This window comes from Mesocricetus auratus, unplaced genomic scaffold, assembly GCF_017639785.1.
Source record: "Mesocricetus auratus isolate SY011 unplaced genomic scaffold, BCM_Maur_2.0 Super-Scaffold_100003, whole genome shotgun sequence".
Lineage (NCBI taxonomy): Eukaryota > Metazoa > Chordata > Mammalia > Rodentia > Cricetidae > Mesocricetus > Mesocricetus auratus.
In genome coordinates, this window is record NW_024429188.1 from 97,904,760 (window position 1) to 97,976,848 (window position 72,089).

Here is a 72,089-nt window from a genome sequence, read left to right on the forward strand (position 1 = left end):
AAGAAGGTCTCCCAGCTTTTGACTATGTAACATGTTTAGGTAGCAGTAACCCACCCTCAGATGACTGTTCTTTTGTAGTGTAGAACCAAAAGTGGAAAAGCTGATGTAGTTTTCATCCTGGCTTCCTTTAGTTTACTTTTCCGGTATAAGGATATTTCTATATAGATACCCTGCAGTTTAATGCATCCAGGTCTCCTCCTCCTCCTCCTCCTCCTCTTCCACTCCCCCCCCCCCGTCTCACCCATGCCTCATATTACTGGCAGCATATGACATCCAGTGATTCCTCTATCTGTTGCTAAGTGACCCAACAGGATCTTTGCCCCAAATGCATGCATTTAAATAGAGGGAAAGGAAAACAGAAATAACATTTTAAAAGGTTCATAAAAATCCATAGAAACTACTTGTAATACCAGATACAATCAAGAAGTTTTATTGAATCATTTTGTTGGAGTCAAGTGACCAGGAAATACAAATATATGGCCTGTTGTACAGGATAGTGCTCTCATGAGTGATAGGATAATCTATTTGCCACTTAAGGTGGTTCTTTTTAAAATGTAATTCTTTGGCAATTTTATGCTTGTATATATTGTATTTTTGTCATTCACACTCCCATTACTTTCTCTCTCTCTGTCTGTCTCTCTCTCTCTCTCTGTCTCTTTTTCTCCCTAAGGTGGCCAATATGGCTGCAATATGTGAAGAATGCTAATTAGACCCCAGCTTCAGGTGAGCTTGGGTCTCCGTGGGGCCACTCTCCATCTCCCGCCCAACACCCATCCCTTTAATCTTCTGGGGGCCCACGCGTGGCATCCAGAAGACCTGCCCAAACAGGAAAGGCATGAGCCCTTCCAGGCCCCAACCACCAGCAACCCCAGCTTCAGGTGATCTTGGGTCTCTATGGGGCCACTCCCCATCCCCCGCCCAACACCCATCCCCTCAATCTTCCTGGGGCCCACTCCTGGTATCCAGAAGACATGCCCACACAGGAAAGGCATCAGCCCTTCCAGGCCCCAACCTCTGGCGACTCCAGGTTCAGCTTCAGTGTCAGCGTCCCCAGGTTCAGCTTCAGTGTCAGCGTCCCCAGGTTCAGCTTCAGGAAAGAAGGAGACTAGTAGAGATTGAAAGACCCCACCTGCACCCACTGGAAGAAGAGATGGGAAGAAGACAGAATAAGAGCTCACTCAGCAATAGAAAGACCAACATGACTCCACCAGAATCTAGAGAACCAGCATCAGCAAGACCTGAAAAGCCCTACATAGACAAAGCAGAGGAGACAGACCTTAAAAATTATTTTATGAAGATGATAGAGACCCTCAAAGAGGAAATGAGGAAATCCCTTAAAGAAATAGAAGAAAAAACAAACAAAAAATCCATGAAATGGGGGGAAAATTTCAAGAAACAAACAAATATCTCAAAGAATCTAGAGTACCAAGAAAAAAACAACCAAACAAATGAAGGAGACAACTCAAACAGTTGAAGGATTGAAAGCTAAAATAGAAACAATAAAGAAAACACAGAACGAGGGGATGCTGGAAATAGAAAAGCTGGGTAAACAATCAGGAACTACAGATTCAAGTATCACCAATAGAATACAAGAGATAGAAGAGAGAATCTCAGGTGTTGAAGACTCATTAGAGGATATACAGTCGTCAACCAAAGAAAATCTCAAAACCAATAAATCCTTAACACAAAATATCCAGGAAATATGGGACACCGTGAAGAAGCTAAACTTGAGAACAATAGGTATAGAAGAAGGCGAAGAAATATAGCTCAAAGTTACAGAAAACATATTCAACAAGATCATAGAAGAAAACTTCCCTAAGCTAAAGAAGGATATGCCTATGAAAATACAAGAATCTTTCATAACACCAAATAGGCTGGACCAGAAAAAGAAGTCACCTCGCCATATAATAATCAAAGCATCAAACCTAGAGAATAAAGAGAAAATATTAAGAGCAGCTAAAGAAAAAGGCCAAGTAACATATAAAGGCAGACCTATCCGAATTACACCTGACTTCTCAATGGAAACTATGAAAGGCAGAAGATCCTGGAAAGATGTCCTACAAACACTAAGGGAACACGGATGCCAGCCCAGACTACTATATTCAGCAAAGCTTTCAATTACCATAGATGGAGAAAACAAAATATTTCATGACAAAGCCAGATTTAAACAATACGTATCCTTGAATCCAGCTCCACAGAAAGTGCTGGAAGGAAAACCTAGACGCAACGAAGATAACTACACTCACTAAGACACAGGCAATATATAATCCCATTTTACCAAACACCAAAAGAAAAAGGGAGGAGAACCTACACACAATAACTCCATTACCGATAAATCAAGCACAAACAAGGATCATCAATCAATGGTCATTAATATCCCTCAATGTCAACGATCTCAACTTGCCTATAAAAGACACAGACTAGCAGAATGGATACAAAGACAGAACCCATCCTTCTGCTGCATACAAGAAACACACCTCAACATCAAAGACAGACCTTACCTCAGAATAAAGGGTTGGGAAAAGATTTTCCAATCAAACGGCCCCAAGAAACAAGCGGGTGTAGCAATCCTAATATCTAACCAACTAGACTTCAAATTAAAATCAATCAAAAGAGATGAAGAAAGACATTTCATATTCATCAAAGGAAAAGTCTACCAAGATGAAGTCTCAATTTTAAACATTTATGCCCCAAATACAAAGGCACCCACATTTGAGAAAGAAACATTACTAAAGCTCAAATTACACATAAAATCTCACACACTAATAGTAGGAGACTTCAACACTCTGCTCTCACCGCCAGATAGGACCTCCAGGCAGAAACTTAATAAAGAAACAAAAGAACTAATATAAGTTATGACCCAAATGGGTTTAACAGACATCTATAGAACATTCCACCCAAACACAAAGGGATATACCTTCTTCTCGGCGCCACATGGAACCTTCTCTAAAATTGATACATAGCAAATCTCCACAGATACAAAAAAATTAGAATAACCCCCTGTATCTTATCAGATCACCATGCATTAAAATTAGAATTCAGCAATAACACAAATCACAGAAACCCTACAAACTCATGGAAATTGAACAATGCACAATTGCACCATCTCTGGGTAAAGGAAGAAATTAAAAAAGAAATTAAAGACTTCCTGGAATTCAATGAGAATGAAGACACAACATACCCAAACTTATGGGAAACTCTGAAAGCAGTGCTGAGAGGAAAGTTCATAGCACTAAGTGCCCACATGAAGAAACTGGAGAACAGTCACACTAGAGAATTAATAGCACAGCTGAATGTTCTAGAACAAAAAGAAGCAAACTCACACAGGAGGAGCAGACGCCAAGAAATAATCAAACTGAGGGCTGAAATCAATCAAGTAGAAACCAGGAAAACATTGAGAAGAATCAATGAAACAAAGAGTTGGATTTTGAGAAAATCAATAAAATAGACAAACCTCTGTCCAAACTAACCAAAAGACAGAGAGAGAGAGCATGATAATTAACAAAATCAGAAATGAAAAGGGGGACATAACAACGGACCCTGAGGAAATCCAGAGAATCATCAGGGCATATTTTGAAAATCTGTACTCCACAAAATTTGAAAATTTAAAGGAAATGGACAATTTCCTGGATAGATATCACTTGCCAAAACTAAATCAAGAGCAGATAAACAATCTAAACAAACCTATAACCCTTAATGAAATAGAAGCAGTCATCAAAAGTCTCCCAACAAAAAAAAAAAACCGCCCAGGCTCAGATGGCTTCAGTGCAGAATTCAACGAGAAATTCAAATAACAGGTTATACCAATTATCCTCAAAGTATTCCATGCAATAGAAGCAGAAGGGTCTTTGCCAAACTCTTTTTACGAGGCTTCAATAACATTGATACCCAAGCCACACAAAGACACAACTAGGAAAGAGAACTTCAGACCAATATCCCTCAATAGAGGAGGCTAAAATGGCCAAGAGACACCTAAGAAATTGCTCAACATCCTTAGCCATCAGGGAAATGCAAATCAAAACATTTGGAGAGGATGTGGAGAGAGGGCAACACTCCTCCACTGCTGGTGGGAGTGCCAACTCATACAGCCACTTTGGAAATCAGTATGGAGATTCCTCAGGAAAATGGGAATCAATCTACTACAAGACCCAGCAATTCCACTCTTAGGCATATATCCAAAAGATGCCCATTCATACAACACCATGATCAAGTAGGCTTCATCCCAGGAATGCAGGGATGGTTCGATATTAGAAGATCTACCAATGTAATCCACCATATAAACAAACTGCAAAAGAAAAACCACATGATCATCTCACTAGATGCTGAAAAAGCCTTTGACAAAATCCAGCACCCCTTCATGATAAAGGTCCTAGAGAGATCAGGGATAACAGGAACATAACTGAACATAATAAAAGCAATATACAGTAAACCAACAGCTAACATCAAACTAAATGGAGAGAAACTCAAGGCAATTCCTCTAAAATCAGGAACAAGACAAGGCTGTCCACTCTCTCCATATCTCTTCAATATTGTACTTGAAGTTCTAGCCAGAGCAATAAGACAACAAAAGGAGATCAAGGGGATACAAATAGAAAAATAAGAAGTCAAGCTTTCACTATTTGCAGATGATATGATAGTTTACATAAGTGACCCAAAAAACTCCACAAGGTACTCCTAGAGCTGGTAAACACCTTCAGCAAGTGGCAGGATACAAGGTTAACTCAAAAAAATCAGTGGCCCTATTATATACAGATGATGAAGTAGCTGAGAAAGAAATCAGAGAAACATCACCCTTTACATTAGCCATAAACAGCATCAAATATCTGGGGATAACGTTAACCAAAGAAGTGAAAGATCTGTATATCAAGAACTTTGAGTCTCTAAAAAAAGAAATCAAACAGGATACCAGAAAATGCATCCAGGCATGCAGAAGACTACAGATAGATTCATGTCTATTGCCACGCACAAAACTTAAGTCCAAATGGATCAAAGGCCTCAACATAAATCCAACCACACTGCAACTCTTAGAAGAGAAAGTGGGAGATACTCTTCAATGAGTTGGTACATAAGGCCACTTCCTGAACATAACACCAGTGGTACAGACACTGAGATCGACAATTAACCACTGTGACCTCCTGAAACTAAGAAGCTTCTGTAAGGCAAAGGACACAGTCAACAAGACAAAAAGGCAGCCCACAGAATGGGAAAAGATATTCACTAACCCCATATCTGACAGAGGGCTGATCTCCAAAATTTACAAAGAACTCAAGAAGCAAGTCTCCAAAACACCAAAGGATCCAGTTAAAAGGTGGGTTACAGAACTAAATAGAGAATTCGCAATAGAGAATACAACAAGGACATCTGCTCCACTATATTCATAGCAGCATTATTTGTAGTAGCCAGAACCTGGAAGCAACCTAGATGCCCTTCAACTGAATAGTGGATAGAGAAAATGTGGTACATTTACTCAATGGAGTATTACTCAGCAGAAAAAAAACAACAGAATCTTGAAATTCGCAGGTAAATGGATGGCACTGGAAGAAACCATCCTGAGTGAGGTAATCCAGTTACAAAAAGACAAAAATGGTGTGTACTCACTCATATATGGATTTTAGACATGGATCAGGATGGTGCTAGTCTGCACTTCCACTGACAGAGAGTCTGGGGAACAGGAAATATCCTAAGAGAGATATGCATGGTACCCAAGGGAAGAGGAACGAGGCAAGATCCTTTGAACAGATTGGGAACTCGGAGAGGGGTGGGGGGAGTGGGAGCTGGGAAGAAAAGAGGGGGAGAAGAGGAAGAGAGAGTAGGTCATGGGGGAACAGGAAGGTTGAGTGGGGGGGGGTAGAATAGGGGGAAGAGGTAATCATAGGTTAGAAGACAGATCAGGCAGCATTGTGACCTCTAGTGATTTAGAGAGACGACACCAACTGGCAAGCTAAGCAATAGTGGAGAGACCACCTCGAATGCCCATTCCTGATAATGAGCTTGATGTCTATAACCATCCGGGAGCCTTCATCCAGTGACTGATGGACGCAGAGCCAAACACCCACAGTTAAACACTGAACTGAACCCAAGGAACCCAGTGACAGAGAGGAGTGATGAGCAAATTGGCAAAGAATGGGCTGGCAAAACCAGCAGAGACAGCTGATCTGAACAGGGGAGAGCTCTTGGACCCCAGACCAACAGCTGGAAGGCCAGCATAGGACTGATCCAGACCCCCTGAATGTGAGTGTCAGTGAGGAGGCCTGGGCAACCTATGGGGCCCTGGGAAGTGGATCATTGTTTATCCCTGGCATACAAACAGTCATCGTGTGTCCATAACATAAACAGGGATGCTCTCTCAGCCTGGACTCTTAGGGGAGTGCCTGGACCCTACCCTGAATGAATTGACAGACTCTAGATATCCCCTCTGTGGAAGGAATTGGAAATAGGGTAGGAGGATGGGGGGGATGGGGGGTGTGGGAGGAGGGGAGAGAGAGGGAACTGGGATTGACATGTAAAACAAGCTATTTAAAATTAAAATAATAAAATAAAAAAATAAAAATGCTAATTAACATGTCAACAATTTAGATAATTTATAATGCCTGTTCTACTTCTTGAAGAAAGCAGTATGTTTTAAAAATGATTTCTTTTAGTATATTTTTCTGGGGCTGGAGAGATGGCTCAGAGTTTACGAGCACTGGTTTTTCTTCCAGATGTCCCAATTTCAATTTCCAGTACCACAGGTAGCATACAGCCATCTGTAATGCATTCTGGTGCCCTCTTCTGGTGTATACATACTAAATAAATGTTTAAAAAAGTAAAATACTTTTCTGTGTATGATGTGTGTTTATGTTTGGGTGTGTGTTTGTGTGAATGTAGACATTTGCATACTACAGTACTTTCGTGGAGGTCAGAGGATAACCTTGGTTTTTAGCCCTCACCTTCCACCTTGTTTGAGGCAGGGCCCTGTGGTGATAGCTTGTTTGTACAAATAAAGCTTGCCTGAAGATTAGAGGGTGGAACTAGCTACTAGTTAACCATAGAGGTCTGGAGGTCTGTAGAGACAACCAGGAAGTGATATGGCTGGGTGGAGAGAGGAAGAGATAAGGTGGGAGGAGACAGGAGCTCAGTCTCTTTTCAGCTGGGCAGTGGATTAAGGAGGTGGCTGTGGTTTTGCTCCTTCATATCTGTAGTCTCTCAGAATTTTTCTCCATATCTGACTCTGGGCTTTTATTATTAAGACCTATTAGACCTTCTGTTACAGGTCCCTTTGTTCTTTGCTGCTGTGTAACTCTGACTACCTGGTCAGTGAGCTTGTGGGATACTCCTGTTCCCATCTCCTTTTTAGAACACTGGAATTGTAAGTATGTGCTACTGCTCTCAGCTTCATGTGGGTTCTAGGAACTTCAGCTCAGGTCCTTATACTTGCCTGGCAAGTGCTTACTCCATTGACCCATCTACCTTGCTCAGAAAGAATGATATTAATGACAACCACTTCAGAAACCCTCAAGAGAAGGCACATTTTTTCACAATTTAGTTTGCCATGTTGTGAAACTAAATAGAATTTACTCTTGAGCCTCATATAACCTCACTTTAGTTCAAAAATCACCCAAATAGTGTCTTCACTTGGTTGGTTACCCACACCCCATTGAAGATTAATGTGGCAAGACTAAAATTTAGTCAGTTTGACTAATCCCTCTTAACATCTTATCTTTAATTCTAATTGGTGGCCTTGTCTGTGTTTCTCAAACCCATATCTTTGAGGTATCACACCTCCTAATTTTCTTCATAATCCAGCCTACTGGTGAATATACTTATTATAGCAGCTGGATGGGATTTGAACACAGCACCCCTGGATCCCTGCATCTTTGCTCTAACCTGAGAGTCAATGATTACAAAGTTATATCTATGGCTGATTTATTTGTTTTTCTTTTTTTCCTAAACACCTTCCTAACTTTCCCTCTGTAGACTGACACAATGTTTGGCCTAGCCATTTTCTCCCTATGACATCGCTAAATGCTATTAACACTCACACAATTATTGAAAACTGATTTTCATGAGTCCTCAGCTCCAACTCATCAAGGAATCTTGGTCTAATTCACTTTTCCCACACATCTGTATCATAGTTTGGGACTTACAAAGCTTATCCCGTACCTTATTTGGTTTGTTGAGTATTTAAAACATGATGGTGCTGTGTATGTTGCATTGGGAGTTATTTTACAGATGGTTGAAGAGAACAGAACACTGCCAAAATAGATGGCTACTAGTGTTTGAGGGAAGAGAGGCCCATAGACTAAAAATAAAATTCCTCTCTACAGTTTTTAGTTTCCATCACTAGAAAAAAATATCTGTAAGGTGGAGTAGCTGTGGTTAATAGTATAGAATAGAATGATTTATTCTCATTAGGAAACTAATAACCCCACATGATGTAAGCAGAGGTGCACCTTTGACTAGTTAGGTGGAGGAGCAGTTAGTTGGTCCAGATTCACAAAAGCTACACAGAGAGAATAGGTGGTGGTGGTCAGAGTTCTACCTGACAGGGGAGAGAAAGCTCTGGGTATAAAGGGAACACAGAAATAGATGGAAGAATTGGAATGACTAACTTTGCCTACTTTATTTACTCTTTTAGCTTAGATCTGAGAGATTACAAGAGATGACACTGTCACTACATGGAAGTAAACTCTATGAGTGAAGAATGAGTAAAATCTTCTCTTGATCGCATTCCTATGTAATTAACAAATAACCTACTATGTTGTTCATAGATACTTCCTTAATGTCATTGTTCCATTTTTGTCCTCCATAGACTCCCAGGAAGCTTTTTCTTTCTTACCTCAGGGTTTGTCTCCTAACATTTTTCTTATGTGGAACTCTAGTGTCCGTTTTGAACTTTTTACGCTTTCAGGATTTGTTCAGCTCATACCATTTTCTCCAAAGAGTTTACCTTGAAATATACCAAGCCGTTTTCTGTCAGTGCTTCTAAAGAGCCCTACATATCTCCCTGGTGTAGAACTTACTGTTGTATTAATAGTAACTGTAGTTACTACTTTACAGTGTCTGATAAATAGAGAAGATGTAATAACATAATACTTGCCAAGTGAACGCTTTATGTGTTTGTTCATCTGTTTGCATACCATTAATTCCTTTCCATTCAAGCACAATTTAATATGTTTTTTAATCATCTAGTTCCACAAGTAAATTTTATGAAATATTTTGGGTATTGATATTAAAATGAGTACTCATTGAGATAATGTTCATAGGAATCCTGGGATGACGTTTGTCAATTATACACAGACCTCAGTAAATTCAAGCCTTAAACAGGATTCTCTAAATGACAAAAAGTAATACTTGTGCTCAAGGTATTTTGACATTTTTCTCCCAATAAGTGCAAAGTATATGGTGGAGAAGCAGTAAATTGTGATCAGGGCTGGAAGTGTAGCTTAGTGGAAGAGCATTCATCTAGACTGTGCTCAAAAACCCCAGCATCACAAAACAATTTCAATGATCTATGTTGAATGTCTTATTTAAATTACATGTACTCTGTGTTTCTCTGTCAGTAGTGTGTGTGTGTGTGTGTGTGTGTGTGTGTGTGTGTTATTCATGCACATTCATACAGGCTTAACTGCATCTTCCTTGTTCATGATACATTTCTCACATTGGGTATTATATAACCTCTTTTCAATGAGAAGTAGATAATTTACCATAGCGAGACTTACTTTATATGAAGACTAGTGGATGAAAATACTAACAACTTCATTAAGTTATTGGGAGGGTTAAATAAGAATGTCTGGGGATTAGCACAGTACCTGGTATAGAGTACACGTTTTATAAATGCTGTTTTAATTTTTATTGCTTATTTGACCCCAGTCTTTTTCTTCTAATTCCATTCCTCTGTTTCACAAAGGCAAGTCGTGACCAAATTGTACTTTTGCTGAAAATCAACAGCTTCTCTTAGATAACAGGGTGATGTGTATGTAGGTGCTTGGCATGTCTTACCAAAATCTTAGTAATTTGGTCCTTACCTGCCAATCAAGCTTCATCTTTTGTGATTTCCATGAGCTTTTAGCTAGGGCAATACTGAAATACTTTGTTTATACAACATACCCTGTACTCTAATGTCCCTGGGCAAACATATTCCTATTTGCTAGAAGGCTGTCTCCCATCATTTCTTTTTCTCTTGGAAAAGCAAACTCTTTGTGTCTTTGTGTGTCAGCTCAACTGTGGCTTGTAGAAAAGCTTCTGTATCTTCCCTGTATTTCCATTGTATTTTATGTATATCTACTTCTGTTATGCACTGATCATATGGGGGTGTGATTACTAATATGACTCCTCTACTACTCTAAAATATAATGGTTTTGCTTCTTTGAATGTTCATTAACTAGCCTGGTGGGTGGCAGAAGCCCAATAAATATTAATGTGAGTGAATGAGTTCAAGGGTTTGCTTAATAAGTATTGCTAATGTTTACTTTACTCGTGTTTAGTGCTTGGTTTCTTGGTCCTTCTTATCAGTCAAACAACTGTTTTTCAGATATATATGACAGAAGAAAAATGTAAACAATGAAACAAAATTCCCTCAAAGTATCTTTCAAAGGACTTGAACACTGCCTATTGTTCATATTAAAACCCCAGAAATTTAAGAACTAATTTGAAATGTTGCATATGCAAATGTGTGTATAAAACCATTTTTATTTGATTTATGCTATAATGTTTTATTATTTGGAGAATTAAAAGGTAAACAAACTTCACTTGTGTTCTAGAGTGAACTAATTGAGACTGGGGATGCTGGTACCCTGCCTGTCTAGCATGCTCAAGGCTACTTCTACCCCAGTTATGCAGAATTCATTTGGGAAGACATCAGAAAGTTTCCTTCTTTACAATATTGCTCCCAAACCTTGCTGGCATTTTAGGGCAGAAGAAGTAGTTAATAAGGGCTGAATGAGCTTAGATCTGATGTAGATTTGACTACCATCAGGACAAGCCGGCATCAGTGGTTTTCAACCTTGGTTCACTATTCCTATGGGGGTTGCATATCAGATATTATCATTATAATCCCTAACAGTAGCAAAATGACAGTTACAATGTAGCAATGAAATAATTTTATAGTTGAGGGTCACCACAACATGAGGAACGGTGCTAAAGGGTCACAATATTAGGAAGGTTGAGAACCACTGCACTAGAGGCAATCTATGTTGACCCCAGAGATTTCACTGTGAATATCTGCTACTAACTTCCCAAGATGGCTGAATACCAGTGCTGAAGGGGAGAGATGAGACAATATGGCTGTCCTTCAACTCTGCCGCAGTAGAAGAGAAGCGATTCATAGTTAATTGGATGTTTCCTCTGCAGAGCACAGAATGTTCCTTAAAATTTTTTTTTGTAGTACACCAGTGAGGAGCCCTACAACCTGACAGCTATTACAACCAAACACTCAAGTTTCCTCTGGTGACCACTATTAAGAATCCTGGCAAGTTGAGTCTAGGGAGTCCAGGCCTGTAATTCCAGCTATATGAGCCATATACTGACATTTGAAGCCAGCCTGAATAACATAGTAAGACCATAACTCAAAATAAATAAGTAAAATCAGGGTGTGTAGACCAATAGTTTCCTAGTGTAGACAAGACCCCGGGTCTGTGGATGATGTTATAATCCTGGCAGTGGGGAGGCTAAGACAGGAAGGTCTTAAGTCTAAGGTCACCATGGGGAGCATAGGAAGACCCTGTCTCAAAAAATGTAACAAAATAAAGTAACATAACCATGATGAAAAATGAAAAACAATCCATTAAAATAAACAAAAAGTTAACAAGGTATGCTTATTATAGACCTATCTTGATACATCATTAAGGGTTGAGTTTATTAAATTATATGTTATTGACTTTGAACTCCTTGTTAGCTACCATCTTGGAATTTTAACTGTTAACCATTATTCACTTTGGTATTCCATGTCTTAATGTGGTGGCCAAAGAACTTCAGCAATCTGAAATTTACGCACAGATGAAGGTATAAAACTACCTTATATTGCCGAAATGAAACAACAACAACAAAACATGGCAAACTCTTACATTTGTGTAATTGTTTGGCTTTATTTTTTATTCAAATTTAAACTTAAATTAGAAACAAGGTTGCTTCACAAGTCAGTTCCAGGTCCCTCTCCCTTTCCCTCCCCTCCTCCCGTGCCCTCCCCCCAATCCCCCCAATATCCCCTCATTTCCCCAGGGAGGGTGAGGCCCTCTATGGGGTTGTCCATAGTCTGTCATTTCATCCAGGGCAGGGCCTAGACCCTCCCCCAAGAGTTCAGGGTGAGAGTGTATTTCATATTGTTTGATGGGAGTCCAAAGTCCATTTGTATACCTGGGATAAATACTGATCTACTGCCCAATTTGTGTAAATTGTTTGGCTTTAAATGGTGTCTAGTGCTGTATTTACCCAAAGCACCAACCATCATTCCTCACAGGAAATGGTAAAATTTTTCCCTCAATATATGTTTTTATTTAAATTAGAAACATGGAGCCGGGCAGTGGTGGCGCATGCCTTTAATCCCAGCACTCGGGAAGCAGAGGCAGGCGGATCTCTGTGAGTTCGAGGCTAGGCTGGACCGACAGCCTCCAAAATAATACAGAGAAACCCTGTCTCATAAAAAACAAACACAAAACAATATAAATTAGAAACATGGATGCTTCACATGTCAATCCCAGCTCCCTCTCCCACTCCTCCTCCCTTGCCCCTCCACCAGCCCCCCTCCAGGCCCTACCCAATCCCCATATCATTCCCCAGGGAGGGTGAGGCCCTCCTTGGGGGGATCTCCAGAGTCTGTCATTTCATCCAGGGCAGGACTTAGGCCCTTCCCCGTGTGTCCAGGCTGAGAGAGCATCCCTCCATGTGGAATGGGTTCCCAAAGATCATTCATACACCATGGTAAACACAGATCTACTACCCAAGGTCCCAGAGATTTCTGAGGCCTCCTCACTGACATTACATTCATGGAGCCTGGATCAGTCCTCTGCCAGTCTGGGGTTCAAGAGCTCCCACTTGTCCAGTCAGCTGTCTTTGTGGGTTTCACCAGCATGGTCTTGACCCTTTGCTCATCACTCCTCCGTCTCTGTCACTGGGTTTCAGGAGTTCAGTTCAGTATTTAGCTGTGGGTATCTGTCTCTGCTTCCATCAGCCACTGTATGAAGGTTCTAGGATGGCATGTAAGGTAGTCATCAACCTTATTATCAGGGAGTGGCTGTTAATGTAGTCTCTCCCCTATTGCTTAGTTTACCAGTTGGTGTTATCCTTGTAGATCTCTGGAAATCTCACTAGTGTCAGCTGTCTCCTCAAACTTATAATGACTCCATCTATTATGGTATCTCTCATCTTCTTCTCCTCTATTCTTACCTTGACTCAACCTTCCTGCTCCCTCATGCCTTCATCTCCCCTCCTCTTATCCCCCTCTCTTTTTCCTGATTCCATCTCCCCTCCCCCGATGTTCCAAATCTGCTCAGGAGATCTTGCCTCATTCCACTTCTCTAGGGTATCATGAATATCTCTTGGGAACTTTCCTGTTTCCCAGACTTACTGACACTGGGATTGTAGGCTGACACTCCCCTGATCCATGTCTTAAATCCATATATCAGTGAGTACATACATTGTTTGTCTTTTTGTGACTGGATTACCTCACTCAGGATGGTTTTTTTTCTAGTGCCATCCATGTGCCTGCAAATTTCAGGATTCCATTGTTATTATCTGCTGAATAGTACTCCATTGTGTAAATGTACCACATTTTCTCTATCTACTCTTTAATTGAGGGGCATCTAGGTAGCTTCCAAGTTCTGGCTATTACAAATAATGCTGCTATGGACATAGTGGAACAGACAACCTTGTTGCATGAATGGGCATCTTTTGGATATATGCCTAAGAGTGGAGTTGCTGGGTCTTGTAGTAGGTTTATTCCCATTTTTCTGAGGAATCTCCATACTGATTTCCAAAGTTGCTGTACTAGTTGGCACTCCCACCAGCAGTGGAGGAGTGTTCCCCTTTCACCACAACCTCTCCAGCATAAATTGTCATTGATGTTTTTGATTTTAGCCATTCTGACAGGAGTAAGATGGTATCTCAAAGTTGTTTTGGTATGCATTTTCCGGATGGCTAAGGATGTTGAGTACTTTCTCAAGTGCCTCTCAGCCATTTTAGACTCCTCTATTGTGAATTCTCTATTTAGTTCTGTAGCCCACTTTTTAATTGGATCATTTCGTGTTTTGGAGACTTGCTTCTTGAGTTCTTTGTAAATTTTGGAGATCAGCCCTCTGTCAGATGTGGGGTTAGTGAATATTTTTCCCATTCTGTGGGCTGCCTTTTTGTCTTGCTGACTGTGTCCTTTGTCTTACAGAAGCTTCTCAGTTTCAGGAGGTCCCATTTATTAATTGTTGATCTCACTGTCTGTGCTACTGATGTTATGTTCAGGAAGCTGTCTCCTGTACCAATTCATTCAAGGGTACCACCTACTTTCTCTTCTAAGAGGTTCAGTGTGACTGGATTTATGTTGAGGTCTTTGATCCATTTGGACTTAAGTTTTGTGCATGGCAATAGACATGGATCGATCCGCATTCTTCGACAAGCCAGCATCCATTTGTTAAAGATGCTTTTTTCCATTGTATATTTTTAGCTTCTTTGTCAAAGATCAGATGTTCATACATGTATGGGTTAATATCAGGGTGTTCAATTCAATTCCAGTTGTCTACCTGTCTATTTTTGTGCCAATACCAAGCTGTTTTCAGGACTACAGCTCAATAATAGAGCTTGAGGTCAGGGATGGTGATGCCTCCAGATGTTGCATTGTTGAATACAGTTGTTTTGCCTATCCTGGGTCTTTTGTTTTTCCATACAAAATTGATTATTGTTCTTTCAAGGTCTGTGAAGAATTGTGCTGGGATTATGACGGGGATTGCAATGAATCTGTAGATTGCTTTTGGCAGGATTGCCATTTTTACTGCATTGATCCTACCTATCCAAGAGTATGGAAGATCTTTCCATTTCTTGGTGTCTTCTTTAATTTCTTTCTTTAATGCCTCAAAGTTCTTGTGATACAGGTCTTTCACTTGTTTAGTTAGCATTACCCCCAGGTATTTTATGGTCTTTGTGGCAATTGTAAAGGGTGATGTTTCTCTGATTTCATTCTCAGCCCTTTTATCATCTGTATATAGTAGGGCTATTGATTTTCTTGAGTTGATTTTGTATCTTGCCATATTGCTGAAGGTGTTAATCAGCTGTAAGTGGTCCCCGGTAGAGTTCTTTGGGTCATTTATGTAAACTATCATATCATCTGCAAATAGTGAAAGTTTTACGTCTTCCTTTCCAATTTGTACCCCCTTGATGTCCTTTTGTTGTCATATTGCTCTAGCTAGAACTTCAAGTACAATATTGAAGAAATATGGAGAGAGTGGACAGCCTTGTCTTGTTCCTGATTTTAGAGGAATTGCGTTGAGTTTCTCTCCATTTAGTTTGAGGTTAGCTGTTGGTTTACTATATATTGCTTTTATTATATTCAGGTATGTTCCTGTTATCCCTGATCCCTCTAGGACCTTTATCATGAAGGGGTGCTGGATTTTGTCAAAGGCTTTTTCAGCATCTAGTGAGATGATCATGTGGTTTTTCTTTCACAGTTTGTTTATATGGTAGACACATTGATATATTTTCTAATGTTGAACCATCCCTGCATTCCTGGGATGAAGCCTACTTGATCATGGTGGATGATTTTTCTGATATGTTCTTGAATCCGGTTTGCTAGTATTTTATTATTTTTGCATCAATGTTCATGAGGGATATTGGTCTGAAGTTCACTTTCTTAGTTGTGTCTTTGTGTGGCTTGGATATCAAGGTAATTGTAGCCTCGTAGAAAGATTTTGGCAGTGAGCCTCCTGCTTCTATTTTGTGGAATACTTTGAGGAGTATTGGAATTACCTCTTCTTGAATTTCTGGTAGAATTCTGCACTGAAACCATCTGGGCCTGGGCTTTTTTTGTTTGGGAGACTTTTGATGACTGCTTCTATTTCATTAATGGTTATAGGTCTGTTTAGATTGTTTATCTGTTCTTGATTTAGTTTTGGCAAGTGACATCTATCCAGGAAATTGTCCATTTCCTTTAAATTTTCAAATTTTGTGGAGTACAGATTTTCAAAGTATGCCCAGTTGATTCTCTGGATTTCCTCAGAGTCCATTGTTATGTCCCCTTCTTCATTTCTGATTTTGTTAATTAGTATGTGCTCTCTCTGTCTTTTGGTTAGTTTGGACATAGGTTTGTCTATTTTGTTGATTTTCTCAAAGAACCAACTCTTTGTTTCATTGATTCTTCTCAATGTTTTATTGGTTTCTACTTGATTGATTTCAGCCCTCAATTTGATTATTTCCTGGCATCTGCTCCTCCTGGGTGAGTTTGCTTCTTTTTGTTCTAGAACATTCAGCTGTGCTATTAATTCTCTAGTGTGACTGTTCTCCAGTTTCTTCATGTGGGCACATAGTGCTATGAACTTTCTTCTCAGCACTGCTTTCAAAGTGTCCCATAGGTTTGCATATGTTGTGTCTTCATTCTCATTGGATTCCAGGAAGTCTTTAATTTCTTTTTTATTTCTTCCTTTCCCCAGGGATGGTGCAATTGTGCATTGTTCAATTTCCATGAGTTTGTAGGGTTTCTGCGACTTGTGTTATTGCTGAATTCTAATTTTAATGCATGGTGATCTGATAAGATGCAGGGGGTATTCCATTTTTTTTTGTATCTGTGGAGATTTGCTATGTTTCCTATTATGTGGTCAATTTAAGAGAAGGTTCCATGTGGCGCCGAGAAGAAGGTATATCCCTTTGTGTTTGGGTGGAATGTTCTATAGATGTCTGCTAAACCCAGTTGGGTCATAACTTCTATTAGTTCTTTTGTTTCTTTGTTAAGTTTCTGTCTGGAGGTCCTATCTAGCAGTGAGAGCGGAGTGTTGAAGTCTCCTACTATTAGTGTGTGAGATTTTATGTGCAATTTGAGCTTTAGTAGTGTTTCTTTCACAAATGTATGTGCCTTTGTATTTGGGGCATAGATGTTTAAAATTGAGACTTCATCTTGGTGGACTTTTTCTTTGATGAATATGAAATGTCTTTCTTCATCTCTTTTGATTGATTTTAATTTGAATTCTAGTTTGTTAGATACTAGGATTGCTACACCCGCTTGTTTCTTGGGGCCGTTTGATTGGAAAATCTTTCCCCAACCCTTTACTCTGACATACCATCTGTCTTTAATATTGAGATGTGTTTCTTGTATGCAGCAGAAGGATGGGTTCTGTCTTTGTATCCATTCTGCTAGTCTGTGTCTTTTTATAGGCAAGTTGAGGCTATTGACATTGAGGGATATTAATGACCATTGATTGATGATTCTTGTTTGTGCTTGATTTATTGGTAGTGAAGTTATTTTGTGTAATTTCTCCTCCCTTTTTCTTTTGGTGTTTTGTAAAGTGGGATTATATATTGCCTGTGTCTTTGTGAGTGTAGTTATCTTCCTTGGATCTAGGTTTTCCTTCTAGCACTTTCTGTAGAACTGGATTCATGGACACGTATTGTTTAAATCTTGCTTTGTCATGGAATATTTTGTTTTCTCCATCTATGGTAATTGAAAGTTTTGCTGGATATAGTAGTCTGGGCTGGCATTTTGTTCCCTTAGCGTTTGTAGGACATCTGTTCAGGATCTTCTGGCTTTCATCGTTTTCCATTGAGAAGTCAGGTGTATTTCAGATAGCTCTGCCTTTATATGTTACTTGGCCTTTTTCTTTAGCTGCTCTTAATATTTTCTCTTTATTCTGTAGGTTTGATGTTTTGATTATTATATGGCGAGGTGACTTCTTTTTCTGGTCCAGCCTATTTGGTGTTATGTAAAATTCTTGTATTTTCATAGGCATATCCTTCTTTAGGTTAGGGAAGTTTTCTTCTATGATTTTGTTGAATATGTTTTCTGTACCTTTGAGCTGTATTTCTTCACCTTCTTCTATATCTATCGTTCTCAGGTTTGGCTTCTTCATGGTGTCCCATATTCCCTGGATATTTTGTGTTAGGGATTTATTGGTTTTGAGATTTTCTTTGGTTGACGACTGTATATCCTCTAATGAGTCTTCCACACCTGAGATTCCTTTTCTATCTCTTGTATTCTATTGGAGATACTTGCATCTGTAGTTCCTGATCGTTTACCCCGCTTTTCCATTTCCAGCTTCCCCTTGTTCTGTGTTTTCTTTATTGTTTCTATTTCAGCTTTCAATCCTTCAACTGTTTGAGTTGTTTCCTTCATTTGTTTGGTTGTTTTTTCTTGGTACTCTTTAGATTCTTTGAGAGATTTGTTTATTTCTTGAATTTTTCCCCCATTTCATGGATTTTTTTGTTTGTTTTTTCCTCTATTTCTTTAAGTGATTTCCTTGTTTCTTCTTTGAGGTTCTGTATCATCTTCATAAAATGATTTTTAAAGTCTGTGTCCTCTGCTTCATCTGTGTGGTGCTTTTCAGGTCTTGCTGGCATTGGTTCATTAGATTCTGTTGGTCTTTTGATTGCTGAATGAGCCGTTATTCAGTCTTCTTCCCATCTCTTCTTCCAGTGGGTGCTGGTGGGGTCTTTCTGTCTCCACCCGTCTCCTTCCTTCCTGAAGCTGAAGCTGGCATCGCTGGAGTTTGGGGCCTGGAAGGGCTGATGTCTTTCTTGTGTGGGTGCGTCTTCTGGCTGGGGTCCCAGGAGTTTGGGGCCTGACTGGGGTCGCTGGAGTTTGGGGCCTGGAAGTGCTGATGTCTTTCCTGTATGGGCAGGTCTTCTGACTGGGATTGCAGGAGTTTGGGGCCTGGAAAGGCTGTTGTCTTTCCTGTGTGGGTGGGTCTTCTGGATGCCAGGAGTGGGGCCAGAAGATGCAGGGGATGGGTGTCAGGCGGAGGATGGGGAGTGTCCTCCTGGAGACCCAAGCTCACCTAGCTGGGATCACTGGAGTTTGGGGCCTGGAAGGGCTGATGTCTTTTCTGTGTGGGTGGGTCTTCTGGATGCCAGGAAAATTCTAATTGTTTTTAATAATAAAAACCCAGAGTCAGATATAGGGTTTAATCCTTTCCCTACGAATCCTCAGACCGAATGTGTGATCCTGTCTCTAGGCATCCGCAGACTGAATGGTGTCTCTGTGAAAGCTCAGACTGAATGCATGAGCTCTTGTCTCCTCCTACCTTATGTTCCCCTCTCTCTGCCCAGTCATATCCGTTGCTGTCTACACCTCTCTGGTGTTGGGATTAAGGGTGTGTAGTTCCCAAGTACTAGGACTAAAAGTGTGAACCACTACCACTTGGCTCTATTTCTCTTTTAGCCTGGATCAATTTGTGTAGCCCAGAATGGCCTTGAACTAATAGAGATGTGTCTTCTTCCATCTCCTGAGTATTTAGTGTGGCTAGCTTCATACTCTGATCCTCAGGTAAGTTTTATTTGTTAAAGTACAAACAAAATATCACCACATAGAGCTTTTTAAAAGAATACCATTTAATGAATGAAATTTTACATTAGTCTTGATCACAATGTTATAAATCACTTGCTCTGTTTATGCGCGTTTTGAAAAGGAGTATTTGCCTCTTGTTTGTGAACATTGTGAAGAGATTGTCTGGAAGCATTTGTTGCTTGTATAGAGTGAGATGGAACAGGAATTGAGACTCTTTTGACTCCTGGGGTGAAGAAAAGGTATTATTGAATACGAAAATAGCCAACAGTCCTCCTTGCTGGGATTATGCATTATTTAGTAGACTAGACTACTAATGATACACCACCATATACAAGAAGGTATTATTTATACAAGGTAAGGCAGAACCTTCAAAGATAGAATGACTCCATGGCTTTTTAAATCCCTCTTCCTATTAAATTCCACTGACCCACCATTGCTCGAAGACTCCCAAATCTTCAGGGGCTAGTTATTCAAAGAGTGAAGAGCAGAGTGACACAAACAGGAAGCAAATGGGGTTGTGAGAGTTTAAGGAGATCAGAATATAGACAATTTAGGATGTGAAATATAAGCAATAAAGTAAAAAAATTAGGTTTAGCATGGCCAAGAATAGAAGGAGTAGAGAAACAGGACTTTGATTCATTTGGTTTTGTGCACAGTAGATTTTTGGGACTTGATAACCACCCAGGTTGTGAAATCCTAGTATTCTTGGTGTGTGTGTGTGTGTGTGTGTGTGTGTGTGTGTGTGTGTGTGTGTGTGTGTGTAATATGCTTGGGAATCTTTTGTAAGAACTTGCAGAGGCTTATCTAACCTGTAGTCCAGCCCTTGGGAGATAGAAGACAGGCTGCATTTATGTTGTTTCTGAAGTAAATAGAGCAGTAGAGGTCAGGTACTTTCTTGGGAGAATTTTTCTCATCAAAGCTCCTAAACCACAGGGTAATATGTGAGGAATATGTACAGACAGGTAGAGGAAAGACCCTAACTTCATTATGCTTTACAAATCCCCATAGGGCCTGTTCACCTAGCCACTGTTCAGTCAGTCAGAAATGCAAGACTGACATTAATTCCACTGCGTTTTTAGTTTCTTGTAGCAAAAAAGCACAAACTTTATAGTCATGAAAAACTACAAAACTAGTTATTTAATTGAAAACACACGAATATTGTTCATTCTCTTACCTAGCTATGATGTCTTTGGTGTTTCTTTATCATACTGTATGGTGAAACATTAAAAGGGAAAACACATTATTGATTAAGCTTCTAAAAGGACTTGTTAACCTACTTTACAGTAATCTAACACAGTGCTATCCCCTTAATCTCCACCTCTTTCCTTAGCACTGTTCTCAATTCTAATACGTAATACTAGAGTTCTGGTGTCTCACAGAGGTACCTACACCTAACTAGTTCAAAACAAAGCCTTATGTATATAAGTACCGCATCTTTCCAAAGTTGCTTCTCTTGTATATTTTATATTTTGGCTAAACACACAGCCAGTACTCAGTGCCAAAAACTCAAGAGCTGTTTACTTTGTTTCAGAGGACGCTAATCCAATGCAATCTAGTGTTTATTGTTCACATGTCTTGAAACTAAAATTGGCAATTTCTGAACTTCAAGAAATACAGCTACTAGAATAGACAAATACAACCCAATACCATGAGTTCTGATAAGGAGGTAAGCTCAAGAATTATGAGAGGGAGCAGTTATGAAAACCTACACATAAACTGTTACCATCATCACCTTCTCCATCTAGCTCAGGAATCACTCATTTATTCAGTGGTTAACTTCTGAAATTAACTCTGAGATCCCTTGAATCTGTGACCTCTAGTTCAACCTCATTACCACTGTCTTAGTTTGGGCCCTTGCACTGTTTTCATTTTTCAGTCTTAGTGGCTGAACACAGGTCCTTTTACATATTAAGCAAACACTCTGCTACTGAACTATATTGCCAGTACCTGTATTCTACCTTTTTATCTCCACTGTCCCAGAAAACTTGGAACTAACTTTCCATTAATCTCTTTTCTCTATCATCCTTTCCACAAACTGCAGCTAGATTATCATTTTAGAATCAAAATAATTCTTTTTTTCCTTCCACATTCCAACTAAAAAGTTTCAATGTCTCAGTTACTGAGAGGATAAATTTTTACTTCAGCAAGGCTCTGGCTTCAATCTACTTCCAGGCTTATCTCCATCACCTTGGCTCATGCTCCCATATGTTCACCCAGTCTGCAATATTGTCTCAGTGTATCATTACATCTATCAACATGGAAAATCCCTACTTATATTTCAAGGTTTAAATCAACTAAACCTTCCTTTGGTAAAGTCCTTTTAGACCTCTCAAGGCAAGACCTAGTCTCTATATCTTCTGTAATCCCATTGACTTTGGTACAAATAAAATCTTTTGCTATATTGTAAGTTTTTTGTTTATGCATGCTTTACACCTAGGTGATAACTATGTTTCATCTTGCCATCCTAACATAACCTTTCCTTCCTTCTTGTTTAGCCCAGGACAGGGCACACAGTAGACTCTCAGTAAATGTTAGCTATTGTCTTTGTCATTATCATCATGGTCATGATCATCACCATCATCCAATATTTAAGTTCATTTCTGCTCAAGTACATGGTCCACTAAGCATGAAGCTGACTTAGCATATAGAGGGTAAGAACTGCCTAGGACTCCATATTCTCTGAGTAGACAGTATCAAGTTAAGGAATGGGACTATCATATACAAACAAAAAACTAAATACATTAGCCATCAATGCAAAACACATGTGACACAACTTTCTACCTTTTGCTCTCTTGTATTTTGTAAGTCCCTCTGTTGAAGTGAAGTTGTTGATGTCTTAATAAAAACCTTGATATTACTTTGAGAATATTGGCTTGATCCTAAAGCAGATCAAAAGAAAATTATATACCTTTGAATGTTCATTGAATTATAATTGAAGAAGAATAAACTGCATATAATTAATATGTGCAATTTCTTCAGTTTTGATATATTAAACTTATGAAACAATCATCAAAACTAACCAGTGTTTCCATTACAACAAAAAGTTTTCTTATGCTGCTGTAATTCATATCTCTCTCTACCCATGTCCTCGGGCAACCTGATCCTACCCTCATTATAAGTTATTTTCCATATCTGAAGTTTATATAAGAGAATGAGAGAATATGCTTGCTAGTTTAATTTAGCACTATCATTTGAAATTCATCGAGATTTATTCCTGTGTTGATAGTTTATTCCGTTTTATTACTGAATAGTAGACTATTTTATATATGTCCCCAAATTTATCTACCTACTTGTTACAGGGCATTTTGATTGTTTCCAGTTAAGGACTATTATAAATAATGCTGTTATGAACACTGGCATATAAGTCTTCATATTAATAGACAGTTTGATTCTTTGGAAGTATATACTTAGAGTGGGATGGCTGGATCATGTGATAGATGTACATTAATTTAACTCGCCAAACTGTTTTCCATGTTAGCTGTGCCATTTTATATTTTCACTAGCAGTGTAAGGGAACTTGAGTTGTTCCAGTAATTGTTTCAACTCATTTAATGGTATTATATATATGATATTTCTATGTGTTCATGTGCTGTGGAACATGTACAGGAGTCAGAGGACAGATTTATGTATCTCTTCTTCTCTTTCCACCTTAATGTGGGTTCTTGGGCTAGAACTTGGGTCATCAAGCTTTCACATTGAGGTGGCAAGGACTTTTACTCACTGAGCCATCTTGCCAATCCCATCTTATGCTATTCAAATGCTACCATTTTACTGAGAATGTAATGATTTCATGTAATTTTAATTTCTTAAATGACCAAATATGTGAAACAACAATAATGTGCTTATTTGCCATCTGTATGTTTTCTTCATGAAATTTGTTTATGCCCTTTGACATTTTATTGGGTTATTGAATGATTTTCTGTATATTTTCTATATACTATATCTTCTTATAGCGAATATGCTTTCCATATGGAGTTTTGGCTTTTCAAGTTTTCCTGTGTTTGCTTTTGATGATTGACTGACATGAAGTAGCCATTGTACAACAGAACTGTTTCAAAATATTGTTTTCTCATTTTTGATGCTGTAAGGACCCTTTACTAGTCACACACACAAACTCTCTCTCTCTCTCTCTCTCTCTCTGTTTGGAGGTAGAGTATGGGATAGTAAGATTAGAGTTTGTGACACGAGAAATGTCATTTTAAATACCAAGGTAACATCCAGCACCTGTCATCCCAAAATAAGAAGACAGTAGTAATGCCTTGCAAGTTATGCAAGTGTCTTTAGAATTAGCCTAAATATTCTTTTCCTTATATAACAATAAAAACTAGTTGGCTCAGAAAATTCTCATATAGTACTATTGTTTTGATGATTTAAAAATATTTTATTTATGCATCTGAGAGTTTTTGCTTGCATGCATGTAAGTGCACCACATTCAGTGCCTGAAAAGGTCATAGAGGATGTTGGGGTCTCCAGATCTAGAGTTAGTTGGGATTGTCCATGTAGATGCTGGGAAATCACACAGGTCCCAGGAAAGAACAGTGAATATTTTTAATGGCCAACTTATCCTTCCAGTCTGGTTGCTCGGATCTTAAATTGACCTCAAAACTCATGCGCATAAGACTTGGTCCTTAGTTGATGGTACTTATAGGAGGTGGGAATGAGCTGGAGGAAATTAGGTCATGGGAAGCATGTCCTTGAAGGGTTTATTGAGATGCTAGCCCTCATTCCCTATCTTTGCTTCCTGTCTGATATGAGGTAAGCAGGTTCCCCCTCCCTATCCATCATGTATACTACTTTGCCATAAGAAACAGGTCCAAATGTTCACGGATGGCATCTTCTAAAGCTATGAACAAGATTAAATATTTCATTTTACAACTGATTTTCTCATAAAATAATTCTGTTCCCTTTTTAAGTGACTTATCTTGGGTATTTTGTCACACAGTCATAAAGCTGACTAACATGCAGTGTACTGGAGATATGTTTGCTTGCCATTAAGAGTTATCTTGGACAGAAAAGAAGGGAGATATAACTTAGAGAAGTTACTAGAGACATGTCACTCCATTAACAGCACAGAAATGGCAGGAAGATGGAAGGGTAGCGAGAAAGGGGAGAGTAAAGATATCAGTTTGGCTTTCCACATGGCTTATTCTGAACCTTGGTTAATATGAAGAGCAGGCAAGAGGGACTACTGCTCCACTATCTGTTTAAGACTCTGAAATGAGATCTCTTAGGTCATTCCTACTTTGACCCCTTGTTACCAAGGAATGGCCCAACAACCTGGCTGTACAGTGAGACTAAGCACAAGGCAATCTTTCTAGAGTTTTACTTCCTATACCATTCTTGGTTCCCCTGTGGTAAAGACATGTCTAGAAAGATCTAAGACTTTAACTAGGGAGCTTCCTATGACTCACTATGGAGGTGGTCTACCTCAAGCATCTAACCAGAATTGTCAGGATGTAGATAAGCAACTATTATAAGGCTCCACTCAAACATTGGAGACAAGAATTTAAATCATGTGCTAGAAGAAGCATTTGGCTATCAATTACAATAGGCCAAAGACATTCAGAGCGGCAATACGGACATCCTCTGGGCACCAGCAAAAGCAGAGGATGTTTCATACAAATGCCCTATTGTGCTTTCACGGGAACATGGAATCCAGTATTGCCTAAATTTTACTGTGCATGTGAAGCATGTGTGAATACTGTTGAAATTCATTAGGGTGTGAAGGGGGCTGGGAATCTGTGGTTTCTGTTACTTCCTCTGTCAGTGCAGCTGATACATAGATTATTAAGAACAAAAGCCATGTATCTTATATCCAGATAACAACTTTGGGGAAGGAGCAGGACAACAAGGAGACTCCCTGAGTGTCTGGGACATTTAGGGAGGCTCCACGATGATAGAATCTAGTGGAGTATTGCTAGGAAACTTGGTGACTAATGCAGCAACAAAAAGAAAACACTACATATAATACATAGTACTAGTCCTGTATGGGCTCCACAGTCAACATAAGACATAGGCAGAAATGTTAAAATGACAACACCACCCTGTGTAATACACAGAGGACATCACTAATTTCAAACCATAAAATTTTCAATTACGTTTGGATTCCAGAGATTCTTGAGATGATTTCTGGTCAGTGAAACTTGTTTTCCTTATGTATTGTGGAGGTGCTTAAAAAAGAAAGGGAGATTTATTTTTAACAATGGCCATAGAAAATATAACATAACAAATATTAAAAATTGCAACTGATTGCTACTCAGGCTTTTAGAATAAAACCAGGGAATAGTTCACAGCTTCATAAATATATACATATTAAGTATTTTTGCTGCCAGTGATGTGACTTGGTATTTTATGTCTCAAAACTCAAAGCCAAAGGAAGTACAAGATCCAGAAAACATATTGGCAGGGCTCTTGGTCCTTCTTAGGTTCACAGGGCCAGAGGCTTCAAAGACCTCAGCATATCCTTCATTTTGTTCTAAGGAAGGATAGTTATGCAAGTGGAACAAAGGACGTGGAAGCTGTAGACATAATGATGGAGCAACTTGGTGGGTGGCAGCATCATAGATGGCAGCCCCAGAGGGGTAGACTGAAGAGCTGCCTCTAGATCTTATTAGGAATAGGAAGGTACAGAGATATGTTAAGATATAGGGGCTTGGGAAAGCCACCATTCTGAATTAGACTTGTAGAGTTGTGAGCTGCAAAAAGCAGACTAGTCCACTGGCACAGTGTGGAGAGAGCAGCACCATCTGAGGATTAGGTGTCTAATCTAGGGGGCAATAAGGACAGTGATGCTGTTCATATTACACAAATTAAATCATGCAACTGAATTAGAGAGAGGGTTTTTTGTTTTATAAGCAGAAGAGATTTTTACCAAATCTAGTATTCCCACACATTGTTAATTTATAATAATAAAAATTTAATTACTTATCGCTTCCATAAGTTGTTGGAATGATTTATCACCAGCAAAGCTTGCTTTCTTTACATTTGGTAGAGCTGATTAAACAAAATAAAAAGACATTTAATTTTTACAGTTTAAATGACAAAATGATAAAATAACAAACATTAAAAGACTACTACTGTTGGACTTTTCCAACAGAGGAGTGCTGTTGAAATATACATGGCTCATAAAATGTTTTTATTTTCAGTGACACAGCTTTGTCACTCAAGGTCTCAAAAGCACAATTGTAGCTGGGTTCATATTGCCACAGCTTCAGAAGCATCTGTCAACAACATGTAATGAGAGTTTTCCAGGTGGATCAACAAGAGATTGGGGTAAAACCTCCCTGGGAAACAGAGTGGAAAGGCAAGGGGTGGCAGCAGCAGAAACCCACGCTTTCAGGCAACTCCCTATTCTGAATTGGGCTTGGAGAATTGTCTGCTAGGAAAAGTGGCGTAGCCTGCTTAGGAGAATATGGGAAGAAGAGCACCAACCAAGTAATCAAGGGATGACAGAGAGGGTGCAATCATTGGTAAGCATTGCCCCAAATACATCATTTGATGAAGGAAGTTAGAGGCCTTTTTTTTGCATTATTAAAAGAGCTCATTACCAAAATCCAGTATTCCACTAATGACTACGTTATAATAATAAAGTTTCAATTACATTTTAATTTAAGATGTTCATAAAACAATTTCTGGTCTGAAACACTTGTTTTCTTTGTGTGTGATGGAGTCACTAAAAGAAAAGACAGTTGGGTTAACAAAGGAATTGCCAATATGAGAAAATAGATATTTAATGGATCACTAACTGCCACTGAGCTGGGATTTTCTAAAATGGTGATGGAACAAGACCTAGGAACACTCTATTGTTTGCAAGCCAGAAGAGGACACCAGATCTCATTACAGATGGCTGTGAGCCACCATGTGGTTGCTGGGAATTGAACTCAGGACCTCTGGAAGAGCATCCAGTGCTCTCAACCTCTGAGCCATCTCTCCAGCCCAAGAACTCTATTGTTGAAGAAGTATATGTGGTAAATAAAACACTTCTGTTACTAGAGATACAAATGTCACGGAAGCTAAAGTAGGGGCAGGGCTAAGAAGGCACATTGGCAGGTGCCTTGACCCTTCTTGACTTAAAAGGCCCAGGCTTCAAAGACGTAAATAGAACCTCTGTTCAGTAATATGCTAGTATAGGTTTCCAGATGGATCAAAGATTCAAGGTAACCCCTCCCTGAAAGGTCCAGGTGTTAAGAAAGCAGTGTCAGCAGCAGAGGCAGATATCGAATATCTGACCCAAGATCTTGTAGGAGACAGAAAAGAACAGAGACAGGTCTACAGTCATGGGAGCTATGCTTTGAACTGGGCTTGGAGAGTTGTCACCTGCAACAAAAGGAGCTACTGTCTCAAGTAGTGTGGAAAGAGTAGCACTGATCGACTGACTGGGGAAGCTAGTTTGAAGGACTACAAAAGTGGTGACATTTTTCATAAGCACTATGTGGGAAATGTCATCTCATAGATGAGACTAGAGGATATTTAAGCAGAAGAGACTATTACCAATCATGAATTAATTTACAATATTTCAATTACATTGTGGTTCTAGATTGTCTTCTGTCAGCCTCCGGTCCATGAAACTTGTTCTCGTAATATTTGGATAAAGATCTTAAAGGGAAAAAAAAACATCAGTTTCAAAAATAGCAATGACAAAACAACCATTATTAAAATGACAACTGGCTAATCTCCATTGGGTTTTGCCCAAAGTACTATGGGAACATGAATGGGCAAAAGCATGGGACAAAGTATTTCTACTGTGAGAGATGTTGTGACATGTTAATGTAGGTCTCAAAAGCACAAAACTAAAGGAAGGGCAGAACTGAGAAAGGACACTTGTTGGGGGGTCTAAGGCCATATTAGGATTCTGGAGCCCTGGGCTTCAAAAGAGTTATTAGACCTTCTGGCAGCAACATAGCAGCCAAGTTCACCAGGTAGAAAAAATAAGTTAGAGGTAAATTCTTCCTGCCAGGCAGAACTTCTGAACATGGGGTAACAGCAGCAGAAGCTTAACAACTGCCTCAGTTCTCTTTGTGAGTGAAAATGTAGAGAGACCATATTCAATAGCAGGGACCATGGGGAAGGTGGGAGATGGTTGTTCTGAACTGAGTTGGAGAGTTGTGTTCAGGAAATACAGCTTACCCCACTCTGAGAAGGTGGAAAGAGCAACACCAATTGAGTAATTAGGGAGTGTAACCCAGAGGCAACAGAGAGGATAGCAAAGTTAGTAAACATTTTTCCAGTACACCATTTGATATATGATAGAGGATTATTGCATTGTATACAGTAGAGGTCAATACCAGATCCAGTACTCCCATAAATTACTTATTTCTAAGCAGAAAAATTACAATTACATTTTGCTTCTTGAAGGTCGTCAAGGAATTTCTGGTTGATAAAACTTGCTCTCTTTGTAGTTACTGGGGCATCTTAAAAAAAAGACATCTATCTTTAACAGTGGCATTGACAAATCCATACAATGACATTATATTAACATGGCAATTGACTACTTGTCACCTGGGGTTTTCCAAAAAGACTAGGAGAACAGGAGTGGAGGAACACGTTTCTGATACAGATAATATATGTAGTTAATAACATTTCTGTAGCCTTGGGAATGACTGACAGTAAATCTCAAACCCTTGGGCAGACAGAATTAAGTAAGCACATTAGCACCTAAGGCCACAGGTTTCAGAAACATCAGTAGATCCTCCATTCAACAAGAGCCTCAATTCAACAATCTAGAAGGGGAGTTCTCTAGATACAATTAAGCATTTTGAGGCAAAAACTGCACAGGATGCAGGGGTGGTGGTCAAGGAATGACAGCAGAGGAGATGGAATGAAGGTATATCTTGGGAATCTCATTGGTGATAGAAAAGTACTGAGATGGGTTAAGGAGCAGGGAATTTGGGAAAGCTAGGGTTTTGAAATGGACTTAGAACTACAAAGAGAGGGCTTCCCTACTTTGGGAGCATGGAAAAGAATAACACTGATTGAGGAATTAGGGAATCTAATCCAGAAGGCAGTGGAGATGGTAACATTGTTCATAATCACTACTAAAACTAAGTCATCTGACAGAGGAAGGTAGAGGATATTTTTCATCTTCATTTAACAGAACCTGTGAGTCCCAAACTCACATGTTCCCACCAATTACTAACTTTCAATCATAACATTTCAATTACATTTTTTTTCAGTAGGTCTGTGAAATAATGTCTGCTCAGCAAAACTTGATTTCCTCGCACTGGAATGATGATAATCTTTAAAAGAAAGAACAGGCATTTTTTTTAACAGTGAAGGTGGTAAAATAAAATGACCAATATTATTAAAACCATAGCTAAACTAATCAGGATTTTCTGAGAGGGGAAGAAGGACTGGGGGACACCCTACTTTTGCACAAACACATGTTGCAATTATACCGTTTCTGTTGCATGTGATGTCACAAGACAAGTTGGTAAGGCTGCAAGTTTCACAAGTATCAGAAGAATATCTATTTAGTAATATGAAAGGATAGCTTTCTGGGCCGGTGTGCCCATGATATCATGTGACACTGCTTGTGATCTGCAGTATTAGTACTTGAGAAATGTAGAGTTGCAAAAAGAATCTTTTAGTGCCTTAAGTAAGTTTCTAATTTTGTACTGGGCATCACTCATAGCTGCCCCTGGCCACAGATATGATACACCTGAGTAGAAGAACGGATTTTTGAGGTAAAATCTTCTTGGAGGTGCTTAGCAAGGTGTAGCTGCAGCAGAGGCACAGGCTGAAGAGTTGCCTCATAATCACATTGGTAAGAGAAGTACAGAGACAGTTCATCAGCAAGGACCATTGTGAATGTCAGAGTTATTAAATGGGGATTGGAGAGTTGTCACCCACAAGATGAGACCTATTTTACTCTGGAGCATGTTGGGAATCAGTACCAAGTGCACAATTAGGGAGTCTAAAAAGTATTCCATCTTGCATGGGGATAGAGGATTTTTCTACATTGTAGTCAGAAGAGATCTTTACATTACCAAATCCAGAATTCCCATGAATGACTAACTTCTAATTATAAAATTTTAATTACCTTTAGGTTCCAAAAATTCATGAAATGTCTGCTCCTCAAGCAAACTTGATCTCTCTGTCTCTGTAGGAGAAACTTAAAAGGGGAGGCTTTTATTATTAACGGTGGAAAAGAATAAATGATAGCGTGGCAAATGTTAAAATTACTGTAACCACTAAATTGAGTCTTCTTAAATGAACCAGGGGGAACATTCTATGCTGCAGGAATATAAATGACAAATTAAATATTTCTGCTGCCAATGGCACATATTCCTGTGTGTCTTAAAGACAAGGAAAGATAATGACTGAGAAAGCACATTTTCAGTGTTCTTGGTCACAGGGACACAGTTCACAGGGATACAGGCTTCAGATGTATGAGGAGAGCCTCTATTGAGTGATCTGGAAGGATAGTTCTCCAGGTGAAACAAAGGGATGCCATCAACAGAGACTGGAGAGCAACTTTAGGTTCTCATTGGTAACAGAACAGTACAGAGGCAATCTCAGTAGTGGGAGTCACGAGAAAGTCATGGTTCTGATTGGGGTCTGGAGACTTCTCACTTGTCCAAAGCAGTGTAACCTGCTCTGGGGGTGTGGAGAGAGCAACACTAACTAGCAATTAAGATATTTATTCAGGGGCAGTGGAGAAGGTGACACAGTTCATAAGTATTACCCCCAAGGCACCGTTTGATGGAAAGGGATGGAGGATTTCTGCATTGTGTGGTATTACCACAAATTATTAATTTCTACTAGTAAAATTTTAATTACATTTTGTTTCCAGAAGTTCGTAAAATGAAGATCTCTCTTCGTCAAAACTGGCTTTTGTAATTTGTGAAGTAGCTTTAAAAAAAGATAGTTGTTTTTAGCAATGGAGATGACAAAATTAGAAAAATCACAAATATTAAAAGGATCACTGACTATTATTCAGTTATGTTTTTCCAAAAGGACCAGGGTAACAAGAGTGGGCATCATACTATTCATGCAGAAATGCATGTAGTGAATAAAGTATCTCTACTTCAAGTGACAAGATATGTTACTAGAGGTCTCAACAGCCCAAAGCCGAATAGAGGAAGGGATTGAAAAAACACATTGGCAGGCCTCTTGGTGTTTGCTAGTCTCACGAGGTCACAGACTTTAGTTATATTGAGTTAAGTAGGAGAAGAGTCTCCATTCTACAATCTGCATTGTCACTAGTTGAGACACAGCAATAGACTTAGAGGTTAAAACCTCCTTGGGAGGCAGAGCGGCTAGAGGAGCAAGGGGTGGCAGCAACAGAGGCATGACTGAAAATTTGCCTCAGGGTCTTCTTAATAAGGAAAACTACAGAAGCAAATCCAGTAACCGGGTCTGTGAGGGTTCTGAACTGACTTGAAGAGTTGTCAGCTGTACAGGATGAGTCTCCCTGCTCATGGGAATGAGGGGAAAGTCACAGCAATTGAGCTCTTCCAGAGTCTAATCTAGATGGCAACATAGATGGTAGCGCCACTGGCAAACACTATCACCAGTCATCATTTGTAGATGGGGACAGTGGGGTTGTCTACATGCTAAGCAGGGGGTGATCACTGCCAGGTGTCATAAATTATTAAATTCCAATCACAACACAATAGTTACATTTTGACTCACTTGATTCTTCCAAAAGTCTTTGGTCAGAGATACCTGTCCTTAAACTTGATGTAGATGCTATAAGGAAAGACCACTTATTTTTAACATTGGTGAAGACAAAATGATAAACTAAAAAATGTTAAAATAACTACTATTCAATTGTGCCTTCCCAAAAGAAGCAGGGGTGTGAATTAAATATTTCTGCTGCCAATGGCACATATTCCTGTGTGTCTTAAAGACAAGGAAAGATAATGACTGAGAAAGCACATTTTCAGTGTTCTTGGTCACAGGGACACAGTTCACAGGGATACAGGCTTCAGATGTATGAGGAGAGCCTCTATTGAGTGATCTGGAAGGATAGTTCTCCAGGTGAAACAAAGAGATGCTATCAACAGAGACTGGAGAGCGACTTTAGGTTCTCGTTGGTAACAGAACAGTACAGAGGCAATCTCAGTAGTGGGAGTCACGAGAAAGTCATGGTTCTGATTGGGGTCTGGAGATTTCCCACTTGTCCAAAGCAGTGTAACCTGCTCTGGGGGTGTGGAGAGAGCATAACTGAGTAATTAGGGAGTTTGGTCTAGAGAAGCAAAGATGGTGACAGTTGTTCATGAGTGTTACCCACAAGACACCATTTGATGGAAAAGGATAGAGGATTTTTCTGCATTATAATTAGAAGGCTCATTACCAAATCCAGTATTCCCACTAATTACTAATTTCCAACCATAATATTTCATTTACGTTTTTGTTCCAGATATTCTTGAGACGTTTTCTGCTCAGTGAGACTTGATTTTTTGGGAGGTGTTGAAAATGCTTTAAAAAAAAAGACATTTATTTTTAACAGTGGAGATGACAAAATGATAAAATTCCAAATATTAAAATGACAACTACTACTCAATGGTGCTTTTCCAAAAGGCCCAATATAACAATGTAGAAAACTCTGGTGCTGTTGAATTTTATGTGGCTAATAAAATAGATCTGTTCCCAGTGGCATGATATAGTACTATAGGTCAAAAAGGCCCAAGACCAAAGGGAGGGGGAGATTAGGAAAGCACACTGGCATTGCTCCTCAGTAGGTTCATAGGACCACAGGTTTCAGAGCAATCCATGGACCATCTGGTCAGCAACCTGCATGGGGAATTCACTACGCAGAAAAAGGAGGAGGCAGAGATGCTGAGCAAGGGCTAGTAGGAGCATAGGAATAATCTAAGGTCTTCTCAGGAACTCACTGGTAAGGCAAAGTATAGGGATGAGTTCACTAGCAGAGCCTGCGGGGAAGTCACTGTGTGAACCACACTGGAGAGTTGTCAGCTACACCCGAATCAATTGAGTCCCCACCCCTTCCTTTTCTCCCTATCTCAAACCAGTATTTTCTTTTACTGGTTTTCACTCTTAAGTTTTAGCAACTGTATTTCTACCAAAGCAATTACTCACCTTCAGAACTGTCAAACATCTTTCTTTATGGTGTTTTGTAGGCTTTTAATAATGAGCTTCTTTAAAAACTCTTTTACCCTGATCTTCCTAAGTTCCTCCCTTTCTCTCTCTTTTATGTCTCCTTAACTCTCATCTCCTTTTAGTTTTTGCTTGCTTTCAGGCTGCCTTTTTCTTCCTCCTTCCCTGACTTTCATGATTTGCATAACCCTTCCTCTCGCCTTTCTGTTCCCATCTCCCATTTTCTTTTCCTATTTTTTTCTGACTTGGCCTGTATTCCTTTTTTTATTATTTATTTTTAAGTTTAAATTTAGATTAGAGACAAGGTTACTTCACAAGTCAGTTCCAGGTCCCTCTCCGTTTCCCTCCCCTCCTCCTGTGCCCTCCTCCCAACCCCCCCATTATCCCCTCATTCCCCCAGGGAGGGTGAGGCCCTCCATGGGGGTGTCCATAGTCTGTCCCCAAGAGTTCAGGGTGAGAGTGCACCTCACATTGTTGGATGGGAGTCCAAAGTCCGTGTGTATTCTCGGAATGGGTACTGATCTGCTGCCCAAGGCTCAATAGATTCCCTAGGCCTCCTCACTGACCCTCACATTCAGGGGGTCTTAATCAGTCCCATGCTGGATACCCAGGCTGATGCCTGGGATTCAAGAGTTAACCCTTGTCAGGTCAGGTGTTTCTGGGGGTTAAACCAGCCCAGTCTTAATCCCTTTGGTCATCAGTCCTCCCTCTCTGTTACTGGCTTTCTTGAGTTCAGCTCAGTGCTTAGCCATGGGAGTCTGCCTCTTCTTCCATCAGCCACTGACTCTCTAGCCATGGGATTGTAGGCTGCTACTCCCCAGATCTATGTCTAAAATCAATATATGAGAGAGTACATGCCATGTTTCTCTTTTTGTGACTGCGTTACCTCACTCAGGATGGTTTCTTCAAGTGCCATTCATTTGCTTCCATTTTTTCTGCTGAATAGTACTCCATTGTGTAAATGTAACACATTTTCTCTATCCACTCTTCGGTTGATGGGCATCTAGGTTGCTTCCAAGTTCTGGCTAATACAAATAATGCTGCTATAAGCATAGTGGAACAGACATCCTTGTTGTATGAATGGACATCTTTTGGATATATGCCTAAGAGTGGAGTTGCTGGGTCTTGTGGTAGGTTTATTCCCATTTTTCTGAGGAATCTCCATAATGATTTCCAAAGTGGCTGAACAAGTTGGCACTCCCACCAGCAATGGAGGAGTGTTCCCCTTTCACCACATCCTCTCCAGCATAAATTGTCATTGGTGTTTTTGATTTTAGCCATTCTGACAGGAGTGAGATGGTATCTCAGAGTTGTTTTGATTTGCATTTCCCGGATGGCTAAGGATGTTGAGCACTTTCTCAAGTGCCTCTCAGCCATTTTAGACTCCTCTATTGAAAATTCTCTATTTAGTTCTGCAGCCCACTTTTTAATTGGATCCTTTGGTGTTTTGGAGACTTGCTTCTTGAGTTCTTTGTAAATTTTGGAGATCAACCCTCTGTCAGATATGGGGTTAGTGCATATTTTTCCCATTCTGTGGGCTGCCTTTTTGTCTTGCTGACTGTGTCCTTTGCCTTACAGAAGCTTCTCAGTTTCAGGAGGTCCCATTTATTAATTGTTGACCTCACTGTCTGTGCTACTGGTGTTAAGTTCAGGAAGCTGTCTACTGTACCAGTTCGTTCAAGGGTACCACCCAATTTCTCTTCTAAGAGGTTCAGTGTTGCTGGATTTATGTTGAGGTCTTTGATTCATTTGGATTTAAGCTTTGTGCATGGCGATAAACATGGATCGATCTGCATTCTTCTACATACCAGCCTCCAGTTATGCCAGCACCATTTGTTGAAGATGCTTTCTTTATTCCATTGTATATTTTTAGCTTCTTTGTCAAAGATCAGATGTTCATACGTGTGTGGGTTAATATCAGGGTTTTCAACTCGGTTCCATTGGTCTACCTGCCTATTTTTGTGCCAATACCAAGCTGTTTTCAGGACTATAGCTCTATAATAGAGCTTGAAGGCATGGATGGTGATGCCTCAGGACGTTGCCTTGTTGACTAGGGTTGTTTTGGCTATCCTGGGTCTTTTGTTTTTCCATACGAAATTGAGTATTGTTCTTCCAAGTTCTGTGAAGAATTGTGCTGGTATTTAATGGGGATTGCATTGAATCTGTAGATTGCTTTTGGCAGGATTGCCATTTTTACTACATTGATCCTACCTATCCAAGAGCATGGGAGATCTTTCCATTTTCTGAGAGCTTCTATAATTTCTTTCTTTAAAGATTCAAAGTTCTTCATTCTCATTGAATTCTAGGAAGTCTTTAATTTCTTTTTTTATTTCTTCTTTGACCCAGGAATGGTGCAGTTGTGCATTATTCAATTTCCATGAGTTTGTAGGTTTTCTGCATTTTGTGTTGTTGTTGAATTCTAATTTTAAAGCATGGTGGTCTGATAAGATGTATGGAGTTATTCCAATTTTTTGAAGCTGTTGAGGTTTGATGTTTCCAAGTATGTGGTCGATTTTTGAGAAGGTTCCATGTAGTGGTGAGAAGAAGGTATATTCTTTTTTGTGTGGATGAAATGTTCTATAGATGTCTGCTAATCCCAGTTGTGTCCTTACTTCTATTAGACCCTTTGCTTCTTTGTTGAGTTTCTATCTGGTATTCCTTTCTAGTGGTGAGAGTGGTGTGTTGAAATCTCCCACTATAAGTGTGTGGGGCTTTACATGAGATTTAAGTTTTAGTAATTTTTCTTTTACGCATGTGGATGCCTTTGTATTTGGGGCATAGATGTTCAGGATAGACACTTCATCTTGGTGGATTTCGCCTGTGATGAGTATGTAATGACCTCCTTCACCTCTTTTGATTGATTTTATTTTAAAGTCTAATTTGTTAGATATTAGTATTGCTACCCCTGCTTGTTTCTTGGGTCCATTTGTTTGGAAAATCTTTTCCCAACCTTTAACTCTCAGGTAATATCTGTCTTTGAGGGTGAGGTGTGTTTCTTGTATGCAGCAGAACGCTGTGTTCTGTCTTCGAATCCATTCTGCTAGCCTGTGTCTTTTTATGGGTGAGTTAAGGCCATTAATGGTGAGCAATATTAATGACCATTGATTGCTCATCCTTCTTCAATTTGGAATGGTTGTTGTTGGTGGAATTATGTGTGGAATTTTATCCCTTTGTTCTTTTGGCTGTTGGTAGAGAGGGATTCTCTAATGCCTATGTTTTTCTGGTTGTAGTTAACTTCCTTGGTTTGGAGTTTTCCTTCCAAAACTTCCTGTAGGGCTGGGTTAGTGGATATGTATTGCTTGAATCTAGTTTTGTTACGGAATATCTTGTTTTCTCTGTCTATAGTGATTGAGAGCTTTGCAGGGTATAGTAGTCTGGGCTGGCATCTATGGTCTCTTAGTGTTGGTAGAATATCTATCCAGGACCTTCTGGCTTTCAGAGTTTCCATGGAGAAGTCAGGTGTAATTCTTATGGGTTTGCCTTTATATGTTACTTGGCCTTTTTCCTTAGCTGCTCTTAATATTCTTTCTTTATTCTGTATATTTGGGGCCTTGATTATTATGTGGCGAAGGGACTTTTTGTGATCCACTCATTTTGGTGTTCTGTAAGCTTCTTGTACCTTCATTGGCATGTCTTTCTTAATTAAGGTTGGGAACGTTTTGTTGTATGATTTTGTTGTATATGTTTTCTGCCCCTTTGAGTTGGTTTTCTTCTCCTTCTTCTATACCTATTATTCTTAGGTTTGGTCTTTTCATGGTGTCCCATATTTCCTGGATGTTTTATGTTAAGGATTTGTTGGACTTAAGATTTTCTTTGGTTGATGAATCCATTTCTCCTAGTGTATCTTCAACACCTGAGATTCTCTCTTCCATCTCTTGTATTCTGTTGGTAATGCTTGTATCGGTAGTACCTGACAGTTTGCCCAGCTTTTCTATTTCCAGCCTTTCTTCAGATTGTGGTTTTTTTATTGTCTCTATTTCAGTTTTCAACCCTTGCACTGTTTGCATTGTTTCTTGCAATTTTAGGTTTATCTTTTTGTCCATTTGTTGCCTCTTATGAATTTTTTGGTTTGTTTTTTTGTCCATTTCCTGCCTTTTTTTGGTTTGTTTCTTCTTCCAGTTCTTGCATTTTTGGTTTGTTTTTTCTTTCATTTCTTGCATTTTTTGCTGTGTTTCTTCTTCCATTTCTTTGAGGGATTTTCCTATATCCTCTTTTAGGGCCTCCTATCATTTTCATGAAAGTGGTTTTAAGGTCATTCTCTTGTTTCATTTGCATTGGAATGTTGGAGTCTTGCTGGTGTGGAGTCTCTAGATGTCCTATTTGTTTTTCTGTTGCTGAGTGTGTTTTTGTATTGTCTCTTTCCCATCTCTTCTTCTAGTGGGTGCAGAAAGATCCCCTTACTGGTCTGGTGGTTAGGAGACCAGAGTTCCCTTTTGGTGGGTGCTAGCAAGTCCAATACTCTGGTAGTTCTTCTATTCCTCGTCCTCCTTCTTGTCCCGTGGGTGGAGAAGAAGACCAGGAATCTAGGGTGCTTAGCCTCCCACCTGGTCCCCTGGTCCCTTTGCTAGATCCGCTGGTTTCCTGGTCTCATTGGTGGGAGAGAAGACCTGGAGTCTGGGGTGCTTGGCTCCTGCTGGGATTGGAAATTCTGTGCAGTTCCCAGGCGATCCCCAAGCACTGGAACACAGGCCCAGATGCAGGGCCTATTTTACCTGGTCCAGCCGGAACAGGTGGTCCCCTGGTCTCCCTGGATCCACTGATCTGGCCTGTATTCCTTTATTTTTGTACATCATTACAATCCCTTCTCTCCCTTTTATAGTTTATATCCTTGAGCCCTGAATTTCCCCTTTAAAGTCTGTCATTGAATCTACATCTCCCCCCTCCCCAGATGTTGCAACCACTGTCTATTTTACCTTGTTCTACTGATGTTTCTGTTTTCCTCACTTCTCTTCCTGCTGGCCAAGATTCTTGCAGACTAAATGTGAGTCAGGCTCACATCTCTTCTGCTAGGCCCATCAGTGCTCTTTCATAGAAAACCCAGCTTGAACAAAACCCTTGCTGCATGAGTTCAGGCACCACTTTCCCAGCCCCCATCCTGGTGCCTTGTTCTACCATTCCTCAGTGGATAGTCTATCACTCCAGTCTGTCTTCAGCCAAAGTCATTATGTCCCTTTAACCAGATCCTCCTTACCATTTGCCCCTCTCCTCTGAAATTCCTCCTAAATTTTCCAGTAGTCTGTGGTCTGTTGGGAGACTGACTCTTTTATTAAAGTTGCCCTGAGAACACCGTTTTTACTGCTGACTGGCTCTTTTTTTGTGAAATCCCATTTCCTTCTTTACTATCTTTCACGGCTTCTGTTTTTCTTTTCTTTTACTCCTTCTGTGCAAAGTCCCCTTTAAATATATGAGCTTTTTCTTTAACAGCCTCACCTATTTGAACCAATCATTTATTGTCCTATATTTTACTGTCTACCCATTTTTTATTTCAAGTTTGCTTCACATGTCAATCCCAGCTCCCTCTCCCTTCCCTCCATCCCCATGTCTCAGTCTTTTTACTGGCTCTACACACTAAATTCTTCTTCCCATCTTGTTCTTTTAACTACTTTTGTAAGTACTGATTTATAAACATTTTATTATTTTTTATGTGTACTAGTGTTTTGCCAAGCACATGTGCTTGGTGCCTCAAGACCAGAAAAAGGCTTCCTATCTCCTGGCTCTGGAATTACAGTGGTGAGCTATCTTGTGAATGCTGAGAATTAAAACTGGGTCCTCCACAAGAGCTGTCAGTTCTCTTAACTGCTGAGCTATCTCCCCATTCCCTGGCTTCATCATTTTAAGGCATTTCCTGTTATCTTTTATTGCATTTATACTTTGATTGAATTTTAAACTTCTTTTAGTGTTACAAATCTATTTCACTTGCTTGCCCTTTTTCACTTGTCTTTCATGATCAGATTCCAAATTTTTAAAAACTATACATTTTCTTACTCATTTTTATACTTTCTCTCCCAGCCTTGCCTTTTCTTTTCTTGTCTTCTCTACTGCCTCTCTCATGCTCATTAGTCTCCTTTTTTCTCCCTTCTTCCTATGCTTTCTTTTCCTGTCACTCCTCTTCCATTTCTCCCCCTTGGCTTCCTCCATTTACAAGCTCCTGTTATTCAGAGAGAGAGAGAGAGAGAGAGAGAGAGAGAGAGAGAGAGAGAGAGAGAGTGCACCTCACGTATCCAGATGCCTGCACAGACCAGAAGAGGGTGCCAGATCCCTGGATCTGAAGTTACAGGTGTCTGTGAGCCACCTGATGTGGCTGTTGGCACCAAGCTTTGTCTTCTGAAAGAACTGCAAATGTTCTTAATCATGGAGCCATCTCTCTGGCTCCACAGGCTGCTGTTAAGCCTTTGCTTTCCCTCCTCCATTGTCTTAATTTACTAGCTTCTTTTTAGAATCCAGTCTATGCTGATTTGTTTTTTCTGTCAAGTCACCTGTGTATTTTTATCCATTTACATTTTGAATCCCCTTGTCTTATTGTGCTTACATTTTCTTGTACTCTTGAGGGTTTTCTTTCCATACCTACCCCTTCTTCATGTCTACCTATCTACCTATCATAATTTCTATTTCTTTCCAACTCTTTAGTGGCTTTTCAAAATGTCTCCTACCTACATTGTACTTTATATCACCAGTCCTACACCTCTCTTCTTCACTTTGTCTCCATTAGTTTATCTTTTATCCCCTACTGCTCCATTCCCTTTAAGTTTTGTTTTGGTTTGTTTCTCTATTTTTACTTTTTGTTGTTTTGTTCATGTTTGTTTCTTTTGCTCTTCTTTCTTCTTCTCCTCTCTAGCCTATTCTTCATCTTCTCTATTCTCCCTTTCTCCTTCCATCTTTTTTATGAGCTCACATTTTATTGGCTCCTCCTCTTAAATTTTTTCTTTTCTTGCCTTGTTTCTGATTCTTTTCCTGCTGTGTTGTTTTATGTTTTGTTTCTGGTTTTTCTAGAATTCAGACCTATTAATCTGTCTACATATCATGTTTTAAAAAACTGGTACCCTTCCCCCACAAGGCCTGAGCTACTCATTGGCTCCTTTTCAAGCATCTCTCCCACAATTCCCTCTTCTTTCTTGTTCCCACTGACTTTGTTTTTTTTAAATTTATCTCCTTCTTTCTTCCCATTGCTATTGGTTCTTTTCTTTGAGTTTTACTTCATTTCTTTCGATTTTCTGTGCTTTCTTTCCACCCCTCTCCCTCCTCTGTCTCTCTTATTCTTGCTGGCTTCCCTTGCTTCTGCACGTTCTTCCTCCTTTCCTTCCTTTTTCAATTTCCCCTTCCTTCCTTTTCTTTTCACTCCTCCTTCCTCCTCTCACCTCTCATCCCACCCCTTCCTTCCCTCCTCTCACATGTTCCCCTCCCTTTTCCAACCTCTTTTCCTCCCTCCTCCCATCTTTACCTTCCCCCACCTCTCCCACTTATTCCTCTTACCATCTTTACCATTTTACGTCTCATTTTCCCCTCCCTCTTCCCACCTTTACCTGCCCTCCTCCTGTGTTTATCCCTCCTTCCTTTCTCTTTCTTCTCTTGCTCTTGTTCTCATCTTTCCCATCTCCACTCTGTCCTTTCATTCTCCCTCCTTTTCTTTCTTCCTCTCTCCTTCCCTCTTTCTTCCCAATCTTCTCCCTGTCATCTACCCTCTTTTTCTCCTACTTTACTTGTTCCATCTTCTTTCCTTCTTTTCCTTCCCCTCCTTCTCTTTTCCTCCCTCCCTTTCCCTTCTTTCCTTCTGGTTTTACCTTCCCTCCACCCTCCTCCCATCTTTCTTCTTCTTCCTTCCTTTCTTCATTTTCTCTTTCTTCTTCTTTAAGACATCATCTTCATAATTTATTCAAGCCCCTCCACAGGTAGGATAAAAGCATGCTGTCTTCTCTTCTTATTCCCTTTTAAAGATCCCTGTTTGCCTTCCTCCCTTCCTCTATCCCCCTTTGTAACTTACAGTCCCTTTTTCTGTCCTTACCTTTTTTTACTTACTTAAAAAAGTGCTCCACTTCCTTAGCTTTGACGGGTTGAAGTCTCTTGGGTAAACCCTGCAAACCTTTGCAAATGTACTGGAATTCCTTCCTTCCTAACCCTTTTCAAACCCATTTCTTGCCATTACAATGTTCCTTTTTACTCCTTTCCTAATACCTCTTCCTTCCTTGTCTACGTTTTCTCCTTCTCTATCCCCCCTATCTCTCATCTGTTTTGTGTTCATCTCCACCTACTCCCACAAATTGATGCTGGAGTCTGTTGGTTTCTCTTGTTCAATTTTCTTTCTTCTTTCTCTCCTTGTCATTAGTTCTTTGTATAACACCTTTGCTTACTAAGTGCTTTCTCTTTTTCAAGATTTTTTTGTTCTTTTTTTCTTATTACTTTATTTGTACATTTTAATATTCTCTTGATTTTTTGTTTGCTTTTACTGGCTTGTTAAAGTTTTCTTCACTTTTTAATGTTTTCTTACTGCCTGCCTCAACTTACTTCCCTCATTTACTTTCTGCATTTCTTACCCAAGTGTACGTGCTACTCCCTCTTCCTGGTTGTTTGTTAAACTGTGTATAACAGCTTGGCAACAGTGGCATGCACCTTAATCCCAGCACCCAGGAGGCAGAGTAAAGCAGATCTCTGTGAGTTTGAGACCAGCCTGGTCTACAAGAGCTAGTTCCAGGACAGGTTCCTCCAAAGCTACACAGAGAAACCGTGTCTGGGAAAAAACTATGTATTTACTTGTCAGCTCTGTGTATTGTGCATATATTTTTGTTAAGTGGATCTATAACTGGAAAGTGCATCACATAGTGCCTGACATAGGTATTGAGGGCTCCTAGTACTTACTTTTGCAGGGGCCTTTTTAAAAAGTCATGTCACTATAAGGGGGTTTTATATAGACACTAATATTTAATATATTGGTGTTCAGCTTCCACTTATCTACTACGTCTTTTATTTTCTCTCTCCTATATCTCTTACCTGTTTCAGGTGGATTTTTACTTTCAGAGATACTTGCTTCCTGCTTTTCTTCGTTACGATCTTTCTGTTGCAATTTTTGTAAATGATAGGCAATTCTTTTCTGAAGCATTGCTTTTTTCTATAAAATATTAAAAATATGTTAGGTATGTTTCAAATTCAAATAGAAACCTGTCAGTATAAATGCAACAGATTATTTCAAATGAGATGCTGTAACTGAAGTAGACCTTTGTCCCTGTCTGGAGATGTATACATTTACAATGAGTATGAAGAAAGGTATTCTGAGGTAAATTTCCTTTTATGACTTAGCATGAAATTGTGTGTACGTGTGTGCATATGTGCATGTGTTCATGCTCTTCTGTCATCTCTAAATTCCAGCTGGGGTCTTGAACACGCTAGGCAATCTCTTTACCATGGAGGAAAAGCATATTTTAGTAACAACTCAATCTAACTTTCTGGGGACTCTTTCTTGAATTACAGACTGGGGCTAGAATGAGTCTCTCCATCGATAACTACCTTCTGAAAATTCACACTTTAAAATACAGAATCATGACAAAAGCCTTCCTTGAACAGCCCAGGTCCAGCAAAGCTGGCTACCTTTCGGTTAATTTCATCTCTGATTTTCCAGTGATGCTCTTCAACTTTGGCCTCCCTCCTAACTTCCTCTCCAATCTTCGTTAGAAGTGTCATCTCCTTGGTTTGCCATTCCTAAGGGACAAACCATTACAGTTGTCACCACATGTCTATTTAATTTTCAAAGTGTTTCATTGTTCTACAACCAATATATAAATTAGATAAAATCAATGGCCTAACACATTTTGGAATAATAATAAAGCAAATCTTGCATTGGATTTTGAATGTGCTTATCTGTCTGCTATTCCTTGGGACTGTCCTGTTGGATATAAAGGAATGAAAAAGGAAAGCAATTATTTTGTTATTACAAGCATGATTCCAGCACAAACATATCTCTAAAGATGAATATCAAAAGGCATTGGCAAAAGGATGTTGATTTCTAACTCAGGGAGGATGTCACATGTAATCTGCTGCTCTTAAAGATATTCTGACAGAGAAACTAAACAAACAGTCACGTCAGAACTCATGTGGAGGTCAAAGGACAACTCTATAGAGTGAGCTCTCTACTTCCAACTTCACATATATGTTGGGACTTGGATTTAGGTCACCAGACTTGTGCAGGAAGTGCCTTTTTTATTTGCAAGTGCCTTTCTCAATGAATCTTTCTGGCTGGCCTGGCTTTCTTTTCTAAACTGAAATAACTTCAAATCATAGGGTGAACCTGTTAAAATTGTTTACAAATAAAACAACCATAGAAGCTTTCCATTCAAAATTTGATCCTCACCTCTTCAATTTGTTTTCGTAGACTCAGTTTCCTTCTAACATTATCCCAATGTTGTCTGTCTTCTTCCTTCAACTGAAGTGTATTTCGTCTTCCTGTGGTGTTTTCAATTTTGTCTAGTTCTTTGTTAATCATATGCAAATGTCTAAGTAAAAGTGAAACAAAGGAATGTAAACTGGATATTTCCTTCAGGATACCTGTCACTCTGGTATATCAGCATGCATTCTGGTATAGTCTGAGGTGAATGTATGGATTATAGGGGCCAGATAATGAATAACTGGCTTTCAATTAAGATTTAAAAGAACCCTACAATTCCTCCCTTTACCTTCTAAAGCTGCAGCTTGTTCTCTAAATGGTAATGTGTGATAGTAGCTGAAGGAAAATTCCCAATTGGTAGAGTAATGGCGTGTTTACATTAACATCAGATATAGTTGTAGCAATTTGATCACTGTGGCTTTAAAATAATTTATTTAAATTTGCTTTTGATATGTATTAAAGATACTCTCTCTCCCTCTGGTACCACAGACCTGGATTTCACAGGATCAGTGACTTATATTTTGGATTTCTTCAATAACAGTTCGACTTCCCTCTTGGGCTCCTGGCGGCTCCAGTTTCTCAATTGGAAACTTATGTTCCATCCTCAGTACCACGGTTCCCAATCCCTGTACCTCTTGGTGTAATTTTTATAATTAAACAATTTTTAAAAAATGTGTCTTGGCGTTTTGTCTGCAAGTCTGTGTACCAAATGCATACAGTGTCCTTGGAGGGCATCAGATCCCTTAGAACTGGAGTTACAGATGCTATGTGGGATCTGGGAATCAGACCCTAGTGCACTTAGCTTCTGAGCTGTCTCTAAAGCCCTCCTTAAAGGACCTTTTCTGTTTTCCATGTTGAAAATGCTGAGGGGCTAAAATGTATCTAATACCTTTATGATTCTAATCCTTCCTAGTGTTTTTGCAGTTTTGAGTGTCTAAATGTGCCCATGAAATATACACAAACTATGACTCTACCTTCGCTTAATTAATCGTTCTTCATTAGGGCGAGGTTTTTTCCCTTCTTGTAACAACCACCGCTGAAACTCAGCAGCAGCAGCGGCGTTGTCACAGGCCCGTCTTTCTTCCTTCAGTTTGTTCACTTGATTTTCTATAATTTTCTGCAAGGAAATAATTATTGGATGTTACATAATTGATAGAAATAAACTTATCCCTTGATCTTTTTCTAAATTTAATTTTAATAATGTTCTGAATTTTACAACTTGTTAATTCTTCTAACCTGTTTTTAGGCTTTGCATGACCACATCCCACAAATAAACTTTTTATATGTAAAAATCAAATGGGCTTTCTATCTTTTATAGATTCTTCATACAGAATGTATTCCCAGACTATTTTATGGAAATATGTGCTGAGGGCCTAACTTTTCACAAATTTTTATAGATCCCAAATAAAACAAACTCAAATGTTTAACTTACTTGTTCTCTTTCATAATTTCGTTCAAAATCGATTTTTAAAGTGGTAAGATATTGTCTGTATTTGTTCAGCTCTTTTAAGGAACATACGACCTACAAGTCCAAAAATGAAAACATTATTATAAAAATTTTAAAACTATAACAAGTTTATAGAAGAGAATAAAAATATTCATTTTAGTAACAATTTGAGGATCAGATGTAATAATGTATTTTTGTAACATTTTTGTAGTTAGTATCTCTAGACAGTTAATGACCCACCAGAAAATTTCTTAATATTTCACTAACATAGTTTCAACTCAAAATTACTTCTAGAGACATGAAAGTAAATGTCAGTGTGTTTATATATCAAAAATTGTTTGATAATTATATTTTCCTATCATTGAAAAATTGTCAACTATAAACTAGTTTTTACAGCCAGGCGTTGGTGGCTCACGCCTTTAATCCCAGCACTTGGGAGGCAGAGACAGGCGGATCTCTGTGAGTTCGAGACCAGCCTGGTCTACAGAGTGAGTTCTAGGACAGGTTCCAAAATAATACAGAGAAACCCTGTCTCGAAAAACCAAAACCAAACAAACAAACAAAAGTAGTTTTTACAAGAAACAAACGGCCACTAAGCATTTTATTGACTTTGTTCAGTGATATCTGCTAGTGGTCAACTAGACGCTGACCCAGGTACTGAAGCACCTAGAAAGTGCTTAGATTTTTGTTGGTCAGAAGCAGGTCTCAACGCACTTTGTTATTGCTGGTGATGTATCCTCCCTGTTTTAGCTTCTTGAGAATGTCTTTTCGTTTGAAGTATGCTTTTAAGTGTGGATCATGAAGACTTTGGTAGGTGGTTCCCATTAGTTTACAGTACGGATCACTAAGGTTAAATCCAAAAGAAGGTTGGTAAAGCTGCAAAAAGAAAAGAAACATATTTGAAATTATTGCAAATGCAAAAATTTATAAAATCATACCTTTAAACATCAGTTTATTGAAATTAGAATGTCCATTGAAGATGAAATTTACATGCAGAAACTGAAATGAAAGAATGTAATGCCTTTGAACTTCCCTCTCTTTTCCCAGGCTAATTTTTACATTAGAGGTGGCATGTGGAATATTATTTATGAACTCTGTGCTTGATATACCTATAGCCTCAACCTTACTCCATTTTCTGTATACATAGGTAGGATAGACTGTCAGCAAAGAGTAGAGCACACTAAGTTTCAGAAGCCAGATGATCCAAGGCACAGAAGCAGAAATCAGCATGTTGTATATGCATAAGCCAGAAAGGTCATAACCTGTCAAGTTGAGGTCATGGTTGGAAAGAAGTGATTGCAGCTATTTCTGGGGCTTTCTGTCATTAAAGTGAGTTTAAGGACTTTAAAACATTGCAGCTCATTTAATTCCATTTGTATAAGACTGAAGATGTTATACAAACTGCAATCATAACAAAATGTTACAAATTTAATGGCTAAAAAGGGTAAAGAAAACCACTTAAACACCATTAAAACTTAGTTTACCTTTTCACTTATATTTGTTGTGTAGAATATATTAGTAGTTCCTGGGATAATGGGCAGTTTGGCCCCAAGAGGCAAATCCAACAGACTAGATGGTCCAATCTTTGGAATGAGAGGTTTCTGTTTGTTCTGTGGGAAAGAAAATGGAAATGTTTGCCTTTTCTACTAAGAAGTGTTCATGTAGTTTACATCAGTTGTGTCACACTTCAACCAGATAGCACAACCCAGGTTGCTAGGCACTTAGGTGGAAGGAACTGCCTGGCTACAAACCAAGAAGACCCTACCTCTCCACTTCCTAAGCCACCACCCACCTTCTGGGTCCTGCCAAGCCTGGGGCACCTCGAGTCACTTGTTGCTCTGGTCAGAAGGTGGAAGGCACGGTAGTGGAACATTTTGTCCTGTTCCCACCCCTCAGCCCAGACTCTTTCCCCATGATTTTAGCTACTGGTCTGAAACCTGCTCAACCAAGAAAGAAGGGCAATGAACAAATGAACACTATTGAGGGACCACCACTCACGGTACTACACGTGTCTTTGTCCGTTTTTAGGCTTCTGGGAGCTGCTTTTGAGGCAGCAGCCTCGGCAGCCTTTAAACAGTTGCTTAGGTACAAGTCCATGGCTTCCCGTCAGCCCCCAAGGGCTGGGGGCTGAGGGAGTGGACTGTCTTCCCGACTGCCCTTCTGCAGCCGTCTCCTCCGGTGTCCTGAACAAGACTGAGCCAAAGCCCTAGACACCCAGGTAACAGAACCTCAAGGATGCACACATCACAATGCTTCTTCGCTGGCGTCTTCAGTGGGCGCCCTCAAGGCCACGCCCAATGGGCGTCGCCCTTAAGTCACGTCACACAAGCGGAGGTCACCCAATGGAAATTTCCACAATAGATGTGGCTCCAACAGAAGTAACTCTAACAGATGCTACTTCAACAGTTGTCGGTTTCTAAAGACATTGCCAAGAAAGATGTTGCTTCAACAGACACTACCCAAAAGACAACCCCTCCATGGACTGCTCCAATAGACATTGCTCCGGCTGATGTCGCTCCAGTGGACGTCATCTCAATAGATGTCGCATTAATAGACGTCATCTTTGGGTGGGGCAAAGACCTAATTGCCTCTCTAGGAGCGCATGCACATTTCTCAAGCTTAGCCACTTGAATGATTTGAGTTGGGAAAGTAGCCTGAAAGGCCCTTGCAGAGTACCACAGGTTGGGTTCCCTAGCTCTCTGAAATGAATGTCCCTCACCCAATGCACCAAAACTATTATTTCTTTTCAATGAGCATTCAGATTCATGAACAATTGTGCAATTTTTATTAGGGTCATATTTCTGACTTCCCTTGTCTATCCCCTTTATAATCACCACGATTTTCCTTTGCCCCAGGTTAAAACAGACATTTTAGACTAAGAGATATCTGGGACAATTTATTGAGCTGTTCTAGATGACAGCCAAGATGAAAGAACCAGTTGTGCTACAAATTCACAAACTGACCAGCAGCATGGCAAGACAGCAGTTTGAAAAATATCTATTGAAACCAAGGGGTTGGGGTGTTTAACAATATTAGGGCTTAAGATACATCAATTATTTATATTGAACTTACATCAACTACAGATAATAGGGTCAAAACAACAGAAAGCAGGTAGGGTTTTACTACGTAGCCTAGACTGGTCTGAAAATCATAGATTCTCCTCTGGCAGCCTCCTGAAGGACTGGATTGCAGATATACACCACAATGTCCAGCCCTAAAATGTTATTTGTTGTGTTTGTTAGAGACTTTGGCCACACCAGGCAAATTCTGGAACACTGAACTATGCTCTCAGAAAGAGACTTCTTCCTAATTCCAGATTGGTTTCAAATGCAGAAAGCAAAGCTGACTGATGGCACACATATATAACCCCAGTTCTTGAGAAACAAAGGCAGATTATTGGAAAATTGAATCCAGTCTGGGCCTCCCATAAGTAGATGACATTGGATTCCAGGAGTTCAGTTCAGTGTTTGGTAAGTTTGGATAAATGTTTGTCTATCTTGTTGATTTTCTCAAAGAACTAACTCTTTGATACATTGATTCTTTGTATTGTTTTCCTATTTTCTACTTTATTGATTTCAGCCCTCAGTTTGATTCTTTCCTGGCGTCTTCTCCTCCTGGGTGAGTTTGCGTCTTTGTGTTCTAGAGCTTTCAGTTGTGTTGTTAATTCTCGAGTGTAACTATTCTCCAGTTTATTCTTGTGGGCACTTAGTGCCATGAACTTCCCTTGTAGCACTGCTTTCAAAGTGTCCCATAAGTTTGTGTATGTTGTGTCTTCATTCTCGTTGAATTCTAGGAAGTCTTTAATTTCTTTTTTTATTTCTTCTTTGATCCAGGAATGGTACAGTTGTGCATTATTCAATTTCCATGAGTTTGTAGGGTTTCTGCAATTTGTGTTGTTGTTGACTTCTAATTTTAACGCATAGTGGTCTGGTAAGATACATGGAGTTATTCCAATTTTTTTGAAGCTGCTGAGGTTTGATATGTTTCCAAGTATGTGGTCGATTTTTGAGAAGGTTCCATGTGGCGCTGAGAAGAAGGTATATTCTTTTTTATTTGGATGGAATGTTCTATAGATGTCTGTTATTCCCAATTGGGTCATAACTTCCGTTAGTTCCTTTGCTTCTTTGTTAAGTTTCTGATTGGGTGGCCTGTCTAGTGGTAAGAGCGTGGTGTTCAAGTCTCCCACTATAAGTGTGTGGGGTTTTATATGTGCTTTTGAGTTTTAGTAGTGTCTCTTTTATGAACGTGGATGCCTTTGTATTTGGGGCATAGATGTTTAGAATTGACACTTCATCTTGGTGGATTTCTCCTGTGTTGAGTATGAAATTACTTCCTTCATCTCTTTTGATTGATTTTCTTTTAAAATCTATTTTTTTTAGATATTAGGATTGCTACCACCGCTTGTTTCTTGGGTCCATTTAATTGGAAAATTTTTTCCCAACACTTAACTCTGAGGTAATGTCTGTCTTTGAGGGTGAGGTGTATTTCTTGTATGCAGCAGAAGGATGGGTTCTGTCTTTGAATCCATTCAGTTAGCCTATGCCTTTTTATGGGCGAGTTAAGACCATTAATATTGAGGGATATTAATGACCATTGATTGCTCATTCTTGTTTGTTTTGGAATGGTTGTTGATGTTGTAATTATATGTAGATTTCCACCTCTTTTTTTCTTTTGGCTGTTGGTAAGGTGCCTATGTTTTTCTGGTTGTAGTTAACTTCCTTGGGTTGGAGTTTTCCTTACAGAACTTTCTGTAGGGCTTGGTTAGTGGATATGTATTGTTTGAATCTGGTTTTGTCATGGAATATCCTGTTTTCTCCATCTATAGTGATTGAGAGCTTTGCCGGGTATAGTAGTCTGGGCTGGCATCCGTGGTCTCTTCATGTTGGTAGAATATCTATCTAGGACCTTCTGGCTTTCAGAGTTTCCATAGAGTAATCAGGTGTAATTCAAATAGGTTTGCCTTTATATGTTACTTGACATTTTTCCTTAGCTGCTCTTAATATTCTTTCTTTATTCTGTATGTTTGTGGTCTTGATTATTATGTGGCGAGGGGACTTTTTTGTGGTCCACTCTATTTGGTATTCTGTAAGCTTCTTGTACCTTCATTTGCATGTCTTTTTTTGGTTGGGAAAATTTTCTTCTATGATTTTGTTGAATATGTTTCCTGCCTCTTTGAGTTGCTTTTCTTCACCTTCTTCTATACCTATTATTCTTAGGTTAATCTTTTCATGGTGTCCCATATTTCCTGGACATTTTTTGTTAGGGATTTGTTGGACTCAAGATTTTCTGTTGGGGAAGTCTTGTTATTTGCCTGTGCATTTGTCAATAAAGTACTGTCTGGCCACTAGAAAACCTAGATAGGAGGGACTAGGAGTCGAGGAGGATTCTGGGAAGGGAAAACACAAAAGAGTCGAGATGTAACCGCCATTGGGGTAGGAAGCTCGGAAACCTCTCCGGTAAGAGACATACTTAGATTAACAATTATGGGGTAAATACTTAAGTCAGAGCTAGCCTGTAAGAAAAAAGCAAGGCCAACAGCTTCATAATGAATATAGCCTCTTGTGTGTTTATTTGGGACTGATGCGGATCTGGAACCAGGCGGGCGAGAAGGCTCCTCTCAAGGAAAGCTTCTCTTAACAATTTTCTTTTGTTGATGAATCTGTTTCTCCTAGTGAATCTTCACCACCTTTGTCTCAAGCCTTTTTCTTGAGTTATAAGAAGCCTGGCTGGTTTTGTCTCTTTCTTTCTTTCAAAGGGGTCTCTGGGCGGTGGTGAAACACGCCTTTAATCCTAGTATTTGGGAGTCAGAGGCAAGCAGATCTCTGTGATTTCAAGGACAGTCTGGTCTACAAGAGCTACTTCCAGGGCAGCCTCCAAAGCTACACAGAGAAACACTGACTTAGAAAAAAAGGCAGGGTCTCTCTCCATTGCCCTAGCTGTCCTGGAACTCTCTGTGTAAAGCAGTATGGATTTCTTGGACTCAAGATTTTCTTTTGTTGATGAATCTATTTCTCATAGTGAATCTTCAATACCTGGGATTCTCTCTTCCATCTCTTGTATTCTGTTGATTATGCTTACATCTGTAGTACCTGACCGTTTTCCCAGCTTTTGTATTTCCAGCCTTTCTTCAGACTGTGTTTTTTGTCTCCATTTCAGTTTTCACCCCTTGCACTGTTTGAATTGTTTCTTGCAATTTTTGCTTTGTCTTTTTCTCCATTTGTTGCAGTTTTTGGTTTGTTTTTTCTTCCATTTCTTGGTTTGTTTTTTTCTTCCTTTTTTAAAGGGATTTTCCCATATCTTTTTGAGGTCCTGTATCATTTTCATGAAGTTGTTTTAAGGTCATTCTCTTCTGCTTCATTTGCCTTGAAATGTTTGAGTCTTGCTGGTGTAGAGTCTCTAGAATCTGGCAGTGTCATTTTTGTTTTTCTGTTGCTGAGTGTGTTTTTGTATTGTCTCCTTCTCATCCCTTCTATTGGGTGCAGGAAGATCCTCTTCCTGCCCTGGTGGTTAGAGGACCTGAGTTCCCTTTCAGTGGGTGCAAGCAAGTCCTATACTCTGGTAGTTCTCCTCTTCCTCGTCTTAGTCCTGATCTCATGGGTGTAGAAAAAGACCAGGAATCTGGGGTGCATAGGCTCCTGCCAGGAGGGGAGGCTCAATGCTACATATTACATTTTTGAATGATCTGCATTATCTAAACAAGAGTGTAAATATACACATAATAACATTGACCTTAAATTTGTATCAATAAACCAAAATCCATACCAATACAAAGTATTCATTTCTATACCAATGGCAAGACCCTTCCTCAAAAAAACCAACCAGCCAACCAACCAAAAAACATACAAACACAACAAAAGAAATAGTAATGTATGGTGAGAAGTAATATTTTCAGCACATGGTAGATGAACATGGAATAGTTTTCCATGCTTTGGCTTCTTGTTTAATTAACCTCTTGCCCTGGGTTGCTTTCTTTTTTGTTGTTTTTCTTTTTTCTTTTATTATTATTATTTTCATTTTAAATAACTTGTTTTACATGTCAATCCCAGTTCCCTCCCACTCCCCTCCTCCTGCAACCCCCCCCCGCACTATCCCCCCAGCCTCCTACCCTATCGCCATTTCTTTCCACATAGGGGATATCTAGAGTCTGTCATTTCACTCAGGGCAGGGTCCAGGCACTCCCCTAAGAGTCCAGGCTGAGAGAGCATCCTCTTTGTGTTATGGAAACACGATGTCTGTTTGTATTCAAGGGATAAACACTGATCCACTGCTCAGGGTCCCATAGGTTGCCCAGGCCTCCTCACTGACTCTCACATTTGGGGGGTCTGGATCAGTCCCATGCTGGCCTCCCAGCTGTCGGTCTGGGGTCCAAGAGCTCTCCCCTGATCAGATCAGATGTCTCTGCTGGTTTTGCCAGCCCATTCTTTGCCAATGTGCTCATCGTTCCTCTCTCTCTGTCACTGGGTTCCTTGGGTTATGTTCAGTACTTAACTGTGTTTGTTTGCCTCTGCTTCCATCAGTCAATGGATGAAGGCTCCAGGATGGTTATAGACATCAAGTTCATTATCAGGAATGGGCATTCAAAGTGGTCTCTCCACTATTGCTTAGCTTGCCAATTGGTGTCATCCCTTTAGATCACTAGAGGTCACAATGCTGCCTGATCTGTCTTCTAACCTATGATTACCTCTTCCCCCTATTCTACCCCCCCCACTCAACCTTCCTGTTCCTCTATGGCCTACTCTCTCTTCCTATTCTCCCCCTGTCTTCTTCCCAGCTATCACTCCCCTCACCCCTCGCCGTGTTCCCCATCTGTTCAGAGGATCTTGCCTCATTCCTCTTCACTTGGGTACCATGCACATCTCGTAGGTTCTTTCGTGTTTCCCAGACTCTCTGTCAGTGGAGTTGCAGACTGGCACTCTCATGCTTCATGTCTAAAATCCATATATAAGTGAGTACATACCATATTTGTCTTTTTGTGACTGGGCTACCTCACTCAGGATGGTTTCTTCCAGTGCTATCCATTTACCTGCTAATTTCAAGATTCCATTGGTTTTTTTCTGCTGAGTAATACTCCATTGTGTAAATGTACCACATTTTCTCTATCCACTCTTCAGTTGAGGGGCATCTAGGTTGCTTCCAGGTTCTGGCTATTACAAATAATGCTGCTATGAACATTATTCTATAGTGGAGTAGATGCTGTTGTTGTATGAATGGGCATCTTTTGGATATATGCCTAAGAGTGGAATTGCTGGGTCTTGTGGTAGATTGATTCCCATTTTCCTGAGGAATCTCCATACTGATTTCCAAAGTGGGTGTACAAGTTGGCACTCCCACCAGCAGTGGAGGAGTGTTCCTCTCTCTCCACATCCTCTCCAGCATAAATTGTCTTCTGTGATTTTGATTTTAGCCATTCTGACAGGAGTAAGATGGTATCTCAAAGTTGTTTTGATTTGCATTTCCCTGATGGTTAAGGATGTTGAACACTTTCTTAAATGTCTCTCAGCCATTTTATACTCCTCTATTGAGAATTCTCTCTTTAGTTCAGTCCCCCACCTTTTAATTGGATCCTTGGTGTTTTGGAGCCTTGCTTCTTGAGTTCTTTGTATATTTTGGAGATTATCCCTCTGTCAGATGTGGGGTTAGTGAATATCTTTTCCCATTCTGTGGACTGCCTTTTTGTCTTGTTGGCTGTTTCCTTTGCTTTTTAGTTTCAGGAGGTCCCATTTGTTAATTGTCGATCTCAGTGTCTGTGCCACTGGTGTTATGTTCAGGAAGTGGTCTCCTGTACCAACTCGTTGAAGAATATCTCCCACTTTCTCTTCTAAATGTTTCAGTGTGGCTGGATTTATATTGAGATCTTTGATCCATTTGGACTTAAGTTTTGTACAAGTCGAAAACATGGATGTATCTGCAGTCTTCTGCATACCAGTACCCAGTTATGCCAGCACCATTTGTTGAAGATGCTTTCTTTTTTCCATTGTACAGTTTTAACTTCTTTGTCAAAAATCAAGTGTTCATAGGTATGTGGGTTAAAATCAGGGTTTTCAACTCGGTTCCATTGGTCCACCTGCCTATTTTTGTGCCAATACCAAGCTGTTTTCAGGACTATAGCTCTATAATAGAGCTTGAAGTCAGGGATGGTAATGCCTCCTGAAGTTCCTTTATTGTATAGGGTTGCTTTGGCTATCCTGGGCCTTTTGCTTTTCCATATAAAGTTGATTAATGTTCTTTCCAGGTCCTTGCAGAATTGTGATGGAATTTTGATAGGGATTGCATTGAATCTGTAGACTGCTTTTGGCAAGATTGCCATTTTTATTATGTTGATCCTACCAATCCAAGAGCATGGGAGAACTTTCCATTTTCTGGTATCTTCTTTGATTTCTTTCTTTAAGGACACAAAGTTCTTGATATACAGGTCTTTCACTTCCTTGGTTAACATTATCCCCAAATATTTGATGCTGTTTTTGGCTATTATAAAGGGTGATGTTTCTCTGATTTCTTTCTCAGTCAATTCATCATCTGTATATAATAGGGTCACTGATTTTTTTTTTTGAGTTTACCTTGTATCCTGCCACATTGCTGAAGGTGTTTATCAGCTCTAGGAGCATCCTTGCGGAGTTTTTTGGGTCACTTATGTAAACTATCATATCATCTGCAAATAGTGAATGTTTGACTTCTTCTTTTCCTATTTGTATCCCCTTTATCTCCTTTTGTTGTCTTATTGCTGTAGCTAGAATTTCAAGTACAATATTGAAGAGATGTGGAGAGAGTGGACAGCCTTGTCTTGTTCCTGATTTTAGAGGAATTGCTTTGAGTTTCTCTCCATTTAGTTTGATGTTAGCTGTATATTGCTTTTATTATATTCAGGTATGTTCCTGTTATCCCTGATCTCCCTAGGACCTTTTTCATGAAGGGGTGCTGGATTTTGTCAAAGGCTTTTTCAGCATCTAGTGAGATGATCATGTGGTTTTTCTTTTGCAGTTTGTTAATATGATGGATTACATTGATAGATTTTCTAATGTTGAACCATCCCTGCATTCCTGGGATGAAGCCTACTTGATCATGGTGGATGATTTTTCTGATGTGTTCTTGAATCCGGTTTGCGAGTATTTTATTGAGTATTTTTGCATCGATGTTCATGAGGGAAATTGGTCTATAGTTCTCTTTCTTAGTTGTGTCTTTGTGTGGCTTGGGTATCAAGGTAATTGTAGCCTCGTAGAAAGAGTTTGGCAGTGAGCCTCCTGCTTCTGTTGTGTGGAATACTTTGAGGAGTATTGGAATTAGCTCTTCTTTGAATTTCTGGTAGAATTCTGCACTGAAGCCATCTGGGCCTGGGCATTTTTTGTTTGGGAGATTTTTGATGACTGCTTCTATTTCATTAGGGGTTATAGGTCTGTTTAGATTGTTTATCTGTTCTTGATTTAGTTTTGGCAAGTGATATCTATCCAGGAAATTGTCCATTTCCTTTAAATTTTCAAATTTTGTGGAGTACAGATTTTCAAAGTATGCCCTGGTGATTCTCTGGATTTCCTCAGAGTCCGTTGTTATGTCCCCTTTTTCATCCCTGATTTTGTTAATTAGCATGCTCTCTCTCTGTCTTTTGGTTAGTTTGGACATAGGTTTATCTATTTTGTTGATTTTCTCAAAGAAACAACTCTTTGTTTCATTGATTCTTCTTAGTGTTTTCCTTGTTTCTACTTGATTGATTTCAGCCCTCAATTTGATTATTTCCTGGCGTCTGCTCCTCCTGGGGGAGTTTGCTTCTTTTTGTTCTAGAACATTCAGCTGTGCTATTAATTCTCTATTATGACTGTTCTCCAGTTTTTTCATGTGGGCACTTAGTGCTATGAACTTCCCCCGTAGCACTGCTTTCAAAGTGTCCCATAGGTTTGGGTATGTTGTGTCTTCATTCTCATTGAAATCGAGGAAGTCTTTAATTTCTTTTTTTATTTCTTCTTTGACCCAGGGATGGTGCGGTTGAGCATTATTCAATTTCAATGAGTTTGTAGGTTTTCTGCAATTTGTGTTGTTGTTGAATTCTAATTTTAAAGCATGGTGGTCAGATAAGATGCATGGAATTATTCTAATTTTTTTGTAGCTGCTGAGGTTTGATATGTTGCCAAGTATGTGGTCGATTTTAGAGAAGGTTCCATGTGGTGCTGAGAAGAAGGTATATCCCTTTGTATTTGGGTGGAATGTTCTATAGATGTCTGTTAAACCCAGTTGGGTCATAACTTCTATTAGTTCTTTTGTTTCTTTGTTAAGTTTCTGTCTGGAGGTCCTGTCTAGCAGTGAGAGCGGAGTGTTGAAGTCTCCTACTATTAGTGTGTGAGATTTTATATGCATTTTGAGCTTTAGTAATGTTTCTTTCACGAATGTAGGTGCCTTTGTATTTGGGGCGTAGATGTTTAAAATTGAGACTTCGTCTTGATGTATTTTTCCTTTGATGAATATGAAGTGTCCTTCTTCATCTCCTTTGATTGATTTTAATTTGAAGTCTAATTAGTTGGATATTAGGATTGTTACACCCGCTTGTTTCTTGGGACTGTTTGATTGGAAGATCTTTTCCCAACCCTTTACTCTGAGATAACGTCTGTCTTTGATGTTGAGATGTGTTTCTTGTATGCAGCAGAAGGAAGCATTCTGTCTTCGTATCCATTCTGCTAGTCTGTGTCTTTTTATAGGCAAGTTGAGGCCGTTGACATTGAGGGATATTAATGACCATTGATTGATGATCCTTGTTTGTGCTTGATTTATTGTTAGTGAAGTTATTTTGTGTAGTTTCTCCTCCCTTTTTCTTTTGGTGTTTTGTAAAGTGGGATTATATATTGCCTGTGTTTTTGTGAATGTAGTTATCTTCCTTGGATCTAGGTTTTCCTTCTAGCATTTTCTGTAGAGCTGGATTTATGGACACTTATTGTTTAAATCTTGCTTTGTCATGGAATATTTTGTTTTCTCCATCTATGGTAATTGAGAGCTTTGCTGGATATAGTAGTCTGGGTTGGCATCCTTGTTCCCTTAGCGTTTGTAGGACATCTGACCAGGATCTTCTGGCTTTCATCGTTTCCATTGTGAAGTCAGGTGTAATTCGGATAGGTCTGCCTTTGTATGTTACTTGGCCTTTTTCTTTAGCTGCTCTTAATATTTTCTCTTTACTCTGTAGGTTTGATGTTTTGATTATTATATGGCGAGGTGACTTCTTTTTCTGGTCGAGCCTATTTGGTGTTCTGTAAGATTCTTGTATTTTCATAGGCATATCTTTCTTTAGGTTAGGGAAGTCGTCTTCTATGATTTTGTTGAATATGTTTTCTGTACCTTTGAGTTGTATTTCTTCGCCTTCTTCTATACCTATTATTCTCAGGTTTGGCTTCTTCACGGTGTCCCATATTTCCTGGATATTTTGTGTTAAGAATTTGTTGGTTTTGAGATTTTCTTTGGTTGACGACTCTATATCCTCTAATGAGTCTTCAACACCTGAGATTCTCTCTTCTATCTCTTGTATTCTGAGATTCTCTCTTCTATCTCTTGTATTCTATTGGTGATACTTTCATCTGTAGTTCCTGATCGTTTACCCAGCTTTTCTATTTCCAGAATCCCTTCATTCTGTGGTTTCTTTATCGTTTCTATTTCAGCTTTCAATCCTTCAACTGTTTGAGTTGTTTCCTTAATTTTTTTGGTTGTTTTTTCTTGGTGCTCTTTAGATTCTTTGAGAGATTTGTTTATTTCTTGAATTTTTCCCCCATTTCATGGATTTTTTGTTTGTTTTTTCTTATTTCTTTAAGGGATTTCCTCGTTTCTTCTTTGAGGGTCTCCATCATCTTCATGAAATAATTTTTAAGGTCTGTCTCCTCTTCTTCGTCTATGTAGTGCTTTTCAGGTCTTGCTTGTGTTGGATCCCTAGATTCTGGTGGGGTCATGTTGGTGTTTCTATTGCTGAGTGAGCTCTTATTCTGTCCTCTTCCCATCTCTTCTTCCAGTGGGTGCTGGTGGGGTCTTTCTGCCTCCACTGGGCTCCTTCCTTCCTGCAGCTGAAGCTGGGGTGCTAACACGGAGTTTGGGGCCTGGAAGGGCTGATGTCTTTCCTGAAGCTGGACTCGCTGGGGTTGGGGTCTTGGAATTGCTGACGTCTTTGCTGTGTGGGCGGGTCTCCTGAAGCTGTACTTGCTGGGGTTGTGGTCTTGGAAGGGCTGATGTCTTTCCTGAAGCTGGGCTCACTGGGGTTGGGGTCTTGGAAGGGCTGATGTCTTTCCTGTGTGGGCGGGTCTTCTGGATGCCTGAAGCTGGACTCGCTGGGGTTGGGGTCTTGGAAGGGCTGATGTCTTTCCTGTGTGGGCAGGTCTTCTGGATGCCTGGAGCGGCCCCGGAAGATCAAGGGGATGGGTGTTGGGCAGGCGGTCTCAGCCGGAGACCCAATCTCACCTGAAGCTGGACTCGCTCGAGATGTGTTTCTTGTATGCAGCAGAAGGATGGGTTCTGTCTTCATATCCATTCTGCTAGGCTGTGTGTTTTTATATGCAAGTTGAGGTCGTTGACATTGAGGGATATTAATGACCATTGATTGATGATTCTTGTTTGTGCGTGATTTATTGGTAGTGGAGTTATTGTGTGTAGGTTCTCCTCCCTTTTTCTTTTGGTGTTTGGTAAAGTGGGATTATATATTGCCTGTGTCTTTGTGAGTGTATTTATCTTCCTTGGGTCTAGGTTTTCCTTCCAGGACTTTCTGTAGAGCTGGATTCATGGATACGTATTGTTTAAATCTGGCTTTGTCACAGAATATTTTGTTTTCTCCATCTATGGTAATTGAAAGCTTTGCTGGATATAGTAGTCTGGGCTGGCATCCTTCTTCCCTTAGCATTTGCAGGACATCAGTCCAGGATCTTCTGGCTTTCATAGTTTCCATTGAGATGTCAGGTGTAATTCGGATAGTTCTGTCTTTATGTTACTTGGCCTTTTTCTTTAGCTGCTCTTAATATTTTCTCTTCATTCTGTAGATTTGATGTTTTGATTATTATAAGGTGAGGTGACTTCTTTTTCTGGTCCAGCCTATTTGCTGTTCTGTAAAATTCTTGTATTTTCATAGGTATATCCTTCTTTAGGTTAGGGAAGGTTTCTTCTATGATTTTGTTGAATATGTTTTCTGTACCTTTAAGCTGTATTTCTTTGCCTTCTTCTATGCCTATTGTTCTCAGGTTTGGCTTCTTCACGGTATCCCATATTTCCTGGATATTTTGTGTTAGGGATTTTTTGGTTTTGAGATTTTCTTTGTTTGAAGACTATATATCCTCTAATGAGTCTTCAACGCCTGAGATTTTCTCTTGTATCTCTTATATTCTATTGGTGATACTTGCATCTGTAGTTTCTGATCGTTTAACTAGCTTTTCTATTTCCAGCATCCCCTCATTCTGTTTTTTCTTCATTGTTTCTATTTCAGCTTTCAATCCCTCAACTGTTTGAGTTGTTTCCTTCATTTGTTTGGTTGTTTTTTCTTGGTACTCTTTAGATTCTTTGAGAGATTTGTTTATTTCTTGATTTTCCCCCCATTTCATGGATTTTCTTGTTTGTTTTTTCTTCTATTTTTTAAAAGGGATTTCCTCGTTTCCTCTTTGAGGGTCTCTATCATCATCATAAAATAATTTTTAAGTTCTGTCTCTTCTGCTTCGTCTATGTAGTGCTTTTCAGATCTTGCTGGCATTCGTTCTCTAGATTCTGTTGGAGTCATGTTGGTATTTCTATTGCTGAGTGAGCTCTTATTCTGTCTTCTTCCCATCTCTTCTTCCAGTGGGTGCAGGTGGGGTCTTTCTGTCTCCACTGGTCTCCTTCCTTCCTGAAGCTGACGCTGAGAGCCCTGACACTGACGCTGAAGCTGCAGCTGGGGTTACAGGAGCTTGGGGCCTGGATGGGCTGATGTCTTTCCTGTTTGGGCGGGTCTTCTAGATGCCAGGAGCAGCCCCCAGAAGACTGAGGGGATGGGTGTTGGGTAGGGGATGGGGAGTTTTTCCCTGGAGACCCAAGCTCACCTGAAGCTGGGATCGCTGGAGATTGGGGCCTGGAATGTCTGATGTCTTTCCTGTGTGGGCAGGTCTTCCAAATCCCTGGGTTGCTTTCTATTGGTGTTCTAAAACACTAACCAAAAACAACTTGGGGAGGAATGGGCTCATTTCAGCTTACAGAATTCTGTCTGTCACCAAGTGATACTGGAGCAGTATCTAAGGCAGGAACCTGGAGATAGGAGTTGAAGCAAAAGCCATAGAGGAATGCGGTTTAGTACCCAGGACCACTTGCCTGTGGTGGGATTGCTCAGTGGCCTTGGCCTTTCCACATCAACAATTAAACAACAATAACAAAACGTCCCATAGATTTCTGACAGCTCAATCTGACAGGTCAAAATGAATCATTTCCTCAGTTGAGGTTGCTGGAGAAGGGGTGATTTTTCTTAAGCCACACTAAGGGAAATAATTTTTCTTAAAAAAAAAAATCTTTTAGAGGAAATACTATCACTAGAGGGCGCATTCTTATCAAAAGCCATGAAAGTTCTGAAAATACAACCCTGTTATAGTTTTTTGAAACCTAATTAAAAGAATCTTTCAAATAGATTTCCATCTATCTTCTAACACACCAGCATGGTATCCTGGAATCTTCTAAAATGTATTTTGCACCTGCCTCTTCTTTTGTGGACTCTATTGTTGTTCACTTCATGGCTGTCAAATATTGCATTTTTTCCATTTAAATCTAAGTCTTCATTTGTTCTAAGCAGTGGCATAAGGTGTCTTGAGGTTTTCTAGGTTCTCACAATTTTCTTATGTTTACATGGAAGCAACTGCCTTACCTGTCTCAGATACTTTACCTTCCCACTGTAGCTATGAAACTTTATTTTGTATATTAAAATTTGTGAGCTTGACAGTTTTCAATGGAGATAAAAAGGATGCTTCTCATTTTTGTTTGTTTGTTTTTTATTACTTTAATTTTAAATAGCTTGCTTCACATGTCAATCCCAGTTCCCTCTCCCTCTCCTACTCCCATACCCCTCCCACCATCCCCCCCAGCCTCCCACCCTATCCCCACCTCCTTCCACATAGGGGACAGCCAGAGTCTGTCATTTTGCTCAGGGCACGGTCCAGGCCCTCCCCCAAGAGTCCAGGCTGAGTGAGCATCCCTCTTTGTGGTATGGACACATGAAGTCCATTTGTATGCCAGGGATAAACAATGATCTACTGCCCAGGGCTCCGTAGGTTGCCCAGGTCTCAGCATTGACTCTCACACTCAGGGGGTCTGGATCAGTCCCATGCTTGGCCTCCCAGCTGTCTGTCTGGGTCCAAGAGCTCCCCCTTGTTCAGATCAGCTGTCTCTGCTGGTTTCGCCAGCTCATTCTTTGGCAATTTGCTCATCGCTCCTCTCTCTCTGTCACTGGGTTCCATGGGTTCAGGTCAGTGTTTAACTGTGGGTGTTTGCCTCTGGTTCCATCAGTCATTGGATGAAGGTTCTAGGATGGCATATAAGGTAGTCGTTAAGTTCATTATCAGGAATGGACATTTAAGGTAGTCTCTCCACCATAAATTGTCATTGGTGTTTTTGATTTTATTCATTCTGACAGGAGTAAGATGGTGTCTCAGAGTTGTTTTGATTTGCATTTCCCTAATGGCTAGGGATGTTGAGCACTTTCTCAAGTGTCCCTCAGCCATTTTAGACTCCACTATTGAGAATTCTCTATTTAGTTCTGTACCCCACTTTTTAATTGCATCCTTTGGTGTTTTGGACACTTGCTTCTTGAGTTCTTTGTATATTTTGGAGATTAGCCTTCTGTCAGATATGGGGTTAGTGAATATCTTTTCCCATTCTGTGCACTGCCTTTTTGTCTTGTAGACTGTGTCCTTTGCCTTACAGAAGCTTTTTAGTTTCAGGAGGTCCCATTTGTTAATTGTCAATCTCAGTGTCTGTGCTTCTGGTGTTATGTTCAGAAAGCAGTCCCCTGTACCAATTCGTTGAAGAGTATCTCCCACTTTCTCTTCTAAGAGTTTCAGTGTGGTTGGATTTATATTGAGGTGTTTGATCCATTTGGACTTCACTTTTGTTCAAGGTGATAGACATGGATCTATCTGCAGTCTTCTGCATGTCTGGATGCTTCTCATTTTAAAGCCATGTAAATATTGCCATTGGAGAGTATGTGGGAGAGGAAAGGAGCTGAGTTTGTGTGAAGAAGTTTCTGTGAGTAGAAGTCTTCCTCTGGGAGTCTTGGCCACGATGACACAAGCTCACTGGCAGATCCAAGCCTGTGGCAGACCTCTGGTGCTGTGGTAGCTATGACTGGGTTAACAGGTCCTTTTATAATTCACAGTCTACTAATAATTGTTGATGTTCCTGAATATCCTTGATGTGGCCAGTACTTTGTGTGTATCCTCTGATTTTATAATATGGTGAAAATGGTTATTTTTTCATTTTATAGGTAAAAAAAGAGGCACCTAGGAATCTTCACTAATTTGATTAATTAAATTAGGGGATAAGAACAGTGGGTCAGTGTTGCTGATGGGGAAGGAAAAAAAAGAGAAGTGTAGCCAGGGTGAATAAATGGGATCAGACACTACAAGTCTTGTGATAGCTATTCTTAGTTGTCAGATTAACTATATCAGGAATGAACTGTAATCCACAAATGAGGCACACCTGTGATCAGGATCTCGAGGCGGGAAGGCACATCTTTATTTCAGGCTACACCTTCTACTGGAAGCCCATATAAAGACCAGGAAGGAAGGGTTTGTTCTTTGCCTGCTTTCCCTTGCCTTATCAGCACATCTATTCCTTCACTGGCATTGGAACTAGAATTTACAGAAGACCAGCTGAGACATTCAGCCTTGTGAACCAATCAAATACTAGATTCTTGGACTTTCCATTCACAACTAGCCATTGTTGGACTGCAGCTTGGAAGTCATTCCACATATAAATACGTTCCATAAGTTCTATGACTCTAGAGAGCCCTCACTAATACAATTCTTGTATTCCAAAGGGGAAGTAGACAGTACAGAGTTCTGAAAGGTGACACCAGAGCTGATGTAAAGGGTTTACAGGATTATTTCAGCTGCCTGTGTTGAGGCCAGGAAAGGCAGTTAAGGGAGGATATCAGGAAAGTTAGGTAAGAGGTATGTTGATTCCATAAGGCCATCCTCGTAAAGTACCAGCTAGCTTAAAATGACAGAGATGTATTCATTTTACAGATCTGGAGGCTGCATGTCTGAACTGAGGGTGATCTAGGGTATGTTCCCACATAGAAGTACCTCTTTTTGGCTGGGGGAGGTGGCTGTTGATGCAAGGCATTCCATGGCAGCATTACAATCTCTGCCTCTGTTTTCAGATAGCTTCTTTCCTGTGTGTATTCATTCACAAGACAACACTCATATTGGATTAATGGATGACCCTGCTCTGAAATGACTCCAATATAACTCATTCTAACTTACCTATTTACAATTTATTCTTAAGAAGCTCACACTCTGGCGTACTTGGATTTGTGACTGTTATAGTAAGAACCAGAAATATTCCCTACAGTCTCGTGTTTTGTGTGTTTGGTCCCAAGCACATAGCACCATTGTGAAGCTGTAGAGCCCCAAGGAAATGGGGCCCTGGCCAGCCAAATTGGCTCATGACAAGCAGATCTTTGAAGGTCATACCTAGCCCAAGTTTTGGTTCCCCATTCTCTGATTCTTTGTCTGTCGTTGAATTATTTTTTTTGTCACTGAATTCTTGTTACTATCAGCTTCCACCATGTCAGACAGAATTATTCTCATGTGTCTTCCTCATTATTAGGAACTAAAAGCGTGAGACAGAATAAATCCTTGCTCTTAGACATTGCTTTTGTCAGGTATTTGGATCAGTGATGCTGAAAGTAACCAACATGAAGGTCAACATGCAATGGGGAGTACAATTAAAATCACAATAGAAGATTGTTGTATCATCCATTCATGACAAAGGTCTAGGAGAGATCAGGGATAAAAGGAGCATGCTTAAACACAATAAAAGCAATCTATAGCAAGCCAACAGCCAACATCAAACTAAATGGAGAGAAACTCAAGGTGGTTCCTCTAAACTCAGTAACAAGACAAGGCTCTCCCCTGTCCCCATACCTCTTCAATATTGTACTTGAAGATCTAGTTAGAGCAATAAGGAAACAAAAGGAGATCAAGAGGATACAAATTGGAAAGGAAGAAGTCAAACTTTCACTATTTGCAGATGATAGGATAGTTTACATAAGTGATCCAAAAAACTTGACACAGGAACTCCTACAGGTGATAATTGCCTTCAGCAAAGTGGCAGGATACAAGATCAAATCAAAATAATCAGTAGCCCTACTATATGCAGAAAATAAATGGACTGAGAAAGAAATCAAAGAAACATCACCCTTTAAAATTGCCACAAACAACATAAAATACTTTGGGATAATGATAACCAAACAAGTGAAAGACCTGTATGACAAGAACTTTGAATCTTTAAAGAAAGAAATTAAAGAAGATACCAGAAAATTGGAAAGATCTCCCAATGCCCTTGGATAGGTAGCATCTACACAGTGAAAATGGCAATCTTGCCAAAAGCAATCTACAGATTCAATGCAATCCCCATCAAAATCCCAGCACAATTCTTCACAGACCTTGAAAGAACAATTCTCAACTTTATATGGAAAAACAATAGACCCAGGATAGCCAAAATAACCCTATTCAACAAAGCATCGTCTGGAGGCATCACCATTCCTGATTTCAAGATCTGTTATAGAGTTATAGTCCTGAAAGTAGCTTGGTATTGGCAAAAATAGACAGGTAGACCAATGGTATCAAACTGAAAACACTAATATTAACCCACACACCCATGAACAGCTGATTCTTGACAAGGAAGCTAAAATTATACAATGGAAAAAAGAAAGTATCTTCAACAAATGGTGCTGGCATAATTGGATGCTGGCATGTAGAAGATTGCAGATAGATCCATATCTACCATCATGCATAAAACTTAAGTCCAAATGGATCAAAGACTTCAACATAAATCCAGCCACACTGAACCTCTTAGAAGACAAAGTAAGAGGTACCCTCAAATAAATTGGTGCAGGAGACCACTTCCTGAACATAATACCAGTAGCACAGACACTGAGATAGACAATTAACAAATGGTACCTCCTAAAACTGAGAAGCTTCTGTAAGGCAAAGAACACAGTCAACAAGATACAACAGCAGCCCACAGAATGGGAAAAGATCTTCACCAATCCCATATCTTAAAGAGGGCTGATTTCCAAAATATACAAAGAACTCAAGAAGCTAGTCACCAAAAACCAAATAATCCAATTAAAGGTGGGCTACAGATCTAAATAGAGCATTCTCAATAGAGGAATCCAAAATGACTGAAAGACACATAAGAAAGTGCTCAACATCCTTGGTCATCAGGGAAATGCAAATCAAAACAACTCTGAGACACCATCTTACTCCTGTCAGAATGGCTAAAATAAAAAACACCAATGATAGTTTATGCTGGAGAGGATATGGAGAAAGGGTAACACTCCTCCACTGCTGGTGGGAGTGCCAACTCATACAGCCACTTTGGAAATAAGTATGGTGAATCCTCAGGAAAATGGGAATCAGTCTACCACAAGATCCAGTAATTCCACTCTTAGGCATATACCCAAAAGATGCCCATTCATACAACAAGGATGTCTGTTCCACTATGTTCATAGCAGCATTATTTGTATAGCCAGAACTTGGAAGCAACCGAGATGCCCCTCAACCGAAGAGTGGATAGAGAAAATGTGGTACATTTACACAATGGAGTACTATTCAGCAGAAAAAACAATGGAATCCTGAAATTTGCAGGCAAATGGAGAGAACTAGAAGAAACCATCCCGAGTGAGGTAACCCAGTCACAAAAAGAGAAACATGGTATTTACTCATATATACATTTTAGACATAGAGCAAACGATTGCCAGCCTACAGTCCACAATGCCAGAGAAGCTAGGAAACAAGGAACACCCTAAGAGAGACATACATGGTACCCTGGAGAAGGGGAAAGATGCACGATCTCCCGAGCTAATAGGGAGCATGGGGGAGAGGAGAGGGAGTTAGGAGAAGGGGAGAAGAGGTGGGGAGGACATTAGAGAACAAGAAGATCGAGTCAGGGAAGAATAGAGGAGAGCAAGACAAGAGATGCCATAATAGAGGGAGCCATTATAGGTTTAAAGAGAAATCTGGCACTAGGGAAATGCCCAGATATCTACAAGCATGACCCCAACTAACAATCTAAGCAATAGTGGAGAGGCTACCTTAAATGCCCATCTCTGATATTGCGATTGATGACTGAGATCGACAATTAACAAATGGGACCTCCTGAAACTAAAAAGCTTCTGTAAGGCAAAGGACACAGTCTACAAGACAAAAAGGCAGTGCACAGAATGGGAAAAGATATTCACTAACCCCATATCTGACAGAAGGCTAATCTCCAAAATATACAAAGAACTCAAGAAGCAAGTGTCCAAAACACCAAAGGATGCAATTAAAAAGTGGGGTACAGAACTAAATAGAGAATTCTCAATAGTGGAGTCTAAAATGGCTGAGGGACACTTGAGAAAGTGCTCAACATCCCTAGCCATTAGGGAAATGCAAATCAAAACAACTCTGAGACACCATCTTACTCCTGTCAGAATGAATAAAATCAAAAACACCAATGACAATTTATGGTGGAGAGACTACCTTAAATGTCCATTCCTGATAATGAACTTAACGACTACTTTATATGCCATCCTAGAGCCTTCATCTAGTAGCTGATGGAAGCAGAAGCAGACACCCACAGCTAAACACTGAGCTGAACTCTGGAATCCAGTTGCAGAGAGGGAGGACTAATGATCAAAGGGGTCAAGAACAGGCTAGAGAAACCCGCAGAAACAGCTGACCTGAACAAGGGGGAGCTCATGAACCCCAGACTGACAGCTGGGAAAGCAGCCCAGGACTGTCCCAGATCTCCTGAACGTGGATGTCAGTTTGGAGGTCTGGTTAATCTATGGGGCCTTTAGTAGTGGATTAGTATTTATCCCTAGTACACGAATGGACTTTGGAAGCCCACTCCAAATACAGGGATACTCTCTCAGCTTAGCCAAATGGGGGAGGGTCTAGGTCCTCTTCCAAATGATATGACAGACTTTCTAGATCTTCCATGGAAGGCCTCACCCTCCCTGGGGAGCAGAAAGGATAGGGGATTGGTGGAGGGTAGGGGAGGTGGGGTGGGAGAGGGAACTGTGATTTACATGTAAAACATGGTTGTTTCTATTTTAAATAAAAACATTTAAAAAGAAGATTGTTGTAGTAATTTGAGTAAGAGATAAGGGAAGTTTAAGCTATAGTGACTGCAAGTGTGGTAGAGAGAATCCATCTAGTTTGAATATGTATAAAGTTAGAACCCAATGTCTTGGAAGATGAATCAGGAGCTTGTCTACAAGAAAGAGAATAATCAAAAATGACTTTAAGGAAGGCAGCTATGCTCACTACTGTACTAGAACCTTCATCCAGTGACTGATGGAAGCAGAGACAGATACCCACAGCTAAACACCGAACTGAACTCCTGGAACTCCGTGACAGAGATGGAGGAGTGATGAGCAAAGCGGTCAAGACCATGATGGTGAAACCCACAAAGACAGCTGACTGGATAAGGGGGAAGTCATGAATCCAAGACTGATGGCTGAGAGGCCAACAGGGGACTGATCCAGACTCCATGAATGTAGTGCCAGTGAGGAGGCCACAGAAATCCCTGGGGCCTTGGGTAGTAGATCAGTGTTTACCATGGTTTATGAATGATCTTTGGGAGCCCATTCCAAATAGAGGGATGCTCTCTCAGCCTGGACACGTGGGGAAGGGCCTAGGTCCTACCCTGCATGAAATGACAGACTTTGGAGATTCCCCCAAGGAGGGCCTCACTCTCCCTGGGGAATGATGTGAGGATTGGGTGGGGGGCTGGGAGAGATGGTGGAGGGACAAGGGAGGAGGGGTGGGAGAGGGAGCTGGGATTGACATATGAAGCATTCATGTTTCTAATTTAAATAAAAACATATATTGAGGAAAAATGACTTTAAGGTGTTTGGTTGGAAGAACTGGGAGGAAAAAGTTAGAAATAATAACCAATAGAATGGAAAAGTTATCAACAAGTGGTAAATGGAGAAGATTTAGGTAAAACCACAGTTCAATTTTGAACAAATAACATTTGAAATGTCCATTAAGCAGTTACTTATAAGAGGTTGGGCTCTAGAAAAGAGTGGGTTTAGAGTGATTCTAGGAGAACTGAGAGCTTATTTGTGATTTGGGATATGTTGTGAGAGCTTATTTTGTGATAAAGCTCTGGTCGTGATTAAGACCTGGGGGTACATGTAGTGAGGATGGGGAGTTGAACTGCTCTCAGTACAGATTCTTCCAGGTAAAAATGATGGTAGGAGGGGAATGTAGAGAGCTGAGGACGGATGTCAAGAGTGATTATAATTATGGCCATAGGATGCAACTTGCATAAACATGGAAGGGTATGAAGATGCTGAAGGGAGCAAAGTTCTATTTAAAAGTCATAACATCAGTTCATTGAAATAGCAAATGAGTACTTGAAAAATCAAGTATTAACAAAATTCATGAGGTACAGAATATTTTTATTTTAGATACTTTTAATTTTTGTTTTTTCTTTTTAAATTAAGTTTTATTTAAATTAAAACAATCTTATTTTACATCCCAATCCCAGTTCCCTCTCCCTCCTGTCCTCTCAGTCTCCCCCACCATCCTCCCATCCCAAACCCCATCCACTCCCCAGGGAGGGTGCGGCCTCCCATGGAGGAGTCATCAAAGTCTGTCACATCATTTGGGGCAGGACCCAGGCCGTTCCCCATGTATCTAGGCTGAGAGAGTATCCCTCCATAAGGAAGGGGCTCCCAAAGTTCATTGTGTACTAGGGATAAATACTGGTTCCACCTACAGAGGCCCCACAGACTGGCCAACTGACACCCAATTCTTTTGCCTGTATGTATATTTGTGTGTCACATGCATGCAATGCCCATGGGAGCCAGAAGAGGGCATCAGATCTCCTGGAACTGAAGTTACAGATGACTGTGAACCACCCTGTAAGTGTTGGGAATGAGAGTCCTCATGTCTCTTCCTCCCTTGAAGCTGGGATCATAGGCATTTGTGGGGAACATTACCTCCTTATGTGGGTGCTTGGATCCAAACTCTGGACCTAATAACTGGAGGAGAAAATGATGTTAATGACAGAACCATCTTTCTATTCCTGAAATTTGGTTTTTAGTCATAGAGCAATTACTGTGTAATGAATATAAGAATTCAAACAATATATGTTCTTCTATGCAATGTAAAGAGTAAAAGTTCCTTACACCCTGCTTTCCAATTCCAGACTATAAGAGGGAACTACTCACATATTGATGTATTTTCAAATTTTTGGTTGTGAGCCTAGCCTTTAACGCTTGAGCCATCTCTCCAGCCCGTATTGGTGTATTTTCATGTTATTTTCTATTTGTCAACTCCCTCACTCACTCACTCACTCACTCACTCACTCACTCACTCACTCACTCACTCACTAAAGGAGCTCTGCTTGTTTATTGTTTTAAACCCAAAGTGGTTGGAAGTTTAAAGTTTAAAGTGAAACAATGCAGCCATATGCCAGTTCCTCTCTGGATTTAGTATCCAATGCTTGAAATGTGAGCAGATGCTCAGGGCTGTTAATGAAATTCTTGAAGGGAGGCCCATTTGCGTATGTTGTAGATGCAAGGCCAAAGTTGAATGTAGTGGCCAACTGAACAGCTGGCATGAAGAACATGTTTGCAAGTTGATGGACCGTGGGAAGCACATCCTCTAGGGCAATGTACAGCATTTGGCAACGTACTGTTATTAGGAAATGGAAGCAACACGTAGAATTTTATAACCATTTAAACTCAATTGCAAATGGAATAGATAAATATAAAGAAACATTTGAAAAATACACTGATAGGGTCTAAGTAAGTCTGTGTTTTCTATTTTATTAAAAATTGTGTGTGTGTGTGTGTAAGCATGTGTGAATGCAGGCAAACCCATGCCATGGCATGCATGTAGAGGCCAGAGATCAACTCTGGGGTGTTGGTTCACTCCACTTTGTGGGATCTGGGGATCAAACTCAGGCCATCAGGTTTGTGCAGAAGTCCCTCTGACTGCTGAGCCGACTCACTAGTCCTTATATTTTAATGTTTTATTAGCACACACTAATTATGTGTGCTAATGATGGGTTTCATTTATGTTATTTTCATAAAGCACATAATGCATGGTCATATTAGATATCATTTATCCCTTATTACCCTCACTAATCCCTTTTATAGTTCCAAGCACCCTCTTTTCTACTTTCATATTCTGTGTGTGTGTGTGTGTGTGTGTGTGTGTGTGTATGCATATGTCCCAGTGAGTTTTGTTAGGGTTATTTATAGAAATATGAGCACCTTACTAGGGACCACACCACTGGAGAAAAAGTCTTCCCCTCCCCATCAGCCTCTACTGGGCTATAAATCCCAAGGGACACATTGTTAACAGGCCTGATATTATGCAGCTAATCGCACCTGCTATGGACTCTAGAGTGCAACGGCCATGTCATGCCCAGGAGACAGTTTCCCACACTGCTTCTCCACTTCCTCTGGCTCTTGTTTCTTTCTCTCCTTTGTTCAGCAATGTACCTTGATCCTTACAGGGGTGTGAAAACAGATGTTCAATTTAGGGCTGGACAGTCAATAAAGACTTGATTTTTAAATCATGCCTGAAATTAAAATACTCCAAGATTTTCTCCTTTTTTGGAGTCCTTAGATACAAAGCATAAACCACAGTAATGTATGTTTGATTAATGCCAAGTTTTTGAGCAACTTAATGCCAAGCAGCTACTTTTCATTACAAAGCACCACATGTGGGCTTCTGTCATTTGGGTCACACCAACACAACTGAGGAAGACACAGCCATGATCTCTGTCACACCAACAATCAGATATTTGTTGTAACACCCTCCTAATCAGCTAGCACATGGAACCTCAATGAAGCTGTTATAACCAGACTTGAAATAATTAACCTTTTCTCATTTAAAAAGCCTAACAGAGAATGGTCTCAGTGACAGGTGTAAAATTCCATTTCTTCTAGAAAATTACCAAGCTAGCAGACGCTCCTTCTGACTAAATGAGACATTTCAAGGGAAAAAAGTTCACCTTTTATTGTGAATATTGCACAGGCACTAAGGCATGGATTTTTTGGCAACAATTCCTGACTTTGATCTTCTGATTGGTAGTATTCATTGTCCATATATGAATTATAAATACCCATTGCTTCTGTTCTCACTCAGTGAGCTTCAAAACACTTGAATTCTGATGCTTGTGGACCCAGAATCCCGGAAATGTATCATGGTATTGAAAAAATGAAGCAGGTTATGTGCCAAAGCCTTGAAGAAAGTAGAGAATGAGAAAAATAATTCTATTGCTGCTGCCAAAGCAAAGATTTGAGATCAAGAGGCAAAGGCTATTTTATACTGTAGTGCAAAGATAAGAACTCTTTGATCTAATATTTGGATGTACCCCTAGGCTTAACATGGTAAAACTTGAATCAATTTTCTGAGGTACTTACCCCTTTCTCACTACACACAGCTATACACATGAGCAGACCATTTGTGCAACTGAGTCCAATGGGAGTGCTATGTGAATTCAGCATGATAATATGAGTGTAAAAAGGTTGGCAGAGAGAGAAAAGGAGAGAGATGGAGAGAAGGAGAGAG

The 72,089-nt window shown here is 39.9% G+C and overlaps 1 protein-coding gene across 1 annotated transcript; it reads right to left on the bottom strand.

Annotated features, from left to right (window-relative positions):
* Positions 1 to 19,520: 19,520 nt before the first annotated feature.
* On the bottom strand, positions 19,521 to 47,499 carry LOC101842000 (fibrous sheath-interacting protein 2-like). The gene is made up of 20 exons (XM_040743892.1): positions 47,323 to 47,499; positions 46,809 to 46,934; positions 46,039 to 46,200; positions 45,310 to 45,399; positions 44,852 to 44,994; positions 43,845 to 43,986; positions 43,085 to 43,195; positions 42,491 to 42,608; positions 32,798 to 32,869; positions 32,069 to 32,137; positions 31,226 to 31,297; positions 30,486 to 30,557; positions 29,608 to 29,682; positions 28,786 to 28,857; positions 27,971 to 28,042; positions 26,372 to 26,440; positions 25,546 to 25,617; positions 22,229 to 22,326; positions 20,622 to 20,655; positions 19,521 to 19,670 (listed from the first exon to the last, which is right to left on the bottom strand). Exons 1-19 carry the CDS (start codon positions 47,419 to 47,421, stop codon positions 20,626 to 20,628), a joined length of 1,764 nt encoding a protein of 587 aa, XP_040599826.1. The 5' UTR covers positions 47,422 to 47,499; the 3' UTR covers positions 19,521 to 19,670; positions 20,622 to 20,625.
* Between the last annotated feature and the right edge of the window lie 24,590 nt (positions 47,500 to 72,089).

What these genes read in the sequence shown, in the direction of transcription:
- LOC101842000 (XM_040743892.1), bottom strand. Translation starts at nt 47,421, where the DNA reads ATGGACTTGTACCTAAGCAACTGTTTAAAGGCTGCCGAGGCTGCTGCC. An exon ending in TACGAAAACAAATTGAAGAG is followed by an intron (nt 43,196 to 43,844) that starts GTGAGGATCAAA and finishes TTTGTCCCTTAG; the next exon opens with GAATGGCAAACCAAGGAGAT. An exon ending in AGAATCTCTGGAATCCAAAC is followed by an intron (nt 22,327 to 25,545) that starts GTAATTGAAAAT and finishes GATCTGCTTTAG; the next exon opens with GATCAAGCCAATATTCTCAA.